At 40.2% G+C, this 72,089-nt stretch overlaps 1 long non-coding RNA gene across 1 annotated transcript; it reads right to left on the bottom strand.

Moving 5' to 3' along the window:
• Positions 1-15,186: 15,186 nt before the first annotated feature.
• LOC128972509 (uncharacterized) lies at positions 15,187-44,711 on the bottom strand. Its single transcript, XR_008489271.1, has 4 exons — positions 44,631-44,711; positions 43,443-43,526; positions 42,752-42,931; positions 15,187-15,218 (listed from the first exon to the last, which is right to left on the bottom strand). It is a non-coding gene; the product is annotated as an uncharacterized LOC128972509 (long non-coding RNA).
• Between the last annotated feature and the right edge of the window lie 27,378 nt (positions 44,712-72,089).

The following is a 72,089-nucleotide window of genomic DNA, read 5'->3' as shown; positions in this document are numbered from 1 at the left end:
GGGCCTAGATGATCTTCACAGATCCCTTCCAACCTCTATCGTTCTGTGATCTGTGATAAAAGCTTATATAGGAGAAATAGAGGAGGGTAGTAACCTGTAACATCAAGATTTATTTTTGCCCCATAAGGAGTAGAAAAAGACATACACAGCATATGTATTTTAATTGTCCTAAATACTGAAAGTATAATCCTATATATTGCAATAGATCTCTGACACAATTTTTAGATTAAATATCAATCCACATATCCATGGAATTCCAGTGAGATGGAATAATTTCCTATTATTCTACTCCTAGATAACAACAATTTTAGATTAAAGATTTCATGATTTTTTAACTTTTAAGCAATGTACCGAAAATAACATCTGAAACAAAATGAAAATACAGTAAAATTAGCACCATGAAATCTTTAATGTGATGTTTTCTGCATTCCCTGCAATTCTGGGACTCCATTTTGGTGAATGTTTCCATATCAACTAAATGTATAACCCTAAAATTGTAACTGCCATTTTAAAAGGAAGAATGTGATGAAGGAACAAAAACAAGCAAGAAAGGGAATAAACCCAAAACATTTATTTTAATTAGGTCTTGAAGGCAAAATACTATCCTGATTGTCTCTCTAAGAAACAACTAATTCTCAGCTTCCTTTCTTCTGTCTGTTCCTACCAGCTCATTCCTTAAAAGCATAAGCCAAACAAGACTCCCACCAGAATAATCTAGTTTGCACAGGAGATGAGCCCAGTAACAACAAATGCCTCTCATTAGCTAGGAACACTTTCACAAGAGTAAAAAGGTCAGGGTGTCTCCAAACAAGACTGTTACAGACTTCTCCAAAAGTACAACAGATAAAGCTGAGAAATGGTGTTCTTCATTTTGCCATAATCACAGAAAACTTCAGGCAGGAATAAAGTTTGGTGCAGTTCAAAACAAACTCCAAGGCAGCAGGAGCAGAAGAAACACTTCTGTGTTTTGTAGTCTCCCTGTGTGACTCTGCCATGCTGTGTAAGCCTGAGCAGACACGGCACGCCCTTGCTCACCTACGCTGAGATTTACTGAGCAAAACGCTCCTGAAACAGGAAATCTGTCTAGTCTCCTTCTATCTACTCTGTAGCTGGCTACTCTTGATTGTCCCCTTCAAGATGCACCCAATCCTGTGGCATTTTTCTGATGACATTTCTCCATGTTAATTCTTTATTCAAGTTACACAGAAAGGGCAAGCACGAGGCTAGGACTGATGATCAATGCACATGGTGGACTCCTGCTGCTGAAGCCATGGCATAGACTGATGGCTTCAACTCATAACCACTTAGTGTCTTCTTTTCATCATCTCAGCATCTTCTATCATAAATCAACCATGCATTTTATCTGGGAAAATAGCCATAGCTTAAAGAGGGACCAGAAACCAATTGATGTGTATCTCCTTATTTCAAAGCACCCACATTTGATTTTTGTATTCTGTTTCCTGATTTGACCACCTATATTCTACCACAGCCCTTTAGAGGTCAGAACAAAAGGCGGAAGACCTGCAGGCCTGCATAGACTGGACACTGGTAACTGGGTCATAAAAATTCTGTCTGGCCAGCTGCTTGTTCTACTGCTGTCTTGACCAAACTAGTAATTAATTGCCCAGCTGAGATGAATGTCTCACCCTCCTGAACATGAGCTTAGTGTAATTAGAAACCTCTTCTGGCTTTTAACAGAGCAGTTTACAAGCACTGACAAACCCTGTCATGTGTCAGAGTGATGTTGGTGTGGAGGACACCACCAGAGAAGCAGTGTAGTGCAAATGCATCAGGAAGCTGAACTTTCCCTTCAGAAGTTGAAACTGCATTTTTGTAGAGATCTGGTGCAGCCTCTTATGTGTGAATGTTGCCGCCACCACCACTGCTCAGGACATGGTATTTGAGTATAAAATAAGTATATTCTAAGGATTTTTAATGCTTGTCTAGTACCTTAAAACTTGGAATAAAATAAATTATTTTAACAAAAAAAATTCCAAACTGTTTGTATTTTGCTTTTGTGCTAAAACTCCATAAGAAAAGACAGAAAAAACAATTCTATATGACACACACATATTGTTTATTAGAGCAGACCATAACAGCAATTCCCATGTGGTCTTGAGAGCAAGCTGCCCAATGAATAGCAAAGATCTCCTTAATGTTGATGAAAAAATCCTGTCTAAGTCTTCCTCAGACACCATCTTTCCCTATGTGACTATCTGCTTTGCAGTTGTCACAAGTGCCTCCTCTGAAAGCACAGCTGACCTTGTCAGCAGTCGAGGTGCAATGTCAGAGATTAGCTGAACTGCTCCCGTTTGAGTTAATGGAGTTACCTTCTAAATCCCTACATTGTGGCTGTCAGGTTTTTCTATAGCAATAATATGCTTGCAAGATTCCAGTTTAAAGTAGATGGTCAGGTGTTTTCTCTTTTTACTAGACTTTGATATTTTAAACATCTCTGTGTCTGACATCTATTTCCAACAAATGGAATTTTCAAGGGCTTAGTCCAAACAGAGTAAACAGATTACATCTTCCAGTAATTTGATGGAGAACTTTCCATGGAGGATAACACACAGACTATGAGAAAAGCTTCCCCAGGTTTCTGTATCCCACATCCACGCATGTATGAAGTCCTGCTGATGCTTTAGGAGCTGTGCACAAAAGAAGCAAGCAGCAGACTTCAGATGAATTAGCTTACTGCCTTCCTGATGAGGAAGAGCAAGGGATCTTACATTTTGGTGTGCATCTACATAAATTTCACCTTCTCTGCTAACTATATGCTAGCTGTATGCAGCAAGTCAGTCTGCTTTTACTAAATTTGACTAGGCAATCTTTCTGTGCATGTCATAATTACATAATGATCTTCAACATATTCTTGCATATGCAAATATTTGACTGGATCTCTGTGGGACAATCTCTTTATGGTAATTAGTGGTTCGAAGAGCTCTGAAATTGTTTCATTATGATAGCAAGGACAAAAGACTTTTCAGAACATCCACAGGTTTTTGGCTTTTTTCCCCCTGGGTTTCAATAAAGGAGTAATCAATGCAGTAAACAGAGAAGAGAATATGAAATTGTGTCTATAGTAACCATATTATTTCTCTCTGCTTTGTATATCTATGGCTTTCCAGTAGATTCTAGAATTGACACTTATTTTTCTTGTAGATGAGTCAATTAAATCATACCTCTGAACGATGACATCATTTCAGAATTGCTACTCACTGCAACACTGGATCTGTAAATTCCCATTCAAAAAGGAAACAGTCTTTTCAGAAAGAAAAAAAATAGTAAATCTCTACTGAGCTAATAACTTCCTAGGAAGTTCCTGCTACTGTCGCTTCCTCGCACCAAACTCTGTTACTTATAGCAAATTATTGCAAGAGAAAGACCCAGGGAAAAGAAGAAATAAGGAATGGAGTTGCTCACTAATCTCAACTCAAAGGTTAGGGGGGGGAAAGGCACAAAAAAGGCATGACACATGGCTCTGAGGATGACCCTGCAAAGATAAGAAACCTGCAACAAGTAGTTTGGTGTTGGTAGGCTGAAGGGTTCTGCTGTTGACTCTACCCAGTAGTTCAACACTGGGGCTTCTAAGTCCTTTTTCTAAGCAATGAAGATGTGAATTTGCCTCCACAATAAGCATCAGGCTCTCTGGGTTCTCTATGCACATTCTTTCTCCCATGTTCACGGTTAGGTCTACAGACCACAAGGGATGAAATCACATGTGAAATACAGTAGCCTTCGTCTGTGCTGACAGGGCTGAGATCATGCAGATCCATTTAACATACTAGAGTTATGTCCACAGATCAGCCATGCAGGTGCTACAGATTCCAGTGCTTCCTAGACACACTATACCCATTTACACACACTGCATGACATGCAGATGGAGTTCAGCCTCTGCAGCTTTGGGGTTTGTTTTGCAAAGGAAAAGTTAAGCAACAGCTCTATATGAATTTTACTTTTTGAGAAGACAAAATGGCAGTCTGTGCTTCCTTCTGCTAATATAATCTCTAAATTTAAATTCAAATAAAGCATGGGTTTTTTTTCTGTTGGAGGTGGGTTTATTGTTTTTTTTTTGGTGGTGGTTTTAGTGTTTGGGGTTTTTTTTGATGGTGGTATTTTTTCCCCACTAGTCAGAAAAATGCTATCAGTCTTATCTAAACTAAAAGTATCTGTTCTGGATACCATGGCTGAAAAACAGTCTTTAACATCCAGATTTACTACTGTTGACACATTATGACAACATACAACAGATATGAAGTAATTTTACATCATGAAAACATTAGTTCTTTTGCAGATCATGTTTCATTCACACTTATCACAAGAGACTTCAAACACTGGCATTCTGGATTACAAAAACAAGAATGTGACCCTAAACAAAACCTATTTGAAGGGAGTGTATGCAAGTTACTCCTGGAATGCAAGAATACATCATTTTCATGCAATAATTCAGCATCATAAGGCTGCCAACTTGTCCGGGAGACATTGTTAACTTGTCATACATGTTGGCAATCTATTTTCAGTGAGATACTGATTGCTAAAACTCATTTTCTCCAAGGAATTCTCTAGGGACCATACCAGCACTTTTTCCATGAGGTGAGCCCTGCTCACACTGCCAATTGAGCACAGATGAACCCCAGCTGAGCTCTGCCATTATAAAAATATGAGAGCCTTTCTGGTGCTTTCAGTTAACGACTGCTTAAAGGGGGGGATAGGGCAGGAACTAATGACTTTACCACCTTTCAGAACCTGTCTTTTGTGTCTTTTCTATCCCTTTAGAAACTCTTTTTCACTTCAGTGTTTTAAAACAAATCTCTCTTGGCCCCTAAACCATACAGAGAATTAAATCTTTACTATTATAGTCACCTCAGACTTCTCAATGCTTAATAAAAAATAATGACAGTTAAAACTGTTTTAATACTTGCACTCCAATCCCCTACCTACCTCCTTCCTCTCCTGGGTACTGTTTTAGAACATGTTCCTTAATCTAGGCTTCCTTTTACATTCCTTAATGAGCAGCAGACTAGTCTCTTAACTGTCCTCCACATAAATGGATTAAGTTTGGCATGAAGAGAGATCCCCAGGTGTGTGTTAGAAAAGCTGTAAGCAGTTCCATGAGGTGGGACATGAGATTCACCTGCTCCTGACAGCCCAGGCACCAACTGCAGCTCCTATGTTGACTCCCAGTGAAAAGCCCTTTTAACATGTCGCATCTTTTATTCAGCAACTCATTTTCTGCTAAGTATTAAAAGTCAGTAGGGTGTGAGGATTTGTTCCAAGGCTTGCTGAGATATTACATACACAAAGGAGATGCAGATCATTTTTGCTGAGTAAAGTCATTGGGGATGTTTGATGTTCCTTCCTCCTCATTCTACTTTTAATATTTTTTCTACTGTAACTTTAAAAAATAATCACTGGTGAAAATGTTCAAGATAATTTATCTAAATTATTGTTCCTATCTCCAAGAAAATGATGTTTCATCATAACTGGCTTAAGTTTACATTACTATTCAACATGATCAAGGCTGAAGTATGTTTCCAAGATGAACCACTGTTGTTTTGGGTAGCTCGCCTTTAGATCAGGCCTCTCAAATATGTCACATATATGTACGTGTAGTGTCTCGTTGCTTTGATGGAGGGCTCTATGAGTAAGACAGCACCTGATCAGATGTCAGGAAGTCTCACCAGATGCAAAGATGTCTTTCCATAGCAAGATATTTTGCATAAAAAAAAAAAAGAGCACTTTGCAAACATAATGTTACCAATCCAGACTGACATGAATATTTCACAACACTACATATCAACTAAGCAAATTAAGCATGACTTATATCAGTTTATTCAATTTATCAATGTTTTAGTCATTAGTCCTCATTTCCTGTCAAGCAGAGTAATGTCAGCGTTAGCATTCAGATTAGAACCAATTATCCTGGCCCTATACTGGCTACTGGAAAATGCATAGTAAGGAAAATTATTAAAAGGCAGCTCTTTGCTGAATTGAAGAGAACAATCTATGTATGGAAGATATAGAAGCTAACATTCTTTTACCTGTAAAGCAAACCTTCAAAAGATTTCTTATAATAGAAATATCACCTGAGTTGCACCATGTTGGTATTTCAGTTTTGTACAGCACACTGTCCACAGCCATGCACCACAATACCTAGCACAACTATAATACACAGCTCCTTGAAGACATCCCATGTCTAGTTCATTAAAATTGTGGCTTGGGCATTTTCCAAGGAGGTGGAATTTGGGAATGTGCATGCCCCTGGCCAACTGAACCTAGATCTTTCACTCTCTGGAAATTTGTTTTACCTGATTCCTCAGCAGATCCAACACCTGGTTTAGTGCTGCAAAGCACAAGGCAATAAGCATCACCATGATGTGCTGCTTCCTTCTAAGATCTTCTGCTCTTTTGAGCTGGCAGCTATAAGGACACAAAAGGAAAATAAAGAACTAATTACATCATTATTGTAATATTGCTAGTGCCTCCTCATAGTACTGGAAAGCGCCACAAAAGTAACAGCAGAAAGAGGAGAGCAGCAGTATCTGATGAGGGAAAGCAGTGTAAAAAGACTAGGGTGACTGAAAAGGCAGTTAGGCACACCAGGGTGGCACTGCTACCGAGCTGGACTGGTCACGAGTCATACAGCTCAGCTGGCCTGCAGCAATGATTTTGGCACTGGAGGTCACCTACAGCTTCAGGCTCTGGTTACCTGTACTGTCTTAAGTTTCTTGCCAAAGGTTGTCCAGACAGTCAAGATAATTCTTCTATGGTAGATGGTAGGCTCCTAAACTCTGGAAAGCAACAGGATTTCATGTACATATCTTGATTTTTTTCTTCTCAGCTACCATCGTGACTCTCCACACAAAACCACTGGCTGCTACAGGCTTCCCACTGGCAATTCCAAGCTTCCCACTGGCTATTGCAGGCTTGCTTCCTGAGCATATGTGTAGAATGGGAAAAGATGCTGGGAACTCCGTGCAGGAAGCCAGGCTCCTAAAGTGTTTGTGAATATGGGCCTTCATGTCAGGAAATCCCATGGAAACTGCCATGTGCCATAAGCTTGCCTGAAATACAGATTCTGGTGAAAAAAAACCCAGAGACTATGACCCATTCCTTGTGCATGATGATGATACAATGTCAGTGTTCCTTAATGTATTAGATTAGAAAGAATTTCAGTCTGAAGCATACACATTAATTGATAGATGAGCTTAAAAACAACCTTGAAAAATAATCACAAGTTTCATTTTTCTTGCGTTGTCTGATCAGTAAAAAGCATCTTTAAAAATTTATCTTCTATTGCTGAGATGAAGAAAACACGTCTTCAGTGATGTTTGATTGCTCCTTGCTAGATAACTATTTGTTCAAACAAAATAAACCCAACTTAGTTTTCAGTCCTCTGCTACCATCTGCTGGGAAACCAAACATGGTGAAAAGAACCAAGCTGGTGACAGGAAACAGCAGTAAAAGCCAAAATGAAAAACATTATTACATTACATGAAATGTGTCATTATGTGATTACAGTTGGATAACCGGGTCTGCTGTATTTTACCTCTTGCCACAACTTTAGATTATAAGAAGGGTGAGATACAGGCTGAAAGTTAACATTCCCCAAATTCCTACCAAAAAAAAAAAAAAAAAAAAAAAGGGGGTCAGGTTTTCAAAAGACTGAATATACAACAACAATTTTGTCTTTTCTCTACCAAAGCTTCACAGTGAGCCTGTGTTTATTCCAATAGGAGTCCATTACTATACCTCCCTGCTTTTCAAGGCATCCATGCTTTTGTAAGCCTAGACAATAGACTTTAAAGCACAAAGATTAGCTTTCTCTAGCTAGGTAGCTTAGCAGGTGAATTTATTATTACATTATTATGCTCATCATCATTATCACACTGAGCTTGACAGAAACACTGGGTTTTTTCCCTCTTCCTTTTCACAAACCCTGAATCTGACCTACATGAATGAGCACTTAAACCTTTACAGCAAGCCACATCACACAGTTACAAACTCTCAACAGCAACATGACTGTAAGACAGATCTAAAGAAGATTCAGGTGCTAGTGAAAAGAACAATGGTGGTGCAGCAGATGTGACTGGCCCTACAGTAGATAGATACATGGCACAAACCAGGCAGCTCTCATTAGCTCCCTGACCTCAGACATCTGCAGCAACTATTGATGTAAAAGCAGTCAGAAAAATTAAGTAGGGACAGGTTCTGATTCTACTTCAGGTTAGAATATAAACAACTGTTTGATGAATAAACTCTAGATAGAGCCCAAAAATGCCAGAAGAAAAAGTTAATGTTGATGTTTAACCTCTGAAAACAGTCCTAATCTTTGATGCTGTTTTTAAAGTTTTTGGCTGAAGAAAATTATGAGCAATTGAAGTTAATCAAATTACCCAATCACAGATATTAAAAGTATTAGGAATCAATGTACATGTCTTCCAAGTGCTAGCATTTCAGAAGGCACATTTTCTAAGGCACAGTTTGATGTATACATCAAAAGACAGAAAGGATTGGGGCAATCAGTTCAATTAGAATACTCTGCTTATTAAGCTTTTACAGTAAACTGAAGTGAGAATTGTACTGAGATCAAGTTTTTGCACAGGCCCCCACCCTGGGGGTCTAGTCCCCCAATTCAAGACCTTTGTCCTTGTTGGATTTCATTCACTTTCTCCACACCCAGCTCTCTAGCCTGCCCAGGTCTCACTGAACGGCAGCACATCCTGAAGGGATGTCAGCCACTGCTCCCAATTTGGTGTCATCAGCAAAATTGCCAACAGTGCCCTCAGCCAGGTCACTGATTAATATATTGAATAGTACTCTGACTTCTGACTTTCTTCTTTCAACCAGTTCACCTCACCCCCCGATCATCCAAACCACACTTACTCAGCTTAGCTGCGAGGATGCTATGGGAGACGGTGCCAAATGCTTTCCCGAGATTAAGGTAAACCACATCCACTGCACTGCCATCATCTACCCACTTGGTTATGTCCTCACCAAAGGGTGGTTAAACATGGCTTCCCCTTGATAAAGCCATGCCAATTGCTCCCAACTACAGTTTCAGATCATATAGTAAAACCTTACAGAAAAATTAACCCCCTAGTTTTTAATTAAAGATAGAAAGTTTTAAGATCTGTTTGTAGTCTGAGGTAGAAAAATGTTACTTTTGGAAGGCAAAAATTGAAGTCAGTGACTGTAGTGCCATGAAGTTATTTGCAGGCCAAGTTACCAATGTAATCCAAAATGCCTTCTGACTTCCATAATCCATATTTCTGAGGTTACTTCCCAATGAGTAACACAAAACAGGACTCATCACAAATACTTTGCCATAAATCTGTTTAAAAATCCAAGTCCACCTTTTTAAAACAGTACATGTCTAAGAGACATAAAATTGAGGCTGAACTTAATTATATTTAATTCACTTGGCTTTATTTTTAAGCTAGAATACTCAGAAAACAAGGAATTTACTGTTTTGTTAGTTGACACCAGATGGCACTACAAAAGATAAGCAGAGATAAATACTGAGGCTTCAGTACCTGCTGCTCTGAAACCATGTTTCAAGCCACACCTTGAAAGTACACAACACAGTGTATCATAGAATAGAATAGAATCATAGAATCAAGAAGGCTGGAAGAGACCTCAAAGATCATCGAGTCCAACCTGTCACCCTAAACCTCATGACTATCTAAACCATGGCACCAAGTGCCACGTCCAATCCCCTCTTCAACACTTCCAGGGATGGTGACTCCACCACCTCCCTGGGCAGCCCATTCCAATGGCCAACCACTCTCTGTGAAGAACTTTCTCCTCACCTCCAGCCTGAACCTCCCCTGGCGCAGCTTGAGACTGTGTCCTCTTCTTCTGGTGCTGGTTGCCTGGGAGAAGAGACAAAACCCCTCCTGGCTACAACCTCCGTTCAGGTAGTTGTAGACAGCAATGAGGTCACCCCTGAGCCTCCTCTTCTCCAGGCTAAACAGTCCCAGCTCCCTCAGCCTCTCCTCACAGGGCTTGTGCCCAAGGCCTCTCACCAGCCTCGTTGCCCTTCTCTGGACATGCTCCAGCAATTCAACATCTTTCCTAAACTGAGGGGCCCAGAACTGGACACAGTACTCAAGGTGTGGGCTAAGCAGTGCTGTGTACAGGGGTACAATGACCTCCCTGCTCCTGCTGGCCACACTATGCCTGATGCAGGCCAGGATGCCATTGGCTCTCTTGGCCACCTGGGCACACTGCTGGCTCATGTTCAGGCGGCTGTCAACCAGTACCCCCAGGTCCCTTTCCACCTGGCTGCTCTCCAGCCACTCTGACCCCAGCCTGTAGCTCTGCATAGGGTTGTTGTAGCGAAAGTGGAGCACCCAGCACTTGGATTTGTTGAATGCCATCATGTTGGACTCTGCCCATCTGTCCAGCCTGTCAAGGTCCCTCTGCAGAGCCCTTCTACCTTCTAACAGATCAACACCTGCTCCCAGCTTGGTGTCATCTGCAAATCTACTGATGATGGACTCAATCCCCTCATCCAGATCATCAATAAAGATATTGAACAGGATGGGGCCCAGCACTGATCCCTGGGGGACACCACTAGTGACAGGCTGCCAGCTGGATGTGACACCATTCACCACCACTCTCTGGGCTCGGCCCTCCAGCCAGTTCCTAACCCAGTGCAGAGTGCTGCTGTCCAAGCCACAGGCTGCCAGCTTGGCCAGAAGTTTGCTGTGGGGGACAGTGTCAAAGGCCTTGCTGAAGTCCAGGTAGACTACATCCACAGCCTTTCCTACGTCCACCAGGCTGGTCACCTGATCATAGAAGGAGATCAGGTTGGTGAGGCAGGACCTGCCCTTCCTAAATCCATGTTGGCTGGGCCTGATTCCTTGGCCATCCTTCAGGTGTGCAGTGATTGCCCCCAAGACAATCTGCTCCAATCTGTGTAGTCAGATTTAATACAGACACAGCAGCTACAAACAAACTGCACAAAGCAAGGTGGCGAATTACAATCAAACCTGTATTTGTGGAAACCCCCAAGTGCAAAATGAACACTTTTATACTATGAAGATACCCACATCTAATCTGACTGTTACATCTTACTCCTATCTATTTTACCTTTAACATCCTTGTAACCAGCTGTTGTGTCCTGGCAGTGCTGCCCGGAAACACCTGCATAAGTTACCAAGAAGTGTGCAAGGAAAGCAAATCAGCTACAGCACAGTGCACATCTGAGCTACAAACACCTGTCAGAAGTGACACCACCTGGGTTAGGAGGTTTGCTCTCTAAGACTACATCCACTTCCAGTTTTCATTTTACTGCCTAAATTAAACTTTCAGTAACTCATGCAAGATCATTTACCAGGTCTAGGCAGACTCTTAGCACAGAAAAGGAAATAAATAAGACAGTGAACTCAGACTCATATTTAAGATCAGCAAAGGTACTGATAGCTGTACCTTGCCTCCATTAACATACTAGGAACACAAAGCCTTACCCAAGATGACAATTGTCATCATTATTACCACTGTTGTCATCAGAGGAAGGCTCTACCAAAGACCAGCAGAGCTGCAGGACTTGCACAAGCATTAGCAAATAAAAGTGCAGAATATAAACTAACAGTGCTTGAGTGTGATGGAAACTTCCACTGCAGCTGCTTTGCTTCTGAGGTGCTTAAAGGCAGTCTTTGTACACAGGCTAGCAACAAGAAGTGTGCTGACAGGATATTACAGGGATAAGGACCCATGGCCTCTCTAAGAATTTGACCAACAAATTTTTGTCATAATTTCTTGAATTAAAATTGTAAACTACAGAAAACATGCAAAAATGATGTGTGGTGGTAAAATACAGTAGCATTTTCCCTGACTTTGTACTTCACCCTCTTTTAACCCTTTCTGATAAACTGCAAAATCTGTGGCTGTTGTAGCTCATCACAGAATCTTTGAATGTTAAGGGTTGGAAGGGACCTCCAGAGGCCATCCAGTCCAACCTCCCTGCAAGAGCAGGGTCACCTTGGGCAGGTCACACAGGAACACATCCAGATGGGTTTTGAAAGGCTCCAGAGGAGACTCCGCAACCTCTCTGGGTAGCCTGCTTCAGGGCTCTGTCTCCCTCCCCAAACAGAAGTGTCTCCTCCTGTTGAGATGGAGCTTCCTGTGTTCTAGCTTGTTGCCACTGTTTCATGTTCTATCACTGGGTACCACCAAAATGAGTCTGGTACCTTCATCTTGCTCCCCACCACTCAGATGTTTATAGTTGTTGATCAGATCTGCTCTCAGCCTTCTCTTTTCCAAACAAAACAGCCCCAGGGCTCTCAGTCTCTTCATAGCAGAGATACTCAAGTCCCTCCAGTCACCCTCATAGCCTCCACTGGATTGTCTCCAGCAAGTCTCTGTCTCTCTTGAACTGGGGAGCCCAAAACTGGACACAGTATTGCAGGTGTGGTCTCACTAGAGCAGAGCAGAGGGGCAGGAGAACCTCCCTAGCCGTGCTGACCACACTTTTCTTGATACACCCCTCTCTTGGACACAAGGGCACTTTGCTGTCTGATGCAGAACTTACAGCCCACCAGCCCTCCTAAGTCTTTCTCCATGGAGCTGCTTTCCAGCAGGACCACCCCTAGTCTGTACTGGTGCCTGGTGTTTTTCCTCCCCAGATGCAGGACTCTGCACTTGTCCTTATTGGACTTCATGAGGTTCCCCTTCACCCAGCTCTCAGCCTGTCCTGATCTCCTTGGATGGCAGCACAGCCTGACAGGTGTCAGCTACCCCAGCCCCCCCTCCCCCAGTTTTGTGTCACCGTCTGAACAATGACCCAGCTTCAGGACTACTCAAAGGTATCATCATTATGGCCCATAATGACGCAAGTAAGTCTTTTCTAACGTTTTAATTAAATGTTGATATATAATGTGTCATGGGACTGTTTTTATTTAGTTTTTCCTGCATAGGGCCAGAGACAAGTTTTATCCTTAATCCATTTAATGATCTGCATCACAAATAGATCTGCACTACTGCCCACAATTAATGCCCACTCTGTACAATGGAAATACAGTAGGACTGCTAAATCAGGAATACACAGCAGAAATCATCTACAAGTGTCATCTCGCCAGCCCCTTCACTTCTCATCAATTCAGCACCTTCTCTCTCAAGGCACCTTTTAATATTACAGTATTCCCCATAAAACTAATTTGGTTACTCTAAAACAGACACCTCATATTTTTTATTCAACCATTCTACTACACAGACAAAATACCTGCAAGAAAAACAGGACTGAGTGCACAAGGTGCATTCACTTGCAGATTTTAAAAAGTAAAATTACCCATTAGAAGACATTATCCTCTCAAATAATCAGAACCAGTAGCATGAGCATAAATTGGGAAAGTTTTTTTACTTCCACATCTTAAAGACCATTACAGACATAACTGATGGCTTCAGAAATGAAAGTATTCCTTCCTTGATATCATGGGATTTTAGAGGCTAGAAATGTCCATGAGATACAGTAGTGATACTCATTCTTGTGATTGCTTAAAGCAGACCTTAAACAGCATTAGTCAAAGATAATTAACAGATTTTGAGCTGTATGCAATTTGGTTTAGACATGAACTCGATGAATGAAAATAGTTTGTAAATAGAAACATTTTGTTCCAGGTGGTGGTAAAGCAGGATGGACTAAACTCTTATAATAGTGAGAGGGAAAAAGAAGAATGAGGGGGCTGGGGGAAGACTCAGGCATCCAAGAAAAAAAGTTATTCTACCTATCTTTGAAACAATGATAATTAGGACCAGCTAACATAACGAGCACGGACAAAAGATGACAATAAAATGTGCCACTGGCCTAATGGTGAAGCATGTGAGAAAAGTCATTAAACTTCATCTCAATCAGGCCCATTAATATCACACCAGTCCACTGTGCCCTACAGCCTACCAGAAAATAAAAAATTAAAGGACAGCTTCAAAGCTCTGTGATCATACAAAAATACTAGGGAAGAAAGGAGAACGTAAAGATGAGTTTCAGTGGATTCAATAGAAAAGAGGAAATAAAGGAAGGAAATAGATTAGTAATCCTATACATTGACTGCTTTCTGATTGTAGGAAATTCCTGGCCATATGCCTACCACCTATAAACCAATTTTTTCTTTTCTTACTGAAAAATTAAGATGGCATTTGATAGTCAGACCTGTCCTTGAAGCAAACGAACTAGGAAAAATGTGTGGCAGCATTACAAAATTATTAGCACTTCTCATTTAAATGGAAAAATGAGGAAAAAAAATCCAAACTCATTCTGCTCTGCATGACAAATATGCGAATATCTCAAATATGAGGCGTTAGACATCCCTGGAAACTTCTCACGTTGCCATCTTCACAACTATGAAAGAATTTGATTCATATGGCACAGTTTTAGGTTATGGTTTTATTGAGGTAACCCAATTTTCCCATCAGAAATCCTATGAAAGATAGCATGATATTCTATACAGTATATATAACAGTGCCCTTTATGATACAGAGTAATTTAAACAGTCCATTATACAGCTCTCCCCAGATTTTTGTAACCCATGTACCAGTGACAACAAGCACAACGGACATCTAATCACAACCTAAAATACTGAAAATATTAAATACAAGAGATAATAGTATTTCTGATATATAATGAATTATGCTAAGTAAAGTACAAACATCGATCTCTTAACATTGACTGCAAGCAGAATATTCAGTGGTACAACTGTAACAGCTGCTTAACTTGATGGACCTATCAAGTCTTTCACCATTCATCCTTCAGCACATACTCATGGTTTGAAACTCCCATTCTAACAATAAAAAGAACAAATCCATTTTTTTAAGTAACACCATTTCCTTCTACCCCTCCTCCAAAGTAGTGTACTTCTAAAATAAAGTAAATTAAAAAAAAAACACCATAAATTCAATTAAGTTGTCTGGCAGGTTGGAAGTTTGAGAGATGTTTGAGATAATATGCATATACTTTACTAATATGTAAGAAAAGAACAATGAACAGAGGGAATTTAACTATTCTGTTACCACTGGAGAACAATCTGTAGATGAAAGTAAAGCATTTCAGTAGGGAATGTCATGGTTTGTCTCTTCTATCAAAAGCCCTGGGCAGTGCAGGCTACCACAGGGGATGTCAAACTGGCTAATGAGAGAGATGTATCCAGTGACTGCAGTTCTGCCTCTTCACAACATTTCTCTTATCATGGATGGTAGCCACAATCATTCCTCTCTGCTGCCTGGAGAAAAAAAACAACAAGAAGCAACTTACCTACTTAAATTATTCCATCACAACAGGTAAAATCTGAAAGGTGCAAAAGAAAGTGCAAAAGAGTGCAAGTAACCTGAATTCCTTAACACAGACAAAACTATGTACAGACTGTGAGAAACAAAAGCTCCTTTGAATTAGGAACATTCCAAGTAAACAAGATTCTTGTTTGAATGTGCAGTGCTTATATACCATCAACCAGGTCACACTTACCACACATTTCACAATGGGTGTCTGACTGATTCACACCTTGTAAGAAAACATTAAATAAAATAAAAAGCATTTATGGTGCTTACTTGAAAGCAAGTTTTGTGAATTCCTGTAAAAAGTACATGCCAGCTGTCAATCTATTTGGAGACGTCGTCCCTACTGGTAAATTACCATGCAAGGTGTGTGTGGCAGATGGCAGTCAAAGGCCTTGTAACAAGTCAACTAACCAGTCTGTTAGCTCCTTAAATTTCCAAACAATACAGGTGGCACAAGCTCCACATTTGTAAAATCTGCTCTGGCAGCCTTTTCCCCTGTCAGCAAAGCTGCTTACAAATGCTTCTCACTTGATAATGTACTTGTGAAACAAATCTGTTGGACTGGAAAACCAGACTGGTTTATTAGTCAAGGAACGGGAGAGGTTAGAGTTCACATATTGTGAAAAAGCTGGAACCACACACTGGGCTTCAAACACTTATTTTCAGAAGCACAGAGAGAAATAAGCTGATTTTTGACAGAGCACACTATACAATGCAGCTGATGAACAGTGGAACTACAAAAAGTGAAGCTGACAGCGGCATTTTAGCCCATTCCCACAAATTTCAAAGGTTGCTAGGAAATGAGGAATGATCTCCTTAATTTGATTTGCTTAATTTGCTCTAGCAGAATAGGTGAAATCCGCAGGAGCTGAAATTATATATAATGATACAGCAAGATATGATGGTGTGAAAAAGGCTTCAGTTAATCCCAATTGTGTGATAAATTGCAGCCACGTGGTGCCAGAGTAAATGTCCTTTTCACCCGGAGAAAAGAACTTACTGCTTGAAAAGCAGTTCCACGGTGACAGCCAATGATGACTCTGAACAGCAAATACACACTTCTGATTCCTGAGCTACACAACAGTTAATGAGGACTGGAGCAATGTGACTTACATACATCATCTCCCTCTTTCCTTATAGTATAAAGTTTGTAAAAAGCCAAATATTTCTCTGGAAACTCTTCTTCCTTATCACTTTACAGAAATCCCAGAAAAAAATATTTTCTGCACCAGTTCAGCATCACTGGTGACAATATAAAGAGTCATTTAGCAGAACTGGTAACAGCCAAAAGGAATGAATTTTACTGCAGAAGATGATGTTCTGTGTTCTTCCATCTGCACAAGATCTACTGGCATCATTAGCAGACCATGACACTTTCTCTGTAAAGAAAAAAATCATCTTCCATAAAAAAAGATTATATATCCATCTCTTCATGAATCTCTTTTGTTTAATACTTTTATAAATGATGGCAATTTCTTCCTACAGTAAAATAGATGTGATTTACATACAGAATGTATAAACATAAATGGTTATGTACTCACACAACTCTAGACTGCTGTTACAAACGAAAAGCAGCAATTGCACAGGGGTAAAGAACATCTTGAGCAACAGAAGCTGCCTGGAGATTCTTGTGGCAGTTTGACAAAAGGACTGTTCTGCAATCACTGGCACTGCCACGTAGCCAGAGGATTGCATACAGACAGGCTACAGTGCCTCCATCAGATACGGATCCAAATGGTTTTCAACTTGCAGACACCAGTGCTCCGAACCTGACCTTGCCTTTCTTCAGAAGCCAGGGAACAAGTACTAAATGGAGGCTTACTGCTTTTGCAAATTCATGGCACTTTCACTTTAGCATCTTTCACAGAGCTTCAGGAGCTGTCACTTGGTCCCTGTTACTTGGAAAAGTATCCTTCCCCCTTTTAGCTGAGACTGGAAACTTGTTTTACTCATTTAACACTTGAGGGCAGCATGCCTGTCTGAAAGCAAAGAGGTGAATCCTTTGGAGTTACCAGAAGACAGGTAAAGGATAAGGAGATGGCACTGACAAGCTCAGGACTAAGAAGTACAAATACCAATTCTATATGTGTTTTTAAGTCATAGCTTATACTGTGCTAGAGAGAAGATTGTGATTCTAGTTCTTTTATTTTAAAATATGCAAGGAGTGGAAACTAAATAGAAGGGACAGGCAGACACTGATTGCCAGATAGCACTTTGCTGGATTTGGAGATTACCAGGGTGTGCCTGTAGTGTCTAATGGGAGACTGCAAGCAGAAGGAAGGCAGGAGAATGACAATCTCCAAACAATAGGATTAAAGTGCTCTATGCAGTTAGGACTATAAAATATTTGAATAATCCTTTCAAAGTTGTAATGGAGAGGGTAGTAAATTAGATTTTCGGAGAATCAGAGTATATGGAAATAGTATCACTTTCAAAAATACTATTAAACTTAATGAGCACACAGGTTTGCCAGTGAGGAGGGAGAGGGTTGTGGATTTCTTTTTAATTATCTCAAAATATAATTCTCCTTGAAAAAAAAATACCAAAAATATACAGAACGTTGATTTTATTTTGTTGTTGACTGCAAGTATAAAGGTAAGCTTTCTACACTCACTGAAGAAATTTACAGTAGATGAATGCTTCCAGGCACTACTACACCAGAGTTAACATCCACTGAGAAACAGTCCCCGTTCCAAGCAGAATGGATCAAAAGTGGGAGTGAGGAAGCTTGATAGGTCAGTTGCAAGTGAGGAACAGAATCAGATTCAATCTTACCTGACTTCTTAGGGTAAATCTCAATGAAACAATGTAAGAACCAGAACAGATTGCACTGAAATGAAATTCTGATCATTATTAACAATATTTTAGCTCTTTCCTTGTGAACCGATTCAATTAATTTATCCAGGAAAACTAAAATGGGAAAACATAACGGCCATGTTCCTTCTGAATTGGTTGTGTGAAGGCTTTGACAAACACCAGAGTCAGTGCAAAGGTGACAGAAATGAAGAGCCAGCAGCAGAGGAAGAGAAACAGAGGGAAAGGCAGATATGGAGATTTACAACTGTGTATTTTCATGCTGGTGAGTTATTAGATCAACTAAAACGTCCTACAGATCTTTAACCTCAGTGAGGAGCACATTTCATTGTACACAGGAGTAAGAGTAAGAATTGTTAGGGAATTTCTGAGCCATATCTTCTCTCCTGAAACCTCTTTTTAATAAGTCCAAAGGTAGGTAACAGTTCAGTTGATTGCCATTGTGCTCCAAACATAAACATGAACACATTACTGCACTCAAAATTTTGTTTTTTCTGCAGTTTTTCCTTTTTTTTTTTTTTTTTTTTTTTGTGTGTGTGTGAAAACTAATAATTGTGTGCCAGGAAATGCTGCTTTTCTACATGCTGTTTTTACATCTACACATGCTACATGCGGAGGTAACTAAGCCACAAAGTGTGGTGTAGCTCAGCCATGCCTATCAGGCTCTGATGGCTCAACTGCATTAGAATACATACCTTGATATTAACTTGCACAACTGTTTTCAGTAGAAATCAGCCTGCCTAATGTCTGCCTGTTTGCCAATTGGCGTTCAAGCTACATAGTGCCCCAAGAGTTCAAAGGCTCAGCTATGTCCACTACAATTTCAGTCTTTGAAGAACTTGCTAAGGAGACTGGGGGAAAGATAGAATGGAGAAACAATAGAGTGGTCTGCAAGCATCATGTTAACTGACGTCAAATTAAGTTAGATGTGCTCAGGAGTTAGATCAGTCTGTGCAGACCTCTGCGTATTTCCAAGGACAGAGATCTAATCAACCTCTTTCTGAAACCTGTACATGAGAAGATATGTCTATTGATTTATTTATCAATTACTGCTACTGCCAGGAGGCTAAGTAAACAGAAAGCACGTTCCACACAGGAAGTCCCTAAGCCACAAAGGCCTGACATTTGGAAGAGTACCTAGAAGCAGTATGAAATATGCTCACCCTCTGCCATAGGCATCTACTGCTGACGATTGCTGTGGAAAAGATAGATCTTTCATGTAATCCATCACAGATGCTCTAAGTTTTTAGCTATTATGCAAGCAGTGACATATATTTGAGTTTTGTGCCCTGGAATTCTCTTCCTGAATTTTCAAGTAACACTTCAAGTCTCTAATTATGTTGTTCAGATGTTGTTTTGCTAAGAAATTGATTCTAAATGCAAAAATTTCTCAAGAAACACTAAATATCCTTACTGTGTAACAGCTGTGACTGCTGTTTTTAGACACAACTGTGAAATGTGATCAAGAGCAGAATTTTGTTTTCACTGTGCACTGAAGAGAGATTTCAGGTATATACAAATTAAAGCATTTGATTCCTCATTAATATATACCCATGTGACCCACAGCTGAAAGAGCAACTAAATATAGAAGATGACATTTAAAAGCACATCAGGAACTTCTAAAAGACTTCAGTGATGTTTTCACAACTTTTTGGAGAAGAATGCTAATGATAAGAAACAGTATCAAAAAAATTATGCTCAATCCTGCTCATTTCCTAAAAATCAGAATTAGATTCCTCTGTACTATTAAATTCAGATCTTTAGAGCTGTGTATAAAACGATTCTTTATTCAACACTGGATAATCTCTTCAACATTTTCTCCTTATCCAACATACACGAACTACCTCCTGATGAATACAGAAGTTTTTAAAACAGTATTTAACAGCAGGCCATATTCAATAAAACCATTTCAGTTCTTATGTTGAAAGAGGGAAAGGATGTTACTCTGTTCCTGCCATGAAAGGTATGTTATTTGCTTACATAAAGATGTATGCAAACTTCATTCACACATAATAAACTCACATGTTGTCAGACATATATATCCAACTGAACCAAGCAACATCTTCTTGATAACATCTAATGCTTTCCCTCAGACCTTCACCATAAATACTATACTAATGCTTGCAAAGTTTCTAAAAATATCCATTTAAAAAAAAGTGGCTGTATACAGAGAGGAGAAATATGTGCCATTTCTCTTGGGTTTTGGAAGCCTGCTTCCCAATGAAGGAAAAAGTCCATCACATGAAATAATTGAAGAGATTACATATATGCAAGAAGCAGATTAATTTAAAAGAAAGGAGGCTGTTCAGGAAGCATGACCATTGCTCCTCAATGTATGAGCAACACCAAGAAGCACAGGTTCTAACCAGCTTACTTCTAAAAGAGGTGACACACACAGGTTGTGCCATCCCTTCCTTTCTCCAAGTTCCCAGCCTTATGGTGGGGATCTAACAGGCAGACTCTTTTTTGACTAGCTCAAAAAGTTTTGTCATGATAAAAATACCTGCACATACTGGAGGCCTATCTCAGCCCAAAATAGAAGCAAAACACAACAGCACTGCCCATCCAGCAGGCAACACGTAACACTTGAAATTGTTACAGCAATTCCCTTTCTGCTGTGCAGTACCATTTCCCGTGCTGTCTCTCACCAGAACTGCTCCATCAAAACAAATGTATGAAAGCATAGACTCACATACTGACAAAAAGAACATGGCAAAGAAATAAAAACCTCCTGTCAAAATACGATTCTAAAACAAACAAACCAAGCAAATCCACCACAAAACTGACAAAACTATTGAAAGCAACATCCAAGAAAGGAACTGGAAAAGGCATCTTAGAAAGGCACTCAGAAAGAGCCAAAATGAAAAATTTTGCAAGGTTTTGTTTTTATATCAAAATTATATTGCAGGAAAGAACCAAATTATTTCAACCTTCAAAATATTTTTCTATGATCAAGATCATCATTCATGGCTGAACAGTGACTATGACACCAACCTAAGGAGTCGTAGTTTGTATGACATTCTTTATGGCCCAGCACAGTTAAACAAATATTAAACAAAATCACTGACCAAAATAATACCTTGGCAAATGTGAGATTACAAATAATCAGAATGATACATTATTATACTTCTAAGGAACTATAATTTGAATGAATCATTTATATATTTAATGTTATTTATGACTCAGAGGAAGAGCTGCACACCAGGACTCCTCAAACGACTGTCGGTTTGTATAAACGGCCACAAGCCATGTCAAACACACACCAAAAAAATCCAAAAAGTTCTATAGCTATAACCTTACTTGAGCACAAAAATAAATGTTCGGTTTGAAATTTTCCTGTATTTTAAACAAAGCAGAATTCAAGCCAGTTGTTTCATGTCGAAACATTTTAGAGTCTGAAAATAGCACAAAGAGAAAATAATGATGATGAAGATTTTGCTGAAGAAAGAGTTGGCAGACAACAGAATGGATCTAAACAACACAGCGTGAAATGTGAGTAAGGAAGATGGTGGCCAAAACTGAAAAGGAAGACATTTAAAGTAAAAAGAATGTAATTTCATTATGGCAAAATTAGAGTAATTTAGCCTCTCAGCTAAGCATCAGAGACTTAAATAAAAACACTAGACATTTTAAAACAATTAATTCTCCATGATTTTTCAGTAAGTACATAGAATACGCTCTCAAATTCCTCAGAACATGGTCTGGAAAAGGAATAAGAAAATCTCTTGTAAGTATGTTACAGTCTGACACCTTTTCTTCTCAAGAATAAAGATTTTCTCTAAGCAGAACTGAAGGAAGTGGTTTTGGGGGCACAGCAGCATATGCTCACTTGGAGAACAGGGTAACTTTTTGGGAAAAAAATCAATTTTTATTCTCAGAGGCCTGAGAAAAAACCCAGACAAAAAGCTACCACCAGCAACCAAAGAACCCAACCAATCAAAACATTGGATCAGCACAGTACCTTCCTCTGAACTGAAATGACTGCTTTTACTTTGAGAGATCTGCTTCAAAGCTCTGTAAATTAGCTTAAGCTCAACAAGAACAAAATTAGAGCAGGATTTTACCTGACTATCATCCTAGATAATTTCTTATAAATGCTGCTCAGCTAAAACTCTTCATCCACAAGTATAGTATGCTGGTTCCTAGAAACTCATTCTCACAGTGCATGTGCTGTTGCTTTAGAAGACACAGAATCAGTGTCTCATTCTTCTCAGGGATGGCTCTGACTGGCTCTGTGAGCTGTGACAAAGCTTGCTCTATACCATTAGGCAAAAGACTGAAAAGTGACTAGCAAAAAAACAAGGCCCATAAATTATGTACAGTGACAGCAAATCATGAAAACTGCATCCACAGTCATACTTATCTAATATTAAATCAAGTATCTCTGAAGACTTTTATCCTGAACAAATCAGAACAATACAATTTTGACTATACTAGTTTACACAGTAAAATTAATTACCCCTGTTCTACTGCACTGAAAGTCTAGATGTAATAAAGTAGCTAATTAACCTATTCATGACAAATACCAAACAAGCCAACGTTTTTTGTAATGATCAAGACAATTCCATTTTTGCCTTAGTGTGCAGGCTTGTTTGCCCAACTCAATTGGAGATCATCAAAATTACTTACAATACGCTGTCTAGCAAAGCATGACAAAATTAGTCTGCTACAACCAATTAATTGAACTTAATAAAGCTTTTAAATTTTTTTAATATCATTTGTTTGGGGTTAACAATGTAGTCCTTTTTTGGCTAGGAGGAATAATTAATTTTTTTTAAAAAAAGAAAATTAGATTTTAAGTGTGTTAAGACAGACCAATGACTCTCCCTAATGGGTAAACAGTAAATTATTATTGAAACCCAGTACTTAAAACATTAATTTATTTCTCTGATAAAGCCTTTTGCCTACACATGGTGATGTATATATACAGAGAGCTTGCAGGCAGGATCACATATTACTAAGGCTGATTGCTGAATTGCTTCTCGGCAAATATGTACTAATTAAAATTAATATTCATAAATAAATCCCTCTTGTCTTTCCTAACAGAGAGCAATCTGACCATCATTCTGTGACTATAGCTCTATGTAGTTTAATGCCACGGTATTGTAGTTGATTAGCCATAGTCAAAAATAGCTGATAAGTTAATTCCTTTAATAACAAAGTCAATGCAATTAACATTCAGATATTCAAATGAAATCATGCCGTGTTCATCGAAATTAATTAATGCATAGAAATTCTAACAGAATTGCTCAACTCCTTTCTTCTTTCTTAATACAAAGCAAACAATGTATTTACTGCTGTGAACCCTTTTGAATTGTTCATTAATGTCAGCAAAACTCCTACTCTCTACGCCTTAACATCTCTACTTCCACCTGAACAACTTTTAGTTTTAGAATGAGTCAGATGGTTGCAAACATTAAGGAGCTACGCATGGTTGCATTTAGGAGGCAACATGTATTGATTCAGAAAGAGAACCGTTATGAGTATCTTCACACAAAATACTTCTTCAACAAGGTGTAAATGTTCCAAAACGGTTATCTTCAAAAACAGCTTCTTCAGTTGGTGTCCAACAGAAACTGCTGATGGAGTGACTCAGCCATGTTCAGCTCACTGCCCTCCGGGGAGTATATATTTGGGCAGTCACCAAAAATACACTTGGGCAAGGAATTACTCTTACAGCCTTTTAATCATGTTTTCTATGTTTTATAGTGACAAAGCATCACCTGCCAACTCAAAGTCTTGAGCGGCAGGAAAAATTAATCGTACTTTTTCTCACTGCTCTGTTAGGCTTACACTGGATTGAAAAACATTAATAGGAACAACTTCAATAACAAAGACCATAGAAGTGAAAACCAAGATCTTGTTTCTCCTTTAAGACTACGTTCCTCTGAGAGGCAAGAACACAAATTTACTCTGGTCAGTTATCCCAGACTATGCAGAATAAAGCATCATACCTCGACAGCAGGAAGAAAAGTGTCAAAACTGTATTTACTGAACGATGACAATAATACCACATGCAGCAACCACGGAGATATGATAATTTCAGTGTTTCTAATAAAAACCTTTTCCAACCCAATGCATCCTATGATTCCAAATGTCTCTGTTTCTGAACTGTATTGATGTGACCTACACTCATGAGTGTAGTCATGCAGCCCACACTGCATTTTTACTTTGCGTACGGACACATGTCATCCCCAGGGCAGCAAGTCAATACTGACAGTTCACCAAAAAGTACCTGGAGCATGGGCACACAGAGCTGGAACCTTCCTGCAGCAGGACATGTCTTGGGCAGGCACACTGATGCAGGCATGTGCTTATGGACCTATTAAAGGATTCTGAGACGAAACTTTGACGCAATTCTAGTATGAAGACAATTTGGATTTAAAAATGGCTTTGAGACTATACTAATACACAGGATAGATGTAATTTGGACTATATCTTGAACCTCTGACGTACTTCACAGCAGCAGCTGATAAATAGACCAAATATCAACCAGAGCTTTCACTCGAGAGTGCTCTCGTCTTACTTTGCTTTGATAAAATGGGTACACTCAACATGCTGTGCAAGGCAGTTTTTATGGACAGCTTTCCAGGCTCTGATTCACTGCACAACATGAGCCAACAAGATGTCACAGGGTGGCTCAGTACTCTTTGAAAGAATAGTGCTATCAATACAAGTACTGCACCAGAAAGTTGTGTTGAAATCAAAAGCAGACCTATGGCCGGATTTTCTGGTCACACATAAGCTTGGGGAGCTTGAACACCATCACCGTGGCTTGGATTTTTGTCCGAATATTGACACTTGAGTGGCTGATAAACAACATGGCAAATGCTCTTTTTATGGCATTAAGATCAATCCCACTCTCCCTCAAGAATTCCTGTTGGCTCAGTTGAGTGAAAACAGTACAAATAATGACTGATGTCATAAGAAAGCACACTGGCTTAATCGTCAATCTAGGCAAAACTAAGCATTGAGTTTAATTTGATTAACCACTATGCAACTTTTAACTCTTACAAGCACCTCTGCAGTAGCCTCTTGTTGCGGTCAGGGGGAGGCTTATTTATTAATTACCCTCACAACGATAATTAATAAAATAATATGACAAATGGGTATTAATAAAATAGCAACCCTTTATTTATGAAATATGCCATAATCCGTTAAAAGGATTGTTTGTACAGTTGGAAGATATATTTACAAAGGATTATGCAGTCTCGAGGCAAATACAAACTATTATATGCAAATTAGGAGGCAACGACTTGGAAAGAGAAGGTCCCCAAGAGCAGTTAGCACTCAGTTACGGCAGTGAGGAGGTTCAATAAGAACCGTTAAACCCAAAGGGCAGTGAATGAGTTACTCACAGCTATTTTCACCCATGTACGGGATGCTGCTGCTGCATTGGCTTTGGGGGCGCTCTTGTAGGTGCAGCACAGGAGATGAAAGAAAGGTTTACTGTGTGGTCCCAGGCTGCTCTGGCTTCAGTGGACGGCAGGCAGTTAACAACGCTCTTGGCGATGGGCGCTTGCGTGGTTCCTGGGTAAACTGAGGCACGGCACAATTCTGGTGGCAAAGGGAAGCAGGCTAGGTGACTCTGGTTTTCTAGGCTCTTGACTTCTCCGACTTGCACGTGTATGGCTCGTGGCTTTATCCCAGGCTCTGGACCAGACATTCGAGGCAGGGCAGGGCAACTCGAGGCGGTGAGGCTTGAAGCAAGGCTTGGCTTCAGCAAGCTTGAGCAAGGCTTGAGCAGATTTGAGCAAGGCAAGGCTAGGCTACCTAGCCACTTGTATATATACAAAACGCCAGAGGTCAATTGGTCCAAAGGGGCACTGAAGCTAACATGTAGCTGCCCAATGGAAAGCGTTCTGCCAGGCTATGACCGTAAAAGGCAGAAGCAAGGACCTTGTATCTGGGAGAGCAGTGGTCAGCTATGTGCTCTGACCCCAGATAAGCATCTTGTTTACCAGACAGGCAAGGGACCTGTCCCCTTTGTTCCTTTTCCCACGCTGCCCTGTTTTCCTGCAGTAAAGGAGGGGAGAGAAAGGGACCTGTCTAGACATCTTAAGGCCTGTCTGGATTTGTACTGGGCCATGTGTCATGGCCCTACCATCACACCTCTTTGACCAGATGCCCCACCCAATGCCAGCACACACTGCCTGGGTGTGGAGATGTATGGGGCCCATGGATGGGGGATGCCCATGGATATGAGTAATAAAACATTTTGCCTTTTTATTGCAATCACACATGCCCTTACATCCACATACCAGGATCAATACCAGGTTAGAAACAGTGTTGTGGGTTATTTGAAGACTATGCTAATAATTAGATGACAACAACATTTCTGTAAAGGTAAAGCTATAGATTTTAAGACTCTTATGTTATATACTAATAAGACAAGAGCAAGGAAATTGCATTCATAGAATCATAGAATTGTTAGGGTTGGTAGGGACCTCAAGGATCATCTAGTTCCAACCCCCCTGCCATGGACATGGACACCTCACTCTAGATCAGGTTGCTCAGAGCCACATCCAGCCTGGCCTTAAAAACCTCCAGGGATGAGGCTTCCACCACCTCCCTGGGCAACCTGTTGCAGTGTCTCATCAACCTCATGTGTAAAACCCTCAGTGTAAAACTTCTTCCTAACATCCAATCTGAATCTACCCACTTCTAGTTTTGCCCACTTCTAGTTTTGCTCCATTCCCCCTAGTCCTGTCACTACCTGACATCCTAAAAAGTCCATCCCCAGCTTTCTTGTAGGCCCCCTTAAGATACTGGAAGGCCAAAATAAGGTCTCCTTGGAGCCTTCTCTTCTCCAGACTGAAGTAGCCCCAAATACAGAATTAGTGCATAGATGAATTTCAAGATGTGCAGCTTCTCTCCTGCAATCCGAACACAGCAATCCTACTTTTTCCATTCAGAAGCCACTGTCAAATCTACATATTAGGACCTGGTGTGCATTACCTACTAAACAAGCCTCCTCTTCAGATTAACTTTCCATTCAGTGACACACAAATCCAGTATTAGTTATTTTTCCACTGTAATGGTTTAGCAAAAGGGCTAAGCTGCCTGCTCCCCCAACACAAAAGTGAGGGGAAGAGTAACACACAAAACTCAGGGTTGAGATAAGGAGATAAGAGTTTAATATAACATGAGATATCATGAGCAAAAGGCATAATTACGTTAGTCAATAATCTAATTAATCTAATAATATATAACATAATGCATGTCTAATAATCTAATACTAGAATGCATGGTTACCTTATCTTAGCCTATCTGCAGAAGCAGCAGAGTGAAATACAGGAAAAAAACCAGCATAAACCAGAAAGTCAACCCCAGCATAAACCAGAAAGACAACCACACACAGCTACCTGACTGCCACACGCCTTGCCTCGACCCCTGCGCAAAAAAGGCCACAGCCAAGAAGCCAGAACCCAGAAGCAGCAAGCAGCACAGGAAGCCTCCCACGTTTCAATCTGAACTTCAAGCCCCATCACACCTTGCTCCAGTTAGCACTTCCACTTTTTGAAGCTGGCAGGACTGCGGCACGGTGTGAATAACAGCAGCAGGTTCAACTTGATCCATGCCATGCACTGAGACTCCTAGGTCTTTCTAGGTCTAATTCATCCTGTCCTGGCACCTCCTGCAAACCAGATGAGAGGAAGAACTTTCAGGAAGTAAGAAAAAGCAGTGCTGAACTATTCCTGCTGGGAAAAAATTGAACATTTAAGGCTTCTACCTCCAGCTCAGTTTGTAACTTGAAATATAACTTCATTATCACTTTATAGCAGAAATGCCCTGTTACCTAACTACTACTTTGTTTGTACACTCTTAAATGTTGTAGTTTATGGTATGAAATAACTGATCCTTACTTAAAAGATTTTTCTCCTTCAGTAAATCCCATCTAGGATAACTGTGTCATCAGCAACTCTCATCTTCAGCAAAATGATTTTACTGCTTCCCACCAACTACTCAAAATGTATGGGCTATCCCTTATCATTGAAATAACCCAAAATGATGCATCACAGTATGATTCAGCAAGAGTACAGTAACAAACAGAACTACCTTAAGGGAACCCAGTTTTTAGAAAACAGATTCAAAGAATGTGAGAATAGTTAAGTCTGCCACAAAATTCTGATTTGAAAACTAAATACTTCTTCATTCAAACAAGGGAGAAGCAATTTCCAGTAAGAAACTTGTTTCTCAATTACCTTACCCATACAATTCAACTACAGAAGAAAATGTCACACTGTTATTTTGAAAGCATTTGACAAATAATTCCACACTGATCATGGCAAAAAAAAATATAATGGCAATTCTATGAAATAGTTTTCCAGTGAAGAACCATTTCACAAGTAAAATACTTAACTGTGTTTCTACTGGTTTTGTGTTATGGCTTCTCAAATTCTTCTGCAATCATTACAGCTTAGCTTGATTAAACTTTGTGTTATCTGTAGAAAGTTGGATTGCTCTTCTGCTAATGCATTTTGGTAGAACAGAATGACTTAAAAGAATTCCTAGTAACTGACTACAGTCCTGCTGTCTCAGAATGGTTTCTTTCCATTACCCTTCCTTCACAGACTGGTCTAAAAAATGCAAAGTTCATGAAAAAGCACAGAATCTGCTTGCCTTGTTTTTCTTTTCTTCCCAGAAGGAGGAGTGAAATGAAGGAGGACTCTATTTGCTGTAACTGAGACATTTGAAGCTCATCTTTGGAAAAACCACCAATAACTGAATTTTATGGAGACAGCTAACGCTCATGGTAAACTGACATCTTTTCTACAAGATTCTTCACCTATACCCCACTGCTCTCTCAGTGAAGAGGTCCAGGTTATTTGCAATGGTCAAGACATGAAATAGCTTTGGCTCACAGATTTTTGTTTACATTGTGAAAGCGTAAGAAAATGAAAATCTCTAGAAATCTGGAAATCATTGTTTATACAGACTAGAGGTTGGTAGTTCCTCTTTCCCAAAACTTCTCATGCAAATGCTACTCTACATCAGAAACTATGAGCAGAAATGGGGGAATGGAACAAAAATAGAAATGGGTAGCTTCAGATTAGATATTAGGAGAAATTTTTCACCATGAGGGTAGTGAGACACTGGAACAGGTTGTCCAGGGAGATGGTACAAGCTTCATGCCTGGAGGTTTTTAAGACCAGGCTGGATGTGGCTCGGAGCAATCTGATCTAGTGTAAGATGTCCCTACCCATGGCAGGGGGGTTGGAACTGGATGACACTTGAGTCCCTTCCAGCCCTAACATTCTATGATTCTATGAAAAAGGCAGCCATTATCTCTTCAACACAGTAAGAGGCACGTTAAGTGTGATTCATTCCCTGACAATGTGCAGAAAAGTGATGCGCCACCACTTCTGCTGTTCAGTTTGTGGGCAAATGGTAGGAGAGCTGTTCACGCAGAGGTGGAAAAATAATCCTCCCCTTTTTTTTTGATTTTTGTAAACTGGAAGGTAAGTTCTTACATAGCAGCTGAGCTGACACTATTGGATGTGGCTGTCACATTGATGTGCCACAGAATTCTCTGCCCAGCAGCACAGTGCCCAAAGGGCAATGCTAACACATAGTAACTTCAGAGCCACAGTAACTTCATAATAAATACATTTCTCTATACTGCAGGATAAGATTAAATGCCCACCAAAAAAAAAAAGCTAAATGTAGACTTCCATAGTTATGATGGAGATGATGTTAATTACATTTTGACAGGCTGACCATGACAAGGCAGCTTTAAGGCTTCCACTATAACCCACTGCAATCCCAAAACATTTGAAAGCATAAAATTGGTTCTTAATGTTGGAAATCAAGCTGCTTAGCTTATTCGTATCACATTCACTGATTTTCCTTAAACCCCATCTCTCACCCTAATCTTGGATTAGGGTGCACACTGCCTGCCTTCCTTGGTGTACTTGAAGGGCCTGCATCTACACAGAAAAACTTAAGAGCCTGACCATAAAGACTAAAAACAAGTAAAAACAATCTTTTTTAAAAAATGTGATAATAGATGCGATTCTATAGCTTTGAGTATTTGACATAAATAATCCTGGCGATGTCAATGTCACACTCTAATAAGAAAGCCTTCGGTACAAATTATGCAACATTCTCATCAAAATATTTGCAAAGCAAAAGAAAAGTCTCTGTGCAAGTGAGTTACTGGCTTGTACTAAGTATAATGAGAAATAATATAAATAATTTATTTCTTCCATTACAAAGATGTGTAGCAATGATACACACTGCAGACAAGCAAAGTTTAAGATCTCAATCAATAATGCGCTGTTCTTTTATATCTAATGAAAGCAAATAAAGTCACCTGAGTTGTTATAAAGTAAGTAATTACTGAGGCTGAAAACCAAAGCAACTTCAATTATCCCTTTATTTCAAGCATTTGAAGTGATTAGTTATTCTTTCAGATTCTATTAAGACATTATTGCTGCTTTATTGCCAGTAAAACAGCATGTTTTCAAGTCTTTATAAAAAGATGCCGAAGGAACATCTGTATGGGGAACAAGCTGTTTGGTGTTTCCCCAAGAGATGTGTCAGTTATGCTGACTTCACCAAAAATCACACATCTGTATATAGAAATGTCTGTGCCACTACACACACTGTGCTGTATTCATATTTAATATTTATAAATATTCATTTAGGAAATTTCCATGCAAATATCATTAACATTGGTCTGTTTTCTGTAAATAAGCTTCTAAAGTACAAATCACATTTGGAGGGTTATTACAGCTTTTAAAAGTGTAGACTTCTTAAAGGCAAAACTACATTTAAATGCCTACACTTACTGGTTGAAACTCTGTTGCTAGGCACACATACTTCAGGCTTTGATGGGGTTCCATCCCATAATCACTAATCCAATTCTTGTCTACTAGCCCAAAACTTGCTTCTCCAAAATGCTTCAGGACAATGGCATGAACTAATAAACCTGAGCACTGTATCCATCCTTAGATGCTTTATTAAATACTTTGGGGGGTTCTGTTCTGTAAGTGAGACTCTAAGGATTAAGAATTATTTTAATTCATAATGAAATTAAGACAGACAGATGACAGAGGTATGTTATTGAGTACTGTAAAGACTCCAAGCCTCTTCTGCATATTCAGAGATATGGAGGATGACTTATCCCATAGCTCCATAAGGTATATAAAGAAAGATTCAAACAGAAGTATTGCTCTCCTTACATTGACGCTTACTGTGATGTAATTTTTAAGTTGTCCTTTTAAGAAAGTTTATTTTCAACATGGTTCATGTGATTCCTTGTTTATACTCAAGCATCCATTCCAGCTAACCCAAACCTTCTTCTTGAAAAGCTGAGTACCACAATCCTTCTTCCAAGTGAACATAGACAAGACTAGTGGAAAAAAGCCTCCAGCCTGTTTATCCTATATCCAAGTTTTGTGAGTTTACTCCTGATCATAGAGGCATTTAAGGAGGTAACACATTACTATGACAGAAATACATCTTAATAGTTGTAATGCAATGACCATTCCCTGCTCTCTGGTGAAAACCACTATTAGAAATTAATAAAGTGCTCATACTTTGGAGATTTCATATTTAAAAAGCCTGGGTGTTTCCTAAAAACATGTCCTAGCAACAAAATCAACAAAAAAACACCAAACCGCTGAAGACAAAAATGTGTATTTAAATATAAAACACTTAACTAGTTTTAAAACACAGCAAGAAACACATCAGGTCATTGCTTCTTGATGTTCTTGCTGTTAATTTTACTTACATAGAAATCAGTTCTAACATAAAAGTAAACGATTGTTAATTCCAAATATTTGCCAAAAATCAAGAATTTTATCGCACAAGCTATGGCTTAAGATGCAGCCACTGTTTCAGGAAAAAGTGGAATACCTACTGAAGTAATTTTCACTTTGATCATAATCGGGAAATAAAAATACTCTGGCTTTTTTGTCTAATTACTTATCTGAGTAACTGCCTTTAGGAATATGTGCTAAAAATCAAAATTATCTAAAAATGTGTGTTCATAATGAAATAATTTGTGCTAACAGTCATGAAAACTTTGTGAATTATGAACATCTGTCCACACATGCACACAAAAAAACAGTGATGCAAAATTACCATTGCACACTCTGCCAGTGGAAAAAGTGAAATCTTAACAAGCAAACGGCACAAGCTGCTGTGTTTCAGCAGTAATCATTTGGCTACGATCACTTTTGAATACTTACAAATGCTTGACTGGTTGTGGCAGCCCTGTCTGCCACCTTCTGACTTTGTTTCTTGAAGACAAAATTTCTGTTGCTGCGATTTTCAAAACCAGCTCAGGTCTTGCCCATTCTGATACAGCAGAAAAGGGGAAGCCACCAGGAAACCTTCAGGTAACAACTGCAAATGCACCTTCCCTTATTAATCACAAAAAAAAATACCAAAAGATGTGTCTTGTGGAAAAAAATGAGAGTGTCCAGACTGAAAACGTGGTAATTATGCAACTCATCTTTCTCATCTAAAGCCTGAGATAGGTTGTAACATTCTTTACGTGGCTTTACAGTCTCTTATGATTCCAAAGTCTCTGATACACTTTTATAGGTGTAATATAGTATGGCATAACATTACTTTATAGGGCCAGACTAATTTGTGACCTAACACATCATAAAAACTGTTATTGTACACAGAAAATAGCAATTTTTCCAATACGGGAAGAATGACACAAAATAAAAGTTGTATTTTAGTGCAGCCCTCAAATAATCTGGCATTGCTACTAGAGCAGCACTTGACCATGGAGACTAAATGATCATTCCCAAAAAAGACACAGTTCTTCAGGCATGGTCTGTAAAGAGACTTTCCACTGAGATCTAGAGATCATCCCTAGAAAACATACTGGACTTAAACTTACATTGCAGTACCAACATCAGTCTGAATCAGAGACAGGCATTAAAAAAAGCTTACATGAGCAAGAAATTCTTGCAACTCCTTGCTATTACTGTTTGTAGAGAAAACCATAGGGAACAAACACAATACTGAAATTACAGTTACACAGAATTACACTAGCTAGAGTTGCAAAAAAGTGCAAAAAAAGCCCAAGTTCAAAATGCAAAAGCCCAAATGCACAAGGTTTCAGATTGCTTGCCTCATAAGAATAATCTATTTTAATGAAATAAGAATTGAGCAATTATTTTAATAACAAAGCATCACCTCCGGCTTGGAGAAAAATGACAACATTTAGTCTCCAGCTTTGTGGGAACAATCAACCAAACTGGTGCATGTGATCCACCATTCTATTGAGCTGTAAACAACAGACAGTAAGTTTATAGTAGCTAATAACAGTTTAAGTGATACAATTAAAACAAAAATGCAAGGAATAACATCCTGCATGTATTCTGTCACCATCCAGTTTGCATAGGTTCAAGAAAGTAAAGAACACTGTGCCTATTTTAGCAACTCCTATTTTACAAAAACCCACTAATTGTATTACCTAGATAGAAATAGTTTAAAAAAACACAAACCATGTCTAAGGCTGTCTATGTTTAATTTCTGGCATGTGAATTGATAAAATCATATCTCTCTGGTATATTTATAGCTAATTAAGATTATGCACCTGAGCTCAGTTAGGCACTTTCTGAAATGAAGGACGTGCATTCTTCAGGACAGAAGGGTTCACAGACTGAACCCACTGGCAACATTTAAGATCCAGAAATAGCACAAAAGCCCAGTCGAGGTCTAGGACTGAGATTTATCATATCGTATATAGCCTCTCTGTTTCTGGGCAATTCTTGGATGACTTGGTTTAGAGTTCTCACAACAAGAGGTGGAAGCAATCTTCAACTAAAAATGTAAAATAGACAAGCAATAGGAATGGAAGAAATGTTGGCCTCATAAGAGTTCTAGGTCTCACTTCCTCTTGTAGTTCTGAAAGAAATGGATTTTACAGGAAGAGTTAGACGTCTGGAAGGATACAGAATTTCAGTGTACGTGCTTAGAGGCATGTGTCACCGAGCCCAAAGTGATGATGATCACTCTGAAGTTTAAAAGAACAGTTACACTTCAGTAACTTCAAAACTTCTATTCCATTCCACAGTATTGCCAACGTTCAGCCTGTTCCTCTCATCTCAGAAGTCAATCATAGGCTGTTTTAATTGTCAAAACCAGATTTTTTTGTAAAGTATTTTGAGATTACTTGGTACTTCTCTATTCTAAACTCTGCCACCTTTGGTTCTGTTTCAATTGTTTGAAAGCAAGACCTTTTAAAAGATGTCTTCATGAGAATATGCATGTGCTAACTGCTCCAAAACAACACAAAGCTGAACAAAGCAGATGGCAATGAAGGTATTAAGTTGTAGAACTGCATTAATATAAAGTTTTATTCCACTAGAAATTTCAAGGCTATAATCCTATGAGCTTTCCTGAACTCTAATACTATTGCAGTTCTTCTAAGAGTTAGGTACTGTCAGCATGTGGCTCATATATAGTTCGTGCTTAATTAATTCCTCCCAATTTCTGTTGCCTTGAAGAACAGATCTAAAGAATATTCCTAGAAGACAAAGATTTTATAATTCAAGAACTCACATGATGTTGTTGTAACTCTTATGCAGACCAATTACACCAAATCAAAACAATTATCTTGAACACCATATTGTAGCATGAAAAATTAGCTTTCTAAAATCATGCAACAAATGAAGATTTTTCCTGATATCCATGCACTTGCAGGGTATAACCAAAGCTACCTTCCATGCATTACATTATGAATCTGTGCAAAAGGCATGTTTTACATGCATTCAGAATGTTATTTTTAAGGTATTATGATGAAGTGGCATATATTTCTCCCAGATGTGGCTGCAATTTGGAAAACACTAAAACTGAGGGATACCTGCAGAGTACTGCAGGTACTCTGAATGAGTAACACATCTCACACTTTACCAGCCTTCATTTCTATTTATTACAAGAAGCAATCGTTCCAGTTCAGCTATGGACTGCTAAAGCTATTCTCTAACTTCATTATCAACATATAGAATACAGCTAAATATTTAAACTGATGAACACCAACTCCATTAAGCTACTTTCCTCTGTGTTTTTTCCTAATGCAAAGAGATCTAGACCTCTTCTGCAAGACATTTAAATTCCTATGACTTTAAAAATAAAATATGCTTTTATTGAACTTTGTGCTGAATGGATGTATTTACTCATTTAATGGCAAAAGATGTCAAGTTAGACTGGAAAAGCTCAGAGCAGAAAACTCCATGTCCAAATACTACCTAAATAAAACATCTAGATCAGATTCTTTGAACTGAAATTAACTGCAGCCTGGAACAATACTGGAATGAAGATTTGCATTTGCTTTGCCTCTTTCCTTCTCTTGTACTTGTGCAGGACCACATCTAAAAGAGGGCACTAGCTAGATGGACATCTGGTCTCAGCCAGTATGACTGTTCCTATGTTCTAGACTTTTCTTTGTTCAATTTGAAAAGGCAAATGAAAGATTAAGATCAGAAATGGCCAGGCATTGAACTCCAGCTACTAGTACAATGTTCTGCACACAAGCCTGGATCACTAATTTCCTGCTCAAGTAAGATAGAGATTGGGCAACTCCCAAAGGCATTACAAATCATAGGATGAGTGGTTGGAAAGGACAGTGAAAATCCTCTGCTTTGACACACAAGTCAGAAATGGACCAAAGTCAAAATCTAGCCCTAACTAAAGCATTCTACAACTTCTTTCTGCCAAGCCATGGTATCAGATGGAATCAACTGTTTCACAGACATGATATTACACAAGGTTATCTTTGAAAATTGAGCACAAATTGATAGATTCCACAGGCATTGTACAGGAAATGGCTATTGTATTTTATGAAAAATATGATATGAAATAAAGATTTGAAATAGGCCAAAACTAAACATCTTTATCAAAAAGAGAATCAATGCAACTCAAGCATAAATCACTCTCATTTTTTCAATGGCAATTTTCCTAGCAAAGGAAATGGTTGGATTAGAAGTAAATCTTAAGAAAACTGTTTCAGTGTGATGCTGAAGGAAAAGAATAAAATGGTCCTTGCAATAAACTCCTGATGAAAGTAAGAAATAAAATACAATTTGTCTCTTGTAAAATTTTTGTCTTTCAAAATTCAGGTGTAATGGGCATCTTTCAAAACAGTAGTGCGCAAAGGTCTGATTCAGAGGCTGCGAATACTCTGATCATATCATAGTATATCGAAGGTGGGAAGGGACCTCAAGAGATCATCAGGTCCAACCCCCCTGCCAGAGCAGGATCACTCAGGGTAGTCTGCACAGGAACACATCCAGGTGTGTTTTGAAAGTCTCCAGAGAAGGAGACTTCACAACCCCCCTGGGCAGCCTGTTCCAGGCTCTGTCACCCTCACTGTAAAGAGGTTTCTTCTCATGTTGAGCTGAAAACTTCTATGTTCTAGTTTGAACCCACTGTTCTTTGTCCTATCACTGTGAACCACCAAAAAGAGCCTGGCCCCCTCCACTCGACATCCACCCCTCACATATTTATAGACATTGATCAGATCCCCTCTCAATCTTCTCAAGACTAAACAGCCCCAGGGATCTCAGCCTCTCTTCATAGGGGAGATGCTCAAGTCCCCTAATCATCCTCATGGCTCTCCATTGGATTCTCTCCAGCAGGTCTCTGTCTCTCTTGAACTGGGGAGCCCAAAACTGGATGCAGTATTCCAGGTGTGGTCTCACCAGAGCAGAGCAGAGAAGTAGAACAACTTCCCTGGACCTGCTGGACACATCTTTCTTGATACATCCCAGGATCCCATTGGCTCTCTTGGCCACAAGAGCACATTGTTGTTCCATGGAGAACTTGCTGTTCACCAGCACTCCAAGGTCTTTCTCTGTGGAGCTGCTTTCCATCAAGGCGGCCCCTAACCTGTCCTGGTGCCTGTTGTTATTCCTCCCCAGATGCAGGATCCTGCAGTTGTCTTTATTAAACTTCATGAGGTTTGCCTGCACCCAGCTCTCAGCCTGTCCAGGTCACACTGGATGGCTGCACAACCTGAGGGGTGTCAGCCAACCCCCCAGTTTTGTATCCTCAGGAACTTGCTGAGGGCACTCTCAATGCCCTCAGCCAGGTTGTTGATAAAGATATTGAACAAAACTGGACCCAGTACTGATCCCTGGGGGACACCACTGGCCACAGGCCTCCAAGTTGACTCTGTGCCACTGATGACAACCCTCTGAACTCTGTTGTGGAGCCAGTTTTCAATCCAGCTCACTGACAGCCATCTATGCCACATCTCCTGAGATGTGCTATGAGGATGTTATGGAAGACTGTATCAAAAGCTTTACTGAAGTCAAGATATATGACATCCACTGCTCTGCCCTCATCTACCCACTTGGTCATAACTTCATAGAAGGTTATCAGATTAGTTAGACAAGATTTCCCCTTGGTAAATCCATGTTGGCTACTCCTGATAACTTTCTTGTCTTCCATGTAGTTAGAGATGACCTCCAGGATGAGCTGCTCCATCATCTTTCCAGGGATGGAGGTGAGGCTGACTGCTCTGTAGTTGCCTGGCTCCTCCTTCTTGCCTTTTTTGAAGACTGGAGTGACATTTGCTTTCTTCCCATTCGTCAGGCACCTCTCCTGTTTTCCAGGACTTTTCAAAGATGAAGGAGAGAGCTTCAGCAACAGTATCAGCAGCTCTCTCAACCCTTGTGGATGCATCCCATCAGGGCCTATGGATTTGTGTGTCTTCAGATGGTATAAGAGATCTCTAACCCTGTCCTGACTGGCCAGTGGAGTGTCCACATTTCTCCAGTTCTGCTCCCTTGCTTCTAGAGACTGATCTTCCTGAGGGCTGGTCTTAGGAGTGAAGACTGTGGCAAAGAAGGCATTCAGCAACTCTGCCATCTCTGCAACATCAGTTCCTGTATCTCCCCTCTCATTCAGCAGTGGGCCCACCTCTTGCCTCTCTTCCTTTTATCATTGATATATTTGAAAAAAACTCTTCTTGTTCTCCTTCACCTATCTGGCGAGGATCAGTTCCAGGAGGGCCTTGGCTTTCCTTGTTGCCTCTCTACATTCTCTGGCTACATCTCTATAATCCTTCCAATTGACCAGTCCTTTTTTCCACATATTGTAAACCTCCTTTTTTTTTTTTTGAGTTTTATTAAGAGTCCCTTGCTTATCCATGCAGGTCTTCTGCTTGACTTGATTTTTTTTTTCAAGGGAATACATTTCTCTTGAGCTTGGAGGAGGTAATGTTTGAACATCAACCAGCTCTCTTGGGCCCCCTTTCCTTCCAGAGCCCTAGACCACTGGATATTTCCAAGTACAGACTTGAAGAGGGGAAAGTTGGCCCTTTTAAAGTCCAGGGTTAAAATTTTACCTATCACCCTGCTTCTTTGTCTATTGATATTAAACTCTATCATGTCATGGTCACTGCAACATCTACAACCAGTCCTTTGTTAATATCAGGTCCAGCATTGCACTTCTCTTTGTTGGTTCTTCAAATATTTGCAGGAGAAAGTTACCGTCAATGCACTGCAAGAACCTTTTGGACTGTTTGTGCTTGGCTGCGTGATCTTTCCAACTAATATCCCAGTGGTTGAAGTCACCCACAAGCGGCAGGGCACTTGATCTTGATGCTACTTCCAGCTTGTAGAAGGCCTCATCAGTAGCTTCTTCCTGGTCATATGGGTCAAATGATTATCAGGTGAATATCCAATGGACGAGAAGCAAAACTAAGTTCTCAGATTCAGTAAACTCATAATGAGATCTGCACCACAGGTGGACTGCTTTCTTATAGCACGGGCCTAAATAAATATCCTTGAATGTATTTATCTGAGGAAAAAAACCCAACCAAGAAAAAAAAAAGTCAGTCTGTTTCATAGATCTCATTATGTGTTTATGTGAGTTTCAGATGGATAAATTTGAGAACACTATGTGAGCAATCTACAACACACACAAAATTACCACAATGTACAAATGTTCACCCAAAACAAACCCCACCCAACATTATTATAACATCATTAAACTGTTGTATTATTTGATACAATTTCCTTTTCATGTCCTTCCTGCTCTGGTATGAACTGTACTGTCTTTAATTGGAAAAGATTGTCTGTAAAGTTACAGGTCCTGAACTTTGATCTATTCTCAAAGTAAGATGTATCCAGCGAATAATCACACACATGCTCTATGTGTAAAACACCAGCAATACAGTCGACTTTCACATCAAATGTATTCCTGATTGGCGCCACCTCTTCACAATTCCTGACTGATTTTTGGTATTGGGTATACTGAAGTAACCAATTGCCAAAGAAATCATAAGCAATAAATCTTAACATTATTGTTTTTTTTCTCTCTCGCCCTAATGGAGAAATATCAACTCAATGAAATTTATTATCTATAAATCCAAAAAGCCAACCAAAATGAAAAGAGACAAGCAGTATTTGTCAAACAAGTTTTCAAACACTTTATCACAGCAAGGTCAGTTCCAGTGAAGACATGTACCCCATACGTAGAAAGCTTGAAATCCATTTATGCCAATACACAGAGCCACTTTCCATAAGATGAGACATAACAGCCCACGGCACTAGTCTTAATCTCAGTATTTCTCATATGGGGAGCATTCAGAAGTCAAGAGTACTCATTTCATAGAAAGCACTGTGATTAATACAGACTAAAAGTTTTCTACCATTTCTCTGCTTCAGTATAATTGTGTTTTTGCAGTTCATTTCCATGTTGTATTTTGAGTTTCTATTAATTAAAAAACCCAAACTTTGCAGCACAACACACTAAGCAAAATATACAACTGAAAAATGATCACAAATGAGACACTTTCCAATGCGATATAAAATACAGCCAGGTACTACTGAGTAATTTTCAAACAGCAACAGACACAAGTAGGTCTGCAGAATACCCATCTATGTGCTAGGAATGACTCAAAGGTTCTCCTCTATTCTAGCTGGGGTGAATTTTCACTGAGGCACTGCCATCTATATTTCTGTGGAATGGTCTGAAGATTAGACCACTTAGAGTACTTCAACGAGTTCATAGACTGTAAGTGGGCAAGCTGCTAATGGTAGACACCAAGGAATATATGTCCATAGAGACAGAAGCAGTGAAGAATTAATCAGACATGGATAAATGTTTCTCTTATAACTCCCATTTGCATTTTCAAATAATTTTGCACATGATGATTCTACAACCCCTGCAGATCACCATTTTATACTTAATGGACTAAGAATTTAGGACACTCTAAGGGCTTATAATTAAGATTAATAAGGTCTACGGTCTGCTCCAGCCCATCTCCTTCAAAGTAAATAACTGTGTTCATACTGGTTCATATTATGTTTTCCATTTCACTGGCCAAATTAGCATCTTATAATCTATGTAAACATTCTTTTAAACCTGTAGGTTCTGCTAGTCTTGCTTGTATTACTTGAAAATGTGGATTTCAATCAATGAGAATTTGGTGAGAGCCTCAGACACAGATATGAATACATCTGTGTACAAAAAACATTTGCTTTTAGCTGAAGAAAGCCTGCATTAGGTTGTAAACAGGTATTTTTGCTGATTAATTTAGCAAATTAAAGATCTGATGCAATTCAACCTTAGTAATAAGTAATAAAAGGCACAAAGGCCCTCTAAATTCATGATATAATAAGGCAAGCAAAATTAATTCAGTATCTGGAAGTTCAATTATTCACAATCAACACATGAATTAGTTTCTGCCCTGGGAGTCACTTTTACAAGCAGGCTACTGCCAGACCATTTTGAACACATACCTCTTCCCAGCACTTTCTAGTGCATGGCCCACACAGGTCTTGCTATTAACCCAGTGTAGTGAAGGCATCACATGCCCAGAATTATGCCCCCAGATACCAGCTAACTTGTCCCAACATGTTCTGGGAAGTCTCCCCTTCCACCCTCCTTTCAGGAGAGGAGGAACAAAAGGCTCAGGCACCCGCCTGTCTCCTAAGGGAATAAACAACTGTAGGCACCCATTTCAATGGCATGCCTATGCTCTGTCCATCTAAGGGCATAATTCTAGCTTCACCTTTCTATAGGTGGAAGCAGGTTGTTGGCAAGTGTGCCCATTGGCTAATTCCAGACTCGAGTGTCTATAAGTATTGCTCCATTTGGTGCCACGTCGCTCTCTCCTTTTGCTTTCACTCATTATGTGACTCGCGATGTGTCCGCTGTTAAGTCTCCACCCACGCAAGCATACTGGAAGCCTCTGCGAACAACAGAGCCAGGCCATCGAGCTCACCTCGAGGAACCCGCAAAGGATTATCCTGTTGCCGAAGGCGCTGTAGACCCAGTCAAAAGGGACCGAGGGAAGTCCCAAGAGAGAGGGTAAGCTGTAACCCGGAAGGGGAAGGACTAAGCCTAGCCAGCTAGTCCAGCTTTGCTGCAAGCTAGTTAAGTAGCCATAAGCAGCCATAAGCAGAAACGCATCTTGCGTAGCCCCCGCTGTCCGCGGAAGAGAAAGGGAGCCGCCCACTGTAGCCACTCCGCAGCCCGTATTAGGGCAAAGCACCCGGGATTTTCCCGAGGGAAAGACAGAGCAAAAAGATTAGCCTCTCCATTGAAGTCAAGAGAACGACTGTACCATTATAATTTAAATGGAAAGCAGTTACCAAGATAAGCAGCAGTCAGCTCACCTCGAGCCGAGACGAGGGGGGGAGCATCGCATCACCGCACCCCCACCGAAACCCACCTACGGGAAACCGCCCTCGATCGTAGGGCCAACCACCGAAATGACCTGGCCCTGCTAAGCTGATCCTCCAGTCAGAGAGCCAGCCCCTCCCAGCAGACTGCGGGAGGACAAAGAAGCCAACTGCCCCTTCCCGCAGACCGCGGGAGGAGAAAGCCAACCTTGCTCCCCCCACCCCCCAGAGCCGGAAGGGAGAAAGCCGCCGCCTGAACAGGGCCAGCCTCGGGCAGAAAGCAGATAACCCAGCGAGCCCGCGTGATCCGGCAATTTGCCTCGCTGCATGTATCTTTCATACGTATAACATTTAGTAACATTCTATTCAAAGTGCCCGCGCATAGCCATATGATATTTCCAGCTTAACCTGCCTCGTGACAACATTATAAATATCTCTATACCTAGCTAGCAGCCGCAAGTGCCTTGTCAAGTCTCCATCTAGTGGACAAGCGGTGGAACTGCACCCTTTCATTCCCTTGATTAGAAATTGACTGTATGGGTCAAATTGGGTATGATTGTAAATACTAAATCAGTTATGGTCTATATTATTACAACTGTGCATCTGAATCAATATATATAAAGGTATTAATTGAATATTCATAATAATAAGCAATAATTTTCATAACTCATATTTTCATAACTCATAATTAATAATCACCATCCTCCATCCCTATTCCCCCTTTCCACGACACCCTGCTGTTTTTCTGTTATAACTCCTAACTGATCAAATCACCTGATGCTTGTAATAGCCACAATCTGTTTACTGAGGTTCAGAACAGTTTCATTCACTTTATTTTAGAATAGGTTTTCCTAAGAACCTCCCCTCACACCTCCAGCAGGCTTTGCAAAGAACTACAAGAGCTTCGGAAGCGTGTGTTAGGCTGTGCATTTCCCTGCACAACAGAGGGCAATTCTTGAGGATTTGGAAAGTTACACAGGAAAAACTCAGAAGGGCTGCTAGTCCTGTCTTTGTGATTGTTGCCATTTAAAGCAGAGAGTCATTTTCTCTTTACTGACCTGACAGACAGGGTGCATCTCAGGTTCTGGCTTAGCTGGTTTTGGCTGTCACCTCTGGTGACTCGTGTAGCTTGAGCTCTGCGGGCACTGGTTGTGGCAATGGCCTGACAAGCTGACATTTGGTGCCTGACAGCAAACAGCCCTTCTTGTAGTCAAGGCTAGACAGGAGGCATCTTGTACCTGGGCACAAAGAAGGAAGAAACTGAGAAGGAAACTCAGAGATTCCCAACAAACAGACCCTTGCCTTGCAGTCCTCTCAAGAAAGGAACACCAGCTGAAAACCTCCAGCAGGTCCTTGGCACTTTATGAGGCAGAGCCATACGCATAGACACAAGGAATGTTTTGCATAACTTTATCTACACTGCTAAAGTGTTTTTATCTATTATTTGCTATTCTGGATCATTAGACTTTAAAGCACTATTGGGACTAATGAGCAAAACCCTGTTCCATATCTATGCATTCATGTGTGCATATATCTGTCTCAACACAGATATATTTATGGGGTGTTTCCCTTTCCCTCTAGTTAGATTTTGAGTTTATGAATGAGCTAGCACTCTTTGAATATGCTTTACATTTTGTTCTCCCAGTTTGCAGCCTTTAAAGCACAGTATTATTAGTAGATCTGTTAATATAAGAAGAACACAAGGGCTAGTTATATCAAAAATGTTAAATTGCTGAGAAAAGAAGTTACCAAAGTCAGCAGTTGTTCTTTTTCACACTCCCAGCAAATCACAGGATGATATCTCTTGAGGAGCAATTAGCTTTGTCAGGGCAGCTGAATTCAAACACACAAAGATGTGGGTTTTTTCCATTTTAAGGAACATTACTAATAAAGAAATTATAGCAAGTTGTCATAGACTACCAATTACTGTAATAACAATCTATTTCTCACAAAGCCCGGGGGAAGGTCTTCACAACATTACAGTGGTAGAAGAAAGCATTGTACCAATAAAAAGGAAGCCAAATGACACTGCTGTTATTGACTGGCTGAGCACAAATATGACAGGAATACAGAATTTATTTATATGCTGCAAAAACTGGTGTCACAACAAAATCACTTACAGCTAAAGTTTTATATTTTATTCTATATTCAAAGACACATTAACAGTAATGGCTGGGATGATGACGAAATGTCTGTCACAACACAACATGACCAAGCTCCATATTGAATTATAAAATACCAATGATATTTCTTGCCAAGGAATAAAGTGTTGTCTTTCCTTAGCAAACTTCCTGTAACGTTTCTAATATGCTTTCTGATTATGCAAAGTGAAACTGTACAGAAGCTTGAATGTGACAAGGTTCTTTTATCTGCCCAGGTAATTATTGCATGCACACTACTGTTGACAGATGTCAAATACTAATTGCCTCTGACCCTCTTGCCAGTCCTTATTAAAATCATAGTCATTAAAGCTACTAAAAATCCCAATAAAATCCCTAAGAATTTTCTTACCAAACAGAAGTTAAAACAACAGAAGCAATCTTCAACAGACTGAACTAGCAACCATTGCATGACAAGCCTCACAACTGATCACTCTCGCAGATAAAACCTACAAATAAGTTTTTCTTCTACTAATGTCACTATCATCATGGATTGAGTGGAACTATGTATTTAGAAAAGTTAAAATATTTACTCCACATTTCTTTCTAAACTCTGATAACACCTCGTAGTAAATTAAAATGATGCATATTTATAGATTGCTGAGCAGGGAAAATGAATGTAAATTAAACAGCTGATAGTGTTGGTAATATTTGTTGGTATTCATCTTTTTCACAGATCATTTTCACCTGGCACAGCTATATTATCACAAACTCCAGGAAACATTGCTATTGAGCTGTCAAATGTCAGTGCCTGGCATTTGCAGCCCAGAGTACTTACTTGCTGGAAGTTGCAGTTACACTCATTCAGTTACAGCCTTTCACAGAGGTAAGGGAGAACCATGAAGAAATTATTCCATCTTTTGCATTCGGTAAAGCAGACAGTTCCTGTTAGGGTATACATCCTTTAAGATCACAGCACAGACAGAATGATTATCTAACTTAGTGTAAGAAAATAGATCTGGAATGGATATCAAAAATAGAGAAGTGTCAAATCAGTTTTAAAGCACCACGTAAACTGGCTTTTGAGAAACTCAAAGAAATGCTACAGTACTTTTCTTCAAAATTATTTATCAAATTTTACAGATTTGCATTTTTATCTCTTTTTGCAACACTTGATTTTCTTTGTGCACTGAAGTACTGCTGATAATTGTCTGTTAGACATCACTATTAAGACATTCCAGACAGGATTCACTTGATCTCTATTTAGGCATGGAGAAACCACGATGCTAAAGAAGTCACTTGCTTACTGTGCCTCTTGCTGGAGAATGAAAACTATGCTGAGCCATGCCATGTTCCACCCCTGTTTCTATAAAGAGCAGCCAGGAAAAAGTAAAACTACATGTTCTAAAAGTTCCTTTAGTCTACACAATTGTTTGAGGAAGACAATTAGTTTACGAGCACTCACCAATTTGTCTTTCGTTGCTTTCCTCATGCAGGGCTCTTAGCCAGGGCACTAGGCAATTAATTTCTTGCACGTCCAAGTATCATCCATGCAAGTTGACTCCCAAAGCTAGGCACTAGTCCAGAGAAGCCATTCTTTGACCCTGAAGTCCAAAGGAATGAAGTATGCACACCCATCTAGAATTCATTTAGAGTTCTGCAGCAGAACAGGTACGTAAAACACTCAAGAACTGAAATTCGTTTTATTTTTGGAGGAATCAACATCCTGCAAATGAGTATTAGCCAGGAACAGATAAATACTTTTCTGAAGTAGAACAAACACTCCGATGAAGCTTTGCAATACATCTTATAATACACAGGGAAATACTGTATTAAGTCTTTCTCCAAAACACATCCTACAAGCTTTCTATAAAGATAATTCTGCCACTGAAGACTTAAAATGGGAAACATATTATGAAATACAAAACATGGGAAAGGAAAGCCACAATTAAATCCCAGCCTTCAGTAGAGGTAGGAGGACCTAGTCTTGGTTTGGAGATATAGCTGCAAACATTCATTTTCATTGCTTAGGAGTCCTAAAACCATGAAGAAAAGGCATAAAAGTCAATTAACAACTGCCCTATCTATGGTCTGTCTGCAGACTCTAAGTGTGGGACATTTCAATGAGACACTACTCAGCCAAGGATTCTACAGTTACTCTGTAACAACAGGAAAAACCAATTAAAGTATCCTCCAGAAAATTCAGAGAAACCTACAGACTTAACAGAGATCGAATAATAAGACACACTCTGAGGACATTCACCAGAATCAACACAAGGGATTAAAAAAAAAACCAAACACCACCACAAACACTTTGAAAAACTACAGAAATTATTCAAATGGCTTCTGTGGAAAACTTTAAGGCTCAGTATTACATTCCCAAACCTATGAAGTTCCAAACATTTTGTCTTTAGTTTGCAAGTGCAAGTAAACTTACTGCTGGGTTTTGCTTATTTCGTTATAAAATATGAAGCATTCCTGCCTTTAGTCATTGAAGAAATATTCTCAATTATGAAGCACCTGAATTGTCCTGTTATTCCAAGGTGAATTATAAAATGTGCAGAATGCTCAACTGCAAAAATAAGAAATCATGTATGTGCTTAGAACAGACATATACAAAATAATTTTTAAAAAGTAAAGTTGTAGATTTATTTCGCTATAATATTTAAAAGATATTCCAGCAAAATTAGAACATTTAAGGGGAAAAAAAGGATCAAAGTGCATTACACTGTACTTAAAATTCACCAATACAAGATATTTATACAAAGTTCTTATTAAGACAGAGGAGCATCTAGACAGATCATTCACCACAGTATTGAATAAACTTTTAATAACTTCTTAAATGCATGCTTTGAGACATAATAAAATTACTTCCTGACATTAGAAAGAGATTTACCTGATGTATAGATAATCAATAACTACCTATTCCACAAAGACAGACACAAAGCTATGGCTGATTTAGACTTAGGTTTTTACCTTCCTTTATGTATTACAAGATTCATTCTAGCTGAATCCATTGAAGGAAAAAGGATTTATCTGAAATGTAAGAGCAGTACATTTCTAAATAACTACATGGAAAAAAAGAAGTAGACAAGATAGGAAATGCCTTGCTAAGCCTTCTCCATCTCCAGTTCTCAGGTCTTTTTAAGACACAGTGTTGTATTCTAGAAATATCAGTACTGATCTTCATGAAATCCATAAATTCAAATTTAAAAACCATCACTGTAGTAGAATGTCAGTGTTAATACACCAGGAACTCCTACAGCTTTCAAGAACTTTCCTTCTACTACCTCCACAAATCTGGCTTTATTATTACCAAAGGGCTGCCTGAAATGTGAAAAGAAGGGTTTGGATTTGAGAGACAGTTGTCAGTGCTGGCAAAACCAATAAAGGTCAAAGTTAATATAAACAGGTCAAACAAAACATAACAAAAAGGTTTGGGGGATTTGGGTTTGGCTGTTTTGGTGGGGCTTTTAGCTGGTTGAGGGGTCTTTAGTTGTTTCTGTATTATGCTTAAGAGGCATTAAGAGCACTGTGGTATAACATAAAAATCAACTCTTTGTAAGGACTACTCTGAAAATGTTAACAATTAACAAAAGAAAATCTGACTCACTACACCTTAAGGCAGCAAACGTGTTTCCAAAGATACTGAACAAAACACATCTAAGATTGAACACCCCTGAATAACAGGAAGGAACTCCGAAAAGTAACTATGATGAAGATCTGGTTTGTAATCTGCACCCAACACACAGAGACTAGGCTCTGCTTCTTCTCTGTCCCTTTGTCTGATGCAGCTATGTAAATTTGTCGCACATTCTCATGATAGCTCAGCTGCTCTGAGCTGCTCTGATGTGCCAGGATATCTGCTTCAAAAGTAGGAACTTGAAACACTGCCCATCGATATCAGAAAGGAAGTTCCTGCTCCTTCCTGCTGTGCTATTTCAACAATGCACCTTGCTCTGGGCTCTTTGTGATCAGTGTGACTCTCTAAAAAACAAACCCAGCAAAAATTTGCTGGTTTAGAAGTTGTCATCCCAGAGAGTATTCTAGCAAGCTCCTGGTCTGGGAAAATGAAAACAGTGGAATTGCCCAGCTGGCATCAGAAAGCAGTAATTTCCCAATCATTAGTTTTTATATATACACATTGGGAAAAGAATCTGGAATAATGATTAATCTATTCCCCAATTATTCCTTGTATTAATGACTGTTATTAAAGGAAATGACAGTCAATTGTCTTCAAATCTGCAACTGCACAGAAAGCACTCAAAGAGTAATGAGAATTGGAACAACCAGGAAGGAAAACAGGAGTTGGATAATGGGAAGCAGCATTTTCTCAAGAACATTTTCCCACACAACATTGCATTCATGGAATTCTAAGGGCCACAGAAGTCTTTAAATTATTTTTCCTATGAAAGAAGAATAAGAAAGTTTACTTCTCAGACATGTAGTAAAACATGGCACAAAATTATTTCTCTGAAGGCTCTCAAACAGTCTTTGACAGACCATATGAGAACTGCTAATTTTTGTAAGGTCAAAGATACTGTCTGCTTTGACCTCTAACAGGAGAAAGCACTCCTAAAGCTTTTTAAGGCTAAATACTCCATTTAACACAGAAAGTAATGTGAAGTGTCTGTTACAAGGTGCTTTAAGCACTATGAACATAAAACATCATCAGTCATTTAAAATAAAATGGTTAAACAAGTCTACAAATAACATCTTTAACAGTACTATCAACATGACAAATGCACTCCTAGAATTTCTATTACTACAAAGCCCATCAGCTTACCACCATTCCATGTCACCATGTAAAAATCATTCAGATATTAAAAAGACTGGAAAGAATTTCATGTCTCATTGCAACGATTCTGATAGAGGATGATTTCATTTGTCAAACCACACGATGTTCCACTTCAGTTCTGTGTATCCCCAGAAACAACCAGTAACAGACAAATCTGCAGTTAACCGAACATGTGGCTCGGTGAGCTGGTAAAAAGAGGCTTATATCTAATAAAATAGAAGAGAACCAAATATTTACCAAAAAGCTCTTTGGCATGCTCCAGACTAACCAAGATCATGTCTGACCCCTGACACCTTGTAGTGCCACCTAACAAACTGACAAATTCTCAGCAGATGCAGGTGCAACCCTCAGTCTTGCAGCAGCCTGAAACCTGCAAATGGAATCCAAATTGTAATAACACCTCCTACTATGTCAAGGGGTGATAAAATCACTCTTCTACCATATCCAATAGTTACAAGTAACAGATATCTTCCAGCCTAATGCCACCATTGATACCATTCTACAAAACTTCATTTGTCCTAAATGGTTCTCAAAAAGTAAAGACAACAAATACAAACCTCATTTGATTACGCTATTTGTAGCACTAACATACAGAACTCTACAAAACTTCTCCCTTCAGTATTTATTACAATGTAAAGCATTTTATTCTGGAGTAAGAAGCTGCAACACGACTCCCACTGTCAAGTTTCATAAAGGAAAACAATAGTTACCATGCAATTTGCTGTGAAGATTATGATCACAGAACTATTTATTTTTACTCCTGGTTCCATTTTTTACTTGCCTATTTCGAATATGCTATTACTGTTGTTTTCTACAAGTATAAAAATCCTCCTTCAGAGTGTTTATTGACAGATCATTTTCGTTAATTCCTTAACACTTAGCATCCCAAAAAGAGTCTCAGTGGAAGGCTTGTGTGACGTTAAAAGGGAAGCGTTTAGTTTTAAAACACTGTTTGAAAACATGTAGAACATGTAGTTTTTATCTGGCTATCCACTTAACTATCAGTTAAAAAGGAAAAAAATTACATTGTAATCTATTTGATTTATTTATAATAAACAGTAATCTGTGAATGGTTGCAGGGCTGCCAAATCTGGAGCAAAACAAAATGGTGTTTTTGGAAGATGTTATTCAGTTGTTTTCTGTTTTGTTTTAATTTATATTGGCTAAAAGAAAACACAATCTAGCTTGCCTATTTCCCTTCTTACCTGCTAATCACAGTGGCATTTCTGTGATGGAAACATAAAAGCCAAATGTTCCAATTAATTAATAGAACAAACCCACCACTTCAAATACCAAAACAAAACCAAACCAAACCACTCCTAGAGTGACTGTTTCACCATGTTCTTGCCCCAGGGTATAATATTTTCCTTTATGTGCCACATCTTTGGAACACTGTGAAGCAGTGCTGCAGGTGGAAATGGTGCTTAGAGGTCTGCAGGCTGGCACCGTGGATCCCTGCAGTGTGCATGAGCGCCCACCAGCTGTAGGTCAGATAAATAGTTTATACAGTGTGGGTAAAGTGCTCACAGCTGAGCTTCCTTTACTGCCACTGTCTAACTAGTACTGAAGACTGAGCACTGAGCTTTTACCAGCATCACTTGTAAGAGTTGTAAGAAGCTCCTCATAGGAAAAATATTCCTTAAATATTCATGTGTCCCTTGCAAGCTTGCACATTACAGCTGCTACTTAAAGCCAAAGAAATGAACGTGCATACACCTGGGAATTATTTCTTCTCTTTGCTTAGAAAAATCTGTAGAGAGTGACCAAAAAGGTTCTGAACTACCTACAATGCTTTGGGCATACATAAAAATGCTCTCTTACCATGAAGTGCTTAAAACTTAATCCGATGCCTCAAGGCTTTGCATGAATGACTTCCAGTCAGTGTGTACCTTTCCATGTGGATTTGTGACTTTAGATATCCGGCAAAGGAACAGTGGATGTATGGGGCACTCTGGGTAGAGAAAACACTTTGCAACACATTGTACACATTAAATTACTTAGCTTACATTATCTGCAATATGGATAATGGATACAGGAAATTATGGTAAGGGTATGGTAAAGCAGAATGTAGATACCACAGAAAATCTACCCAAGATGATCATTTTCAAGTAAATCCACTATGAACTAGACATAACATCAATGTATTTCCTGCAAGAAAACTTCTGCTTCAGTCAACTATATCCTTTAAACACAAGAACTTCAAGTGGGGATTTGCACTTTAGAGCCTCCAATTAATAATAACAATTTGAAACTGTTGAAATAGTATTTCGGTATTTTTGCCTTTAGTCAGTTTTAAGGAAGTTTCATTGAGCCCACTGAAATTCAGAATCTATGATGTTTTGCAGTATTTTAACTCAAAACTGATATAAACTAAATTTGTTTTATTTCTGTCCACAGGAGATGAATTGGCAGTGCCTCTGAGCAGCCAGAAGCAAGAGAGATTAGAAAGATGCATGTTTGTTCACCCAAGTTACAAACCACAGACAATGTCTATAGAATTATCTGAATTTTTATAAAGTCGATATTAGCACATAAGATTTAGACAATAGTTCTAGGATGAATTAGCATAGGAAAAATTACTTTGGAATGTAACACTTGCTGCATCCTAGTACCAAACAGTTACAAGAATTGCATTATCTTTTCCATTTTGCTAACTTCTGTCAGCCTTTGAGAAGCAATGTCTGACAACTGGCAAGACTAACCACAGTTCATGCAGAAAAGGATGCATCATTAGGAACTTTTGCTATCTTTAAGAACCATATTCTACAAAAATCTGGGCCTTCACTTACCCATAACAGATTTTTATCGTACAATGAGCAACAAATATCTTTGGGCACAGAGGCTATATATAGGGTAGTAGCTGCTTACCCAAGAAAAACATTTTTCTTAAGAGAGGAAAGAGTTGGAAACAAAAGTTCACAATGGAGTAATTTAAATTCACATAAACCAAAGGTTTGGATTCTTAAGACCTCTTCAAATTCCAATTCCAGTAATGTCTGCATTTTTCCTAAAATGTCAGGTTTTTCCCAAAGACATTTTAAATTCCAGCCTAATTAAAGTGGTTAGTGATATTTGGGTCCTTGACTCTGCAAGGAATTTTGAATTAGATACCCATGTCACTTAGCACCAACCCTCTTCCCACGAGGTATTTCCAAGAAATAGCGTTAGTTGACAGCTCTTGGAATGAGACTGTGCTTGATTTTCTCTTCATTTTGAAGGCAGGACAAACCCCCACTCTTTGCAAGGCTGCAGATATTCTGTAATAGGTCTTTCTAAACCTGTCTTTCTCATTAAAGCATGTCCACATTTTAGCCATTAAAATGAACTGTTTCTTCTTGGTTATTCACTGTAAACAAACATTAATATATTCTCCTAATTTTAGGGAATAGAACGAGCCATGCAATGGAAGCCTAAGGAGGCTTAAGTTGAAAATCCCCTACACTAAGTGCTGAACAAGCATACTGAAGAAAGCTTGTTTGGTTGTTTAACACTTTTTCCTTTCCCCCTACCCCATCCAAACAGACTTAGCAGAGGTTAAAAGAAGAAACTGAAATAGGGAGTTGAAATCACTTAATCAGAAATAACATACAGATTTAGCAGGCTACAAGTGCTTGGAGAACTTTTTTTTTTTTTTTTTAAAGTCATCTGTTTTCTCCTTCCAGGTTCTGAAATCAGAAGGTTTGAACTTGTATAGAGAAAACAGTGCAGCCTGTTCAGAGATTAAGGAGTAACACACAGTACACAATAATGAAATCCAAGCCAGCTCTCAGTTTCCTTTCTTACCATGTTTTGGATACTGTTCTTCACTTCAGTTTGAATGGCTGTGCTCCCCTTAGCTGCAGAGAATGGTAATACAGGTGCCAACAGTTATTCCCCAGAATCGATAATGACATTTCTCCATAGGGGTACTCTACTCAGTATGTTACATGCCAAAGACAATCTCTTAAACAAAGAAGTTGTTGCTGAAGGTAGAACCAAGCTCATTGGGTATGGATTAGAAAAGAAGGCAGGCCAGCAAGTACAACAGTCTTGGAGAGAAACATGTAGTATAACAGATGATGTATGATCATATTTAATCAATATTTAACACCTATTTCTAAGAATATTTTAAATTATATTTGCACTTTCAAGTATTGGGGTTTTTTTCCTTAGTGATTTCTTTTAAAACTGATAGGACTTAAGGCTGTCTTCTCTGCATTGGTAATGAGTTTTCTTCAGCTTCCAAAAACAAATTACTACTTTGGTTGGCATTGTGTTATCCTGACATAATTATTTCTACTATCTGGCAAAAATCAACTTTCCAGTTTAGGCAGAGTTAAAATGAAGACTGTGCCAGTCCAGGAAAGAAAACAAAGTTACCTGGATCAAAAAACACACTATTTTATGAGAAATACTTCACTCTTCAAATCTTGACTGTAGAGATAATCACTGGTTTGCTGTTTCCCATTAAAATCAGAAGTGAAACCTCTTTTTCCTTTTAAAAGTGATATACTACATGTGCAGTGGTAGCACTACTGAAGAATAGGGCTTTTCCCTTACTGGTGCTACATACTAGTCTAAAGCCTTTTAAACGCTCATCAAAATGAAAATAAAAAGGCTGAAGTTCAGTTTTAGTTTGGTAAATATTTTCCATGATTTGTTCAGTTTCTTTCTCATGCCCTAAGGAACATAATTGGTGCTATGCACAACATATTCAATGCACAGAAGATAACACTACAGATTCAGTACAGGTTCTTCACAAAATTCACAGCTCCAGGGAAATTTTAACTGTTGTCATAGATGCAGAGCTTATAGTGTGATCACCTGATACTCAGCATCGTGAAACTGGTAAATGTTAAGAGCAAAACACAAGGCTATATCCTGATTATTTCTACCTCCAGCAGTGCTCTCTGGAAATAGAAGCTATTGTTTCTGTATAGTGAACATCTGTCAGCAGAACCTGTGCATTCATCACACCTGTTGGGCAGGGAAAGAAAGCAGAGCCTATACTGTCATCATTCTCCCTGTATTTCCGCACATTCTTGCCATATTATTATGCTAGGATAGTTGCCTTTAATTCCCTTACTGAATTTCTTGTCTCCCTGTCAGTGAAGTTTGACATGTCCCTAAATTAATTGTTTAAAACGTTCATTTTCTTTCTAAATATCAAGTTCAGGTTTGTCTATTTAGGGTGTAAATTCCTACTCAACCATTTTTCAAGAACTGGAAAAACCATTCCAACATTCTTACTTTCTACAAATGAAACTGACTTCACAGGATCATAGGATGTTAGGGGTTGGAAGGGATCTCCAAAGATCATCAAGTCCAACCCCCATGCCAGAGCAGGACCATACCAGTGCAGGTTACTCAGGAACGCATTCCATTCTTCTCTGGAACCTTTCTTCAGTGAACTGCCCAAGTCTGTAAACCTACTTTTCTGTTAAGTTCATTCATAAAAACATACAACAGGCCTCTAATAACTTACAGAATGGTAACTGCTGACATTTTATATGAAGGAATAATAAAATAGAAACAGACCTCAACACTATGCATCATCATCAAGAGTGTATTAAAATCAGTTTCTCTTGATGAAGAAAAAAAAAATTTATGGTTTTAAAAAATCTTGTGCTTCTGAAGAGGTCAGGACCAGAACCTCAATAAAATATAAAATGCATTAGCTGGCAGACCTCTGCTACTACACAGGTACCTAGTTCCATATGAAGTACGTGCTGCTGAGATAGCCTCATTGGTCATGTCATGTGCTCAGTCGACCAATGTGTTTGATGAGAGACAGAATATATTTTAACAATTCTAAATGTCACTTCTATAATGTCCTCTAAACTTACAGTTTACATATTGTAGCAATCAACTTCCTTTGGTATAATTAATTAAACAGTGTCATCTGGTGGTGCCTCTCACTGCAATGAAACAGTCTACAAAACCGTTTCACACAAGTCTTACCATGCATGCAACCGTAGACAACGAATATTTCAAGAGTTCATATCAATGTCTATCTTACACATAAGCTGAAGTCTTTACCAATACTAAATTCCTGGTGATATTTTGGCATGTTTAATGTTAGTTACAGAGACAATAGTAAGCCTTAATTCTTTATGTGAAAGGACAGATTTAATGGGCATGGTAAGGTAGCAATACCAGTCCTAAATCCTTTGAAATCCTTACTAGCAGCTAAAATACATGGCAAATGATGCTAAGTTTTATTATCAGAGGTTCTGAGCGTGCAGCACGGTAGGTAGTGAAGACAGTGACATGGAGAAACCTGACTATTAATTCTACCCATTCACACATATAACTGAATCCTCACCAAAAGGTGAGGGAATCACAAGACAATTTTGTTTAATTTTCAAAACACCTTTTTATTATTTGCTACTAATGGAAGACAAATGTTGAACAAACATTTAAAATACTAAACTAAGAAGCATTTAGAGAGATATGAAAATCTGATCTCCAGACACAATTATTACTATTGGCTGTTTACAAGCCTTCTGAATTTGGTGCTAGAAGAAAGTACAGAAGTATATTTCTTGTGTAATAAGTAGAGCACTGAAGATCCATCAGCAAGCTAAGAGCTCACTCCTCTCCCATGCTTTATAATTCTCCATGAATCACCAACATGAATCACAGTTCTCTTCAGATAATGAAGGCTTAGAAATTTCATTATATAGTGTAGCAATATGAAGCTATCTGGCCATCCCATTAGAAATGCCTGTCAAGGAATGAAGTGTAATTCCTGGAAGCAGCTCAGTGCAAACACCTCAGTTTTTTTCTTTTTCTTAACATTTCACTAAACAAATTATTAGATGATACATGTTGTTCAACAGCTAAAATTGCCATACACATATGGAAAACACTACAAGCAAAAGCATTGCATGCACCAAAGTACAGTAACAAAATCTTTTCAGATGGTAATGCTACATGATATTTCTTCTATTATAATAAAACAAATAAGTAAATAAAATCAAGTGATTAACAGTGGCTGGATTTCAGCAGTTATTCAAGGTAAGAAGAAAGTACATACTGTTGTAAGGTGACCTACTTCATGAACAACAGTGGGTTCCACCATCTTTGCCCTTGTTTTTACTTATCACTCGTGTAGAAAAGATATTAGATTGGTCAGTTCAAAAAAAGCTAATTCTTCCCAGATGTTTTGAGGACAGCAAAGTTTTTAAATCATACAATAATATGCTTACAAAATTATCTACAGATACTTGGATGTAATTAGAAATAAAAAATCTTTTTTGTAGTTGTAGATATATCAAGAATATGAGTAAATTAAAAAGAAGCTTTCTCATCACTAGCAGCTAAATATGTAGTATGACAGAAACACTTTTTGATACATATAACTGGTTTTTGTTCAGGTCCATTCACAGCTATATATTAAAGAGCAGAGTAAATTAAAAAGAAAACAAAACAACCCAACCTCCCCCCCTTTACAATACCAACAACCAAGAAACCCCCCAAACCAACCCACCTGGCAGAATTTCATGCAAAAACCAGACATGACTAATGTTAGCAAAAAGGTGCTCATTAGCCTCCATAAAACTATTCACAGTCATGGTGGCTTCTAGTCACATACTCAAAGAGTCTCATTTTTCTGGAAGGTTACAAGCTCATTAGTACTTCTACTGTCTCATTTAGCAAAGCTTTTTAATCCCTATGTATGGTAGTTTGAGCTCTGAGTTTAGGAGCTCAAATGATAATAAATATAAATTCCTCCCCCTGTCCCTCTCCCTTTTTTCTCAGCAGGGTGGAGATAGAGAAGAAAGGAGAAAAACAAAAAGGGGTAGGGAAAAAGGGAAAGAAAAAATTCGTGAAAGAAATATTCTGAAGTCGGTTTGGAAGTAGGAGGACTAAATTTTTTTCTTTTTTCACAAAAGGGAAAGGAAAAAATAATTTTTTTTACATATATATATATATATATCAGTAACGGGGGGGTAGAGGGGGGGAGGTTCACAGAGGTGAGGGATGAGGGTAAGTGGAAAAAAAATATACAAAACCAAGCATGGATGGCCTTGTGTTCCCCTGGATGTCGGTGGATTCAGTTGAGAGAGAGAGAAAGGGCCCCAGCCACGTGGTCCGGTGCAGGAGACAGTGACAGCAACAGCAGAAGGAAATCCTCTCGAGCAGATGAGGCAGGAAAAAGGGGAGAGCAGCAAGATATCCGCCCTTTTTATAGGCTTGCTGGACAGGAAGGGGAAGTGGAATAGACCACCTCTGAGTCAGGGGACCACCTTCTCCCAGCAGGGGAGGGGCCAAGCCCTCCCCAGATTAAATTTCTTTTGTCCACCTGGGGCTGGGTTCTTCTCAGCCCCATCCAGGATGGGTGTGCCCCAGCACACTATGTCAACAAAAAAAAGTCTTGAGAATGTTTTATTGATTAGCAGTTTTAACACGATTGACAGATTTCCACTTAATGTCGACATTAGGCGCCTGTTACAACAGAAGCGGGGAAGATCCCCCTCACAGCAGGTGCCATAAACTCTGGAGATCCAGACAAGCTCTTTGGAACACACAAAGAGCACACTTCTTGCTCCTACTGACAAAGATTTGAACTCTGCATCAGACTCATGATAAGATGCTCTAACGACACCCAGAGGTAACAACTCCAGCTCACTTCTTTGCAAGCCTCTAACAGCTGCCTGGTACTTCCAGAGGCCTGGCAGTACCTACAAAACTTAACAGCCTCCAAAAGTAAAAGTTTTACAGTTTTCCCATTTGGTTTAAGTCCAAACTGTGACAACGTTTCAGTTTGGAGGACTCAGTCTCACCAAAAGGAAGTATTTTTTAAATGCTGCAATAAGCATCAGTAATGTGTGATACTGAAGCTTCAAATCCACAGCAAGCCCTAACTCTGAGCAGGTCCAGGCAGCCAATGGCAGCTGGACACAGTCACACATACCAGAAGTGGAGATATCCTCAAGGATATGTTCCAGCATCCTTGTCATGGAAAGGAGCAAATGAAAGGGAAGCTGGTTTTGTGGGAAAGAACACCTCCCAGCTACCTTGTCCTCATACCACACTTCAATATTTAAGAACTTAAAACAGCTTTGATACCTGAAGGACTCTGGTAACTTTCTTGAACTTTCTTCAATTAATATGTTAAAGATGTTTCACTTAAAGACTTCAAAACAGTATGCTGAGATGAGCAAAACCATTCTCAGGAAGACCTGTGGTACCAAAAAATTTCCCTCTAGATTGTTAGACATGGTAATCGCAGGAGAGTTACTACAATCTCCACTCTAAGTGTCCTTCTTCCTAGTTGAGTCAAAATTGTGAAGAACAGCAGCTTTTGTAAACAAGGTATCCAATGCATGGGTGATTGCAAGGCAAAATGAGTAGGACCTTGACAGAGAAGCCTGAAATTAAATGCAAAACAGCAATGGCCAAGTAGAAATGGGTAACACAGGCATGTTAATGTAGCTTAATCAGTGCTTCCTTGCCTCTGCCATTCTCTGAACTACATACAAGATCTAATCATATCTTTTTAGACAAAGGATGAGGTTTAACAAACTGATATTCCTTGAGAAACTGCACCCAAGTTTCTGAGGAAGAGTTTAATGTATTAAGCCACTCCATTAGTAGTGCAGCTCTGTATCAGCTGAAATGCATGCTTCTTGATAAAGTTAGGCTTTAAAAGAGAGAGAAATGAGAAAATCTTATCATTTCCCCTACAGCTGCCTGTTGAAAGGTTAAAAATAACAAACCTTACAGGCTGACTGTGTCGCTGTTATAGAGTGACTAACAGTCCTAGTAAGACTCCATTCACCCCTTCTGCTCCAGTATCATTAAGAATAAAATGTCAGCGTTATGTGAACACAGAACCATATTCCCTTGCTTATATTTCTCCACCTGACAGAGTGGATCTGAAAAAAAACCCGATAGCCTACAGATGATAAAAGTGCTCATTACTTTAAACTAGTGGGCACTGGGCTACCATCCAAGCTAAGTCCAAATACTCTGTGGTTCTTTGAACTCTAGGAGACCCTTCTCTCTCTTACATTGCCATATCATTAGTTCATCAAAAAAAATAATCTTCTGTGTTTCTTTGGAACTCAGAAACACTGAAGGCAGGAAGAGAAGCAAGACTGTAACAAGTTTACAGGAATATCTGTTGTGCACAGCACAGCATGGCATCTGTACAAACAGATGCCCTAGATCTGCTAGATTCAAACAAGTAGATTCTTATCCTTAGTGGCATATTCCTTAACATGTCCAACATACATTACACCGTTTCCACTCCCCTCTTTGTGGAAGCTTCATGTTGCTCAGCAGCTGCTGCTGCAAAAAGTCCTGGAGAATAAATTCTTCAGAATGGCTTCCCCTCACTGAGGTCTTCAGTCACGCTCTTGACCTCAAGTCAAGCTCAGTATCACTGTAACAGAGCTACTAACCTTCAGCCCCCTGCCACTCTCTCCCCACTGCCTCCTCCCTCCATCATTCCAGGCACTACTGAGTATCCTGACTCTCTCTATGGTCAGAAAAGCAGGCATTTTCTAGTATTTTACTCCTGACAAGCATTGACATCACAATTCACAGACAAGTATTACATAATCCAACCTTACAGTTACTGCCAGAAAGTGCTCTGCACCTATGCACACATCAGTAACAAACTAATCAAACAGAGATAAAACATATAAATAATTATAAAATAAGCTATGCTGTTTCTGAGATTGTTGTGCCCTTTTATCTATAGGTACATAATTCACCATGGCATAATTTTAACAGGGAGCAGCTCTGCTTATAAATTTAACACTAAAAAGTATATTGGCCAAACATCATATATTGACAACTGCAAAATGCAAGATTTTGGAATAAAACAAAAAAATAAGATTTTCATTTATAATACACTTGCATTAAGTTATGGATTTTTTCTGTATAAAATATTTTTTAAAGAATATTATCTTTTTATAACTTTATGCTTTAAAAAAAAAAAAAAACCAAACACAAAACATAAAAACAACAACAACAGCAACAAAAACACCACACACAAAAATCCCCAGAATAAACCAGAATGTTAGTTACACAAAATCCTGTAAAAACTCTAGTGGTAACCTTAATGAATATCTTCTTTTTACAAGCATGAAAATTTAAAGTAATTAGTTTCTTCTATCTTTGCCAACAAAATTAGTAGTGTATTAATTATTGTGGTATAAAAGGTGGAATAATATAACTGTTAATTAAACTCAAAATGTTAAATAATTATTCTCAAGAACACAGATTTTGCTAATTAAAATATTACTGCTAAATATTATAATTTCTCGAGTTATTTTATACAAAGACTATTCAACTTTTAATTAAATAATCAGCTGAACAGAACCAGATGATAGAAGCTGTATGGTTTGAAAATAATTATGGCTAGTTGCTTACATATTTTAAAAGCAAATGCTTCAGCCCTAAAAATGTTTTGTTACTTGTTAAATATTCAGCAGCAGCACCTTGAGTGAATTCAATGCATTTACTCATCACTCAAAATCGAGATGGAAAACATAAGCATGCCTAAAATTGGTATAGAACCAATGAACCATTTCAAGCTATTCACTCAAATTACTTGTGCACGTTAGTGTGCAGGACCAAGCTAATCATTCAGGCAGTGATCTACATGGAAATGTTCTCTATCTGCTGTACCTCCTTCCCGCCTGCAACTGATAGCAATTTGATACGCAATGAATCTGTTACTTACAGGAGATTTGCTTTCAAATGCAGATTAGTCTACCTTTCATAAGCAGGCACTTCCTTAATGAAGTTACTATAAAACAAGACATAAGAAAAGGCAAGGCAAGCTTTCCTTGCAAACACAGTTTTTATCACAGCTTGATAATTATTAGTATCTCCATTCTTCTCTATGAGAGTCCTTATCAAACTAAGCCATGAGAATTCTAAACATTATGCTCCATCAGCACAGTAAGTTTGCTTGTAATACAGGATCTTGCAGCAGCAGCAGCGTCAAATCCCCCCATTTACCTTGTACTCACTTCGGTCAATACTAGAACTCTGTTATCTAAGCGTTCTGTGGCACAGCCAAGAACTTATCTTTTCCTGAGCTTTTTGCACTACAACAGACATCCTCTTTCTCTATAGGAGTTAATGATAGTTTGACAGTCAATGGTTAAGAATGAGTAGCCCAAGCATTTTTGTGTAACATTACACACCTTCTGCCAAAAGAGTTCAGCAAGCAATTCCAAAGTGAGATACAAATAAAGTTAGGAATGTGCTCAGATATTTTATAATTGAAATAGAAATATTGTACCAAATAAACCCACAGTTTGACACTACTTTATACCCAGTTACATGTTTCCAACCCACAGCACATTAATCATTAACAAATAACCATCAAATTCATTAGTCCACAGGCATATGCTTGTATCTGTAGAGAGTGGAAGAGAAATAAGATACAAAGGAGAAAAGGAAGGAAGGCAAAGCCAGATTGAGTGTAGCCAGATGTGCCCTTGGTTCTAAGAGAAATATACGGAAGAACATATACAGAATTGAAACAAATAGACATGCATGGAGGAGACAACCAACCTCCATCATCAACATCTTCCCTAACAGGAATAAATCTGAAAGGTTCTACAGTTTGCAAAGCACTTTAGCAAAAAAAACAAATCCAAAACAAAAAACACAACCAAACCCCCCAAACTTACAACAGTGTCCACTGCTTGGAAAGGATCATGACAACCTTTTGTTTGGCTTGTATGAATCCCTGATACGACATTCCCTAGGAGTTTCAGGTAATATTTCTGCTGCTTAAAATGAACAGACCTACCCTGAGAGCTATCCTCCTAATACAACATACTATGCAGTATGAGCACTATCATAATTTTATTCAGTAATTTAAACACACCATCTCTAATATGAAGGAATGAAGAGAGAAAAAAAATATCTTTGCTTTGCATGCCTTTTCACAAAGGGTATCAATAGTGGAGACAGACCAAACCCCTGAAGGCTGTTTCGATGTTCAAAGCACAAGCTGCACTGCTCCTGCCAAAAGCAGGAGATTCCCCAAGTAGTCAGCATCATATCTCAAAATTACATAGGAGTAATACGTAAAAGATTGCTGAGGGACAACAAGTTCCCTATAGTTTGGGGATTATAAGTATACAGACAACATTTCCCAGAGTCATGAGTACTTTCCAGACTTGGCAGCTCTAAAAATAAAAGGTTCTGGAAGATTTGCTAGCCCAGAGCCTCTGAACTTGGTGGATAACAAAAAATGTGAGCTGTTGAAATGGGGAAGAATGTGTAAAATTAATTATTTCAGTCTAAACAGGAAAGAAATGCTGACGCTGCATACATATTTATAACTGATTCTTCTGGGAAGAACAAAAATAAAACAGTTGAAACACTGGCCATTCACTTTATGTGATTACCATGTCCCTTCTAGGAGGCTGCAAAAATTACTCTTGTGTTGGTCATTAGCTATAGGCTGCTAGAGAATAATCCTGTTAAAGCATTATTAAAAGATAGTAATTTTGGTACATGCACCATCAGGTCCTCCAAGCAGAAGAGACAGGAAATATCCTCATGTTGCTGCCACTGCATTCAGTGAAGGCCTACATCCATGTACATACCTCTGCAGAAGATGATACAATCTTTAGATAATTTTTAGCTCCATTTCTAGCCTGCTTTTCCTCAAAGCACGCAGAGTTCAAATAAGAGCTGCTTTATCTAGTAGAAACAGTTGTAACTCAGCACCCTGAAAGGGACTGCTAGTAGTTGCCAGGAAAAGCGTAAGGGCATGCTGCCACCATTCAGAGATCCACAACATCTCAAAAGCTTTATGTGCCAGTGTACTGGTTTTAGGCCAGCCAGAACATCTCTTGCCCCGAAAGGGACAAAAGAATGACACACGCAAACGGATTGGAGAGTGATGGAAAGTTTAAGTGGAAAAGCGATTGGTGAAAATACAGAAAAACTACAAATAACAAAACATAGTGGAAAAGAACATCCTAAAACATACAGAGTTCCTTACATAGTACCCAGAGGTTTCCCAATCCTTCCCTCCTCCCACCTGAGGCTCTACCCAATCCCTCAGGGCTCTTCCTTCCCCCCCCTCCCACTGCTAGGCAAGTCTCAGGCTGGCCAGGTCTGAGACTGCCCCCCCCCCCTCCATTTTCCTCCTGGCATTAGGCCTAGTCAGGCCTAAGAGGCCTGAGATACCCCCCCGGCATTACCCGATAAGAGAGGACATCTCCCATGGGAGCAGAGAGGGAGGAAAGAGGAAGAGGATGACTCTGCAGATGGCTTTATAGGGCGCAGGATTTATGGGTAGAAATACGCCGTTTCCTGTGTCCACCCCAGTGGGCGTGTACCTGGGACACCAGAGGTGTATCTCATGCAGCAGTGGCAGGGGGCATCCAGCCTAAACTGCCACATACCACCCCTTATTTCATACCCATAATTCCTGCACCCAAAACATATCATCAGATCAGAGACAGTTCTTAGATGATATGTCTGGCAAAGTCCAGGTCCTCATCTGGGCGTCTTTCCAAAAGGTCTTTCCCTCAGGCTCAGGTCACAGTTCATTCCAGCTCTTCTCCCTCATCCTGTGGAACCTCCCAACGACGCAGAGTTCATTCTTCGGCACGGTGAACTCTTCATGGATCCGATGGACATCCTGGCCACCTGGAAACAACCTCACAACTTCTCAATCAAACATCAATCTCCATCCACTCAAGCGGCATGTTTCCACCCCTCGGGGCAATCGAGTCAGAACAATCAGGCTCCTTGACTCGACTCCTTCCACCCCTTGCAGGGAACAGCACGCTGAGATTTTCCAAAGCTGCACGGACCTTTCCCAAGCCCAGTGCTGACCGCTTCCAGCCGCGGCCTGAAGCTAATACGGATGCACAACGCGCACAGGCACGCCGCTCCCCCGGAGCGTACGCATGCCAAGGCATGGAGGCATCCGGCTACACAACTCTCCCCTGGAGAGGGCGTGGCTGCACTGCAACCCGCCGAGAAGAGAGGCGGAGCCAGGTGCTTAGGCGCCATTTTCGGAACGCGTCCGAAAGTCGGGAGAGATAACAGCGAGAGCTGCCGTCACCTCTGCAGCCGCGGTACAGATCCAAACCGCCGCCACCCCTCGGGTCACAAGAGCGGCTTTTCCAGCCAAAGCTACCGTCGCTCCCTGGGCCCTCGGAAGCAGCCTTTGAACTGGAGACACCGCTCGCCTTCTTGATTACGGGAGCCACCGCTCACCTCCCACTGCGGCCAGCCCCCACTGCTGCGGGACAAGCTGACCCTGGTCTGCTTCCGACTGTCCCTCCCCCTTCCTCGGCTCCGCACCGCTCTGCTCGCCACTGGCGCCACGGGGAACAAAAGGGAAAGAGACAGGCACCGCATTCTTAAGCTTTCCCCCCCGAAGCAAATGGCTACAAAATCACCGCTGCCGCTTGGAAGGGCAAACGGGATTCTACGCCACCACTATGCACCAGGGCGTCCCCTCGGAAGCCATAAAATGCTCACACAATCGCGCCAGCACAAAGCCTTGAGCCCAGCCACCAAAACTAACAACGCCCAGATACCATTTTAACTTTTCCACCCCTGCACTTCTCCAACCCAATTTGCAGAGCTCCGCAGAAACCATCCTCTGCTACCAAAAAATCTGTACTGGTTTGAGGCCAGCCAGAACATCTCTTGCCCCGAAAGGGACAAAAGAATGACACACGCAAACGGATTGGAGAGTGATGGAAAGTTTAAGTGGAAAAGCGATTGGTGAAAATACAGAAAAACTACAAATAACAAAACATAGTGGAAAAGAACATCCTAAAACATACAGAGTTCCTTACATAGTACCCAGAGGTTTCCCAATCCTTCCCTCCTCCTACCTGAGGGTCTACCCAATCCCTCAGGGCTCTTCCTTCCCCCCCTCCCACTGCTAGGCGAGTCTCAGGCTGGCCAGGTCTGAGACTGCCCCCCCCCCCTCCATTTTCCTCCTGGCATTAGGCCTAGTCAGGCCTAAGAGGCCTGAGATACCCCCCCGGCATTACCCGATAAGAGAGGACATCTCCCATGGGAGCAGAGAGGGAGGAAAGAGGAAGAGGATGACTCTGCAGATGGCTTTATAGGGCGCAGGATTTATGGGTAGAAATACGCCGTTTCCTGTGTCCACCCCAGTGGGCGTGTACCTGGGACACCAGAGGTGTATCTCATGCAGCAGTGGCAGGGGGCATCCAGCCTAAACTGCCACATACCACCCCTTATTTCATACCCATAATTCCTGCACCCAAAACATATCATCAGATCAGAGACAGTTCTTAGATGATATGTCTGGCAAAGTCCAGGTCCTCATCTGGGCGTCTTTCCAAAGGTCTTTCCCTCAGGCTCAGGTCACAGTTCATTCCAGCTCTTCTCCCTCATCCTGTGGAACCTCCCAACGACGCAGAGTTCATTCTTCGGCACGGTGAACTCTTCATGGATCCGATGGACATCCTGGCCACCTGGAAACAACCTCACAACTTCTCAATCAAACATCAATCTCCATCCACTCAAGCGGCATGTTTCCACCCCTCGGGGCAATCGAGTCAGAACAATCAGGCTCCTTGACTCGACTCCTTCCACCCCTTGCAGGGAACAGCACGCTGAGATTTTCCAAAGCTGCACGGACCTTTCCCAAGCCCAGTGCTGACCGCTTCCAGCCGCGGCCTGAAGCTAATACGGATGCACAACGCGCACAGGCACGCCGCTCCCCCGGAGCGTACGCATGCCAAGGCATGGAGGCATCCGGCTACACAACTCTCCCCTGGAGAGGGCGTGGCTGCACTGCAACCCGCCGAGAAGAGAGGCGGAGCCAGGTGCTTAGGCGCCATTTTCGGAACGCGTCCGAAAGTCGGGAGAGATAACAGCGAGAGCTGCCGTCACCTCTGCAGCCGCGGTACAGATCCAAACCGCCGCCACCCCTCGGGTCACAAGAGCGGCTTTTCCAGCCAAAGCTACCGTCGCTCCCTGGGCCCTCGGAAGCAGCCTTTGAACTGGAGACACCGCTCGCCTTCTTGATTACGGGAGCCACCGCTCACCTCCCACTGCGGCCAGCCCCCACTGCTGCGGGACAAGCTGACCCTGGTCTGCTTCCGACTGTCCCTCCCCCTTCCTCGGCTCCGCACTGCTCTGCTCGCCACTGGCGCCACGGGGAACAAAAGGGAAAGAGACAGGCACCGCATTCTTAAGCTTTCCCCCCGAAGCAAATGGCTACAAAATCACCGCTGCCGCTTGGAAGGGCAAACGGGATTCTACGCCACCACTATGCACCAGGGCGTCCCCTCGGAAGCCATAAAATGCTCACACAATCGCGCCAGCACAAAGCCTTGAGCCCAGCCACCAAAACTAACAACGCCCAGATACCATTTTAACTTTTCCACCCCTGCACTTCTCCAACCCAATTTGCAGAGCTCCGCAGAAACCATCCTCTGCTACCAAAAAATCTGTACTGGTTTGAGGCCAGCCAGAACATCTCTTGCCCCGAAAGGGACAAAAGAATGACACACGCAAACGGATTGGAGAGTGATGGAAAGTTTAAGTGGAAAAGCGATTGGTGAAAATACAGAAAAACTACAAATAACAAAACATAGTGGAAAAGAACATCCTAAAACATACAGAGTTCCTTACATAGTACCCAGAGGTTTCCCAATCCTTCCCTCCTCCCACCTGAGGCTCTACCCAATCCCTCAGGGCTCTTCCTTCCCCCCCCTCCCACTGCTAGGCAAGTCTCAGGCTGGCCAGGTCTGAGACTGCCCCCCCCCCTCCATTTTCCTCCTGGCATTAGGCCTAGTCAGGCCTAAGAGGCCTGAGATACCCCCCCGGCATTACCCGATAAGAGAGGACATCTCCCATGGGAGCAGAGAGTGAGGAAAGAGGAAGAGGATGACTCTGCAGATGGCTTTATAGGGCGCAGGATTTATGGGTAGAAATACGCCGTTTCCTGTGTCCACCCCCAGTGGGCGTGTACCTGGGACACCAGAGGTGTATCTCATGCAGCAGTGGCAGGGGGCATCCAGCCTAAACTGCCACAGCCAGAGAGACTACTCTCTTAAATTCTGTTGTATTTTCCTTCCATGAATCCTCAACTCTGTTCACTACTCAGATGCAGCCTTTATTCGCTACCTACTTCTCAAATCCCCACTTCAGATATGATCAGCTCCTGTTTTCAATGGAAGCTTTGGTTGATAGAGTGTCACTTCAGTAATTTCAAACACTTCTGAGAAAATATGATCCAAACAAACCAGACTTATTTTTCAACAATTTTTTTTTGTCGTTTTGCACAAGGAACTTATTTTCATCACCTGTAAATCCTGAAAAATGATTGCTATGAAAAAAGACCAGGCACTGAAACCACCTAACGAAACATCTGAATGCAAAAGCTGAGCACAGAAGCACAAGCAACCAGCATTCTTGTACATATCGCTTTGCTACCACTATGAATAAGGTTTCTTCTGGAATTTTAAAAATTACAACATTTCTTTGCGTATTAATTCTGGCATAGATAGTCCCTCCAGGTAATCATGTGCTATACACAGAACTGGCAACTGGAACAATATTTATGTTACTCTCTCGTTTGGTTGTAAGGCACTGTGAATTCTTGGAGAAAAAGGAATCTACCAAAGTTTTGCAAAATAGAAGTGCAATTTGTATTAAATAGGTGCAAGAATTCTGCCCCTTGAGACACTTCTTATGTTCTGGGGGTTATTTTAGCTCTGTTTGTGGTTTTGAACTGTTATTGCAAAACCCTTTAATTCATGACCATTATACACAGCAACAGAAATTCACAGTTTTATGAAAGACTTTTTCTGCACGTTATTTGCTTAGGTTCACATTGACACATACCTGCACTTGAGAAGCTTCCTCAATCCATTTCTTTCACAGTGGCACTCGGTAGGTGGTTTTGACCTTTAGCATACCAGAAGTCAATGTTATAACTGAGCATGAGGAAGACATGGCTGCTGAAATCTCTTTGTGAACCCCAAGTTATCACTGATGATAATGTGGTTTCGTATGTCTGTAACTGTGCTGTTAAAGACCAAATTGAAAAATTTGCTTCCATCACTCCTTTCATGTTCCAAACAAGGAGAAGACACAGAACCCTGCATGCTTCATTTTCTTCCACAGAATCACAGAATGTTAGGGGCTGGAGGGGACCTCAAAAGATCATCCAGTCCAACCTCCCTTTCAGAGCAGGATCTCCTAGAGCAGATCACACAGGAACACATCCAGGTGGATTTTGAATATCACCAGAGTGGGAGACTCCACAACCCCCCTGAGCAGCCCGTTCCAGTGTTCCACCACCCTCACAGTGAAAAAAATTCTTCCTCATGTTTCCATGGAACTTTCTATGCCCCAACTTCCACCCATCCTCTTGGTACTCACCCTTTACACATTTATAAACATTAATGAGTTCACCCCTTAGTCTCCTCTTCTCCAAGCTAAAGAGTCCCAGCTCGCTCAGTCTCTCCTTGTAAAGAAGATGTTCTACTCCATCATTTTTTGGCTCTGTGATGGACTCTTTCAAGCAGTTCCCTGAGGTCCTTCTTGAACTGAGGGCCCCAGAACTGAACACAATATTCCAGATGTGGCCTCACCAGGGCAGAGTACAGAGGGAAGAGAACCTCTCTTGACCTACTGACCACATGCCTTCTAATCCACCCCAGAATGGCACTGGCCCTCTTAGCCACAAGAGCACATTGCTGACTCATGGTCAACCTTCCATCCACTAGGACCTCCAGGTCCTTTTCCCCTTTACTGCTCTCTAGCACGTCAGTCCCCAACCTATATGGGTCCATGGGGTTGTTCTTTTCCTGGTGCAAGACTCTAGCCTTGCCCTTGTTGAATTTCATTTAATTTCTCCCTGGCCAAATCTCCAGCCTAAGTCTGGCTGAATGGCAGCACAACCCTCCTGTGTCAGCCACTCCACCCAGTTTGGTGTCATCAACAAACTTGCTGCCAGTGCATTCCGTGCCCGCATCCAGGTTGTTGATGAATATATTGAATATATTGAATACTGGTCCCAGTACTCACCCCTGACTCCACTAGACACAGGCCTCCAACTAGACTCCATCCCATTGACCACAAGTCTCTGACTTCTTCCCTTCAACCAGTTCGCCTCCACCTCACTCCCTGATCATCCAGACTACATTGCCTCAGTTCAGCTGCAAAGATGATGTAGCAGACAGTGTCAAATGCTTTACTGAAGTCAAGATAAATGACATCCACTGCTCTACTTTCATCTATCCACCCGGTTATGTCCTCATAAAAGGCTATTAGGTTGGTCAGACACAGCTTCCCCTGAGTGAAACCATGTTGACTGCTCCTAATGATCCTCTTGTCCTTGATATGCCTAAGGACAGCACCAAGGATGAGTTGTTCCATTACCTTGCCAGGAATGGAGGTAAGGCTGACCGGTCTAGAGTTACCTGGGTGCTCCTTCTTACTCTTTTTGAAGACTGGAGTGGTGTTTTTGCTTCCTCCAATCCCCAGGCTCCTCTCCTGTCTGCCATGACTTACCAAAGATGATGGAAAGCAGTGAAGGTGAAAAGGACCTGGGGGTCCTAGTGGTGTGTGCTGGGGCACACCCATCCTGGATGGGACTGAGAAGAACCCAGCCCCAGGTGGACAAAAGAAATTTAATCTGGGGAGGGCTTGGCCCCTCCCCTGCTGGGAGAAGGTGGTCCCCTGACTCAGAGGTGGTCTATTCCACTTCCCCTTCCTGTCCAGCAAGCCTATAAAAAGGGCGGATATCTTGCTGCTCTCCCCTTTTTCCTGCCTCATCTGCTCGAGAGGATTTCCTTCTGCTGTTGCTGTCACTGTCTCCTGCACCGGACCACGTGGCTGGGGCCCTTTCTCTCTCTCTCAACTGAATCCACCGACATCCAGGGGAACACAAGGCCATCCATGCTTGGTTTTGTATATCTTTCTTCCCACTTACCCTCATCCCTCACCTCTGTGAACCCCCCCCCCTCCCCCCCCGTTACTGAGATATATATATATATGTAAAAAAAATATTTTTTTCCTTTCCCTTTTGTGAAAAAAGAAAAAAATTTACTCCTCCTACTTCCAAACCGACTTCAGAATATTTCTTTCACGAGTTTTTTTGTTGTTTTTTTTTTTTTCTTCTTCTCTCTCTCTCCACCCTGCCGAGAAAAAAGGGAGAAGAGCTGGGGGAGGAATTTATATCTATTATCATTTGAGCTCCTAAACTCAGAGCTCAAACCACCACATGGCGCTCCTCTCCTAGCTGGCTCATCCACCATGTGCATCAGGAAGTTATCATCAACGCACTGGAGGAACCTCCTGGACTGTGGATGGCTGCCAGAGGAGGCCTCCCAGCAAATACCTGGGTAGTAAAATCCTCCATTAGAACCAGGGCCTGTGATTACGAGGCTGCTGTCAGCTACTTGTAGAAGGCTTCATCAACTTCCTCCTCCTGATCTGGTGGTCTGTAATAAACACCCACAACTGTATCAGTCATGCTGGCCTGCCCCTTGATCCACACCCACAGATCCTCACCTCACCTTTCATCCACCCCTGGACAGAGCTCAATACGTTCTAGTTGCTCCCTCATCTAAAGAGCAACTCCACCACCTCACTTCGTTGACCTGTTCTTCCTAAAAAGGACACAGCCATCAATGACCACATGTGAGCTGTCCCACCACATCTCTGTAATTGCTGCCAGATCACAATCTCTTGACTGCAGCTGGATTTCTAACTCCTCCCACTTATTCCCCATGCTGCACACCTTGGTGTGCAGGCATTGCAGGAAGCAAGCTGAGCACAACGATTCTACCCTGGCAGGTAGAATTTGAAGACTAAGAATAAACAGATAATCTTCCAAACCCATGTTAATGTACTTTACCCCAAATAAATCAGTTTCACTTAGTTTTTATTTTCATATCATGCATTATAATAAATGTAATTATTCTGCAAGTTCCAGCTACAGTATTCACTTTGAAACAGGAAAAATTACACCCCTTTTTAGGAAATAAAGTGACCTACTTAAAAGAATATAGGAAGGAAAAAAAAGAAAAAAATGGTGGAAAGAAATCTATATATTCCCAGTCTTTACCACACTCTTCAAGCAAACTAGTAATGATGCTTCCTTGCATTAATGGTTTACGATTCAAGTCCTCATTCACCTTCGAGTCCTTAGAAAGAAGCCTTTCACTCTTCAACTCTCTCATTGTGACTATGTAAATTCTGCTCTATATCATGACTACCTAAATTCTCTCTCTCTAAAAATGCTTTATGCACTAGTTTCTACATATATTTGGCTTTTCTGACAGCTCATGACACTTGAAGGTCTGCTTCCTCATGTGAACTTGAAATGGTATCAGATGGAAGACAGCAATTTCCAGCTACAAGAGATGACTGTTTATGAAGATCATACTAATTTCTTACAGCTCTCATTAAGAGAACCTAGGACTTGCCTCTGCCACATCAAAATGATTTCTTTTGAAAGTCCATTTCTTAAAATGTCTGCTTGCCAACACTGATGTGAAAGGCAAGGTTTCAGGGATGTAGTGCTGCAGGTCTGAACTAGGGAGTGAGATTGTTACTAAGTAACGTGATACTCACCTAGGCATATCAGCATGGGGAAAAGACGCTAAATCTCCTTTAGTCAGCTCTGGAAAGCAGCAGATACTCCTTCTGTACCTAGAGTGCTCTGTTCCAGCCTTGCCTCGGCAATCTCCACACTGTGTATCGCTTCATGATTTGCAGCCATCACCCTTATTTTGTGTTCAGCTTCTTGAAGGTATGATTTTCGTACCAGGATTCCCTGGCTTGTTTTGTCCTCCTGTAGTTTAAGAAGAAGAGGAAAGAATACACTTTTTAAACTAAGCATCAACTGAGGTATTGAATTCCTATGAGCCACTGAAGACCATAAAATCTTAAAGCAGGGATGATGCTGCTTTTCAATACTTTTTCCATCACCACTTGATGCCAATTTCAAGCCTAACAATGCAGCAAGCACATGTTGTTTTCCTACTCTGCTTGTTATTTTGTCTTGACGCCAAGAGGGTCAGAGGGTTCGGCTGTCAGAGGAAACGCAGTGCATTTTTTATTATCACAATGCATCAGAAAATTCAGGCTGAGTATTAAACATAAACATGGGTACAAAAGGCCAGTGATTTTTAAATGCTGATAACCACTTAACAAATGTTTCTCATTTTGATTTGGCAACAGAAACTACACCTCTGTAGTCTAAGTAATAGAAAATCTTTCCACATTATTTCAAAACTATCACTTTGGTAAGTGCAAAAAAACAACGTCATTACATGCAAAGCTACTCAACAAATTCAGAGGATATGCAGTGTTAAAATTGTGTTCTCCAGCTGTATTGGAGACTTTGTTAAATACAACATATTTCTTGTAAGAAAATACGTCTTTTTTTTCAACAGTATAATCGATTGATTTGATCAAGTAATGATTTAGAGTTTGTTTATCAAAGTAGAAATGATCATTCATCACAAAATCTTCAGCGACTACCTCTGGAATGTAAAAGGGCAACTTCTA

The sequence above is a fragment of the Indicator indicator genome, chromosome 17 (genome assembly GCF_027791375.1).
Source record: "Indicator indicator isolate 239-I01 chromosome 17, UM_Iind_1.1, whole genome shotgun sequence".
NCBI classification, from domain to species: Eukaryota; Metazoa; Chordata; class Aves; order Piciformes; family Indicatoridae; genus Indicator; species Indicator indicator.
The sequence above is the reverse complement of the archived record's forward strand: the minus strand, read 5'-3'. Positions and strand labels throughout refer to the sequence as shown.